This window comes from Vigna angularis, chromosome 8, assembly GCF_016808095.1.
Source record: "Vigna angularis cultivar LongXiaoDou No.4 chromosome 8, ASM1680809v1, whole genome shotgun sequence".
Lineage (NCBI taxonomy): Eukaryota > Viridiplantae > Streptophyta > Magnoliopsida > Fabales > Fabaceae > Vigna > Vigna angularis.
Window position 1 is genome coordinate 14632100 of NC_068977.1, and position 72089 is coordinate 14704188.

A 72089-nucleotide genomic window follows, 5' to 3' on the forward strand; every position below is an offset into this window, starting at 1 on the left:
GAAATAGGATCAGTAATTTTGAATAATCTTATAATCATGAAATGTAAATATATGACTTACATAAATATATAATTTATACGGACATATAATTTATAGAAATATGTGTGTGTCCTGTCCCGTGTCTTATAGTTTCTAATTTAGCTGTATTTTTGTCTCCGTGTTGTATATGTGTCTGTATTAGGTCACAGCCAACCACCGCCATGTGCCACCAGTTCCTTGGCAAGTCATCTTCGCACACTTGCACCAAATTGATGCATGAATCTGTCATTATTAACTTTAGCAACGAATTCACTTACATGTTCGATAAGTCTCGTGTGTTGATCACATTAGCAATATGTGACTCATGATACACATGTTCTAGCTTGAGGGGGGACTACAAAGATATGATATGATATGATATAGGGAAATATTTTAGCAAATATTTCTCATTTTTTATTATTGATTTTATTCCTTACTATCTCATGTATGTACACTAGACACAATTACAAATTCCTTCAATAGATTTCAATGTTGCAAACTAATTTCGGTTAAGTACTTGCTTTTCAGTTTATACGCCAGAGCAGTTGACAGAAAAATATACCAATATGGCATTCCTTCTATACCTTCTAGCTTTGATCTCAGTTGTTGCGTTGCATCACTCCATCTACAGGTAATCTGTAGGATTTAAATACTTGTTGGTAGTTTAATCAAACAAATTTTATTCTTTGTAATTAATACGTGGAATACGCAGGAGAGGGGAACTTCTGCTTGCAGTATCACATGATCTCAGACCCTATTGGAGCATGCTACTGCCTTTCTCATATGCCATAGTTTCAGGTGCCGTGGGTTCATGCTCAGTGTTGTTTGCTAAATCGCTGTAAGTGAGCTATTCCAACATATTGCCATGCTTCTTGACACAATGTCCATGTAATTTGTACCCAATGTAATTTTTTTTGCAGTTCTAACCTATTACGACTGGCTATGTCCAATGGTTATCAGTTGCACAGCTGGTTCACATATTCCATGCTTCTTTTATTTCTTAGTACTGCTGGATTTTGGGTAAGGCTTTTTCTTGGGTAGTGATTTATTTTTGGCTTTTTTAATTCTTTGAAGTTAAGTGATGACAAGTGCGAATGCTAACCCAATCTTTTTAATTTGTGCAGATGACCAGGTTGAATGAAGGACTGTCATTGTTTGATGCAATTCTTATTGTTCCTATGTTTCAGATAGCATGGACTTTCTTCTCAATCTGTACAGGATTTATATATTTTCAGGAATATCAGGTACTTTCTCTTTCACATGATATACACTGGTAGAGTTTGCTTTGCACAGGCACTCTTAGAAGTTTTAATTATATTATTGAAGATTAAAAATTAAATATCAACTCCTACTTTGATAGAATGGAGTAACTTGAGTACATATTTCAGAAAATCCAATCTGTTACATCGTTTAGAAAACATCATGGGTTCAACAATCAACATACAATACAAGACCTAGTCTAGATAATGTAAGTCAATCTCAGATAATTAACTTAATCATGCTTCTATATACATTTCTAAGTTGTGAAGAAGTCGTATGTCACAGTGTAACTGCGTTTTATAGCTTTTACTGCAGAGGAAGGATGCGAGCTTCCAAGTTCCAAAATTACTGCAGAAAATGCATGAAAATCTGTGCAATTTAAATAAAATAGAAACTAGCAACAAGAGGTAGTTAAATCATAATTATACAACATCCCAAATCTTGGGATGTTAATACTTATTTTATGATCCTACAGAATTCATAAACTCAAACACAGAAAATAACATAAATAAGCAAAGAGGACATTTCAGTTTAGATCAGCGGCACCTGGGTTTTCCCTATACCCAGGGATCTAGACTTTGAAGAGAATAGGAAAACAGAAAACCCAGCAGCCAGCAAAAGACAGGTGACAAGTGAATCACCCAGCAAACTCAGCAAACAAAGGTGCAGAGGAGAACAACCATGGAAGAGATGGAAATGAATGGAAAAGAGATTCAGCATTGACCGGGTTTTCAGCTAAGAATGGGTGGAAATGGTGGTAAAACGTGCCAATTTGGGGTTTGGAACCTAGGTATTTTGGGTTGCGAATAGATTGAAAATTCTCAATGTGAACAACATACCAAGTGTTCAAACAGAAATATAGCAGAGTATTGCATAATTAATTGAAGCTGGACTATTTAGGATGACAAAAGAAATGTATATTTCAAAATTTAAAATTTGCCAGGAACTGAAGATGTGTATGTTAGGTACAAGAGAATAATTGAGAAGAAATGACTATATGTTGAGAAAAAACCTTGTCTTTCGTTTATAGGGCTTGATTGCCACATCATTAATTAACCAGGTTCATAAAATGAAAGTTTATTGCGATCAATTGGGAGAATATAAATTGTAGCTGAACCACGCTTGAAGGATCCAATTTGTTTTTCTTCTTTTGTTATCAGATTCAGTGTTATATGGTTTGAATTATTGCCCCTAGAATCAACTGATTTGAACATTTCAGGTTTTATTCAATATTTCGAAACTGGATGCGTTTATTATATTTTTAATTGAAAAGACATAAAACTTGTGAATAATCAGTGGTGTTTGATTGCAAAAATTTCTACCAAATGATGAGATATGCAGCTGATAACTGCAGCTCGTCTCCATTTATTTAACATATCTTTGGTCTATAGTAAGTAGACAGAGTCATCTAGTACCTTCTCGAATCTAGAAGTAAATGTTTCAAAACCTTTGGTTCTTGTATCACTAGTATTTTTTATATTTTATCTTTGTATGATGAGTGTTTGTGTCATTACTTTGGTGAAAGATGAATATGTTTACATAATGAATTTTAGGTGTCATGTAAAGCTTACCTTCCTGAAAGCAGGTATTTGATGCGTTACGGACAACAATGTTTATACTCGGAATGATGTGTGTATTTATTGGCATTTCTTTACTGGCACCAGATGAATCAAAGGGTAATATAACTTTATAATTGTTTTAGGTTTTATATAATTCAAAGTATGCAGAGGATAATACGGAACTATTTTTTTCAGGTCCTGAGCCGAAAGATGGTACTTTGGATTCTCTGGCGTCTTCTGCCACTTCAACAGAAGTGAACAGGTAGAGTATAATCCCTTTGTATGACTTAAATAAAGTCAGGAACCTGTAGCCGCATAGTTTACTACATTTATGTGGAAGCAAAATGATTGATGTACTGCTACTAGTTAATGGTATCATCTTACATTTCTTCCGTAGGTCTGTTTCAACTTAACAATATCACATAAAAATTTACTATCTCCATCCTCATTTATAAGAAAAAAAATACTAATTTCATATAGACAGATTAAAGAAATCAGTTAAATGTATTGAATTTTATTTATCTCTTAATATTCTTCTTAAAATGCCCTTATCATAATAAACAATACATATTATGGTGTAACCAAAAGTTAGACATTAATTCAAGTTAAGTATTTGAGTTAAAATATGCTTGTATTTGAGAACAAAAAGGTTAAGATTCTAGTATTGCTCGAAATAAACAGCCGAGGGTCACTTAAAACTTGTTGATACAATCATATATGACTATATTTTCTTGTTTGTTTTATTTTGTTTCTTCTTGAGAGTCAGACTCTCTTGTTAATGTTGCAAGCTTTCCCTGATGCATATTGCCTGTATATTATAGGTTGGTAGTGTCTACTGAAGAAGCAGAAAACAAAGACCCAAGATCATTTGTCAAAGCAGTGCTCATAAAGATAACAGATTTGTTGGTCAAGGCAAAGGTATTGTTACGTGTTGCATTAACATTAATTGCGAATTGTGCCACTTGTTATGATGATAAATGAATTTTTGCTATATCTTTGCAGACTTCTTGCGCATTATCTCTTGGTTTTGGGGAGGATACCATTAATGCTTCATCAGTTCTTGTGATGCCAATGATGTCATCGAGAATGACTGGATTCAGAGGTAACGGACTTGAGCGAGCAAGAATTTTGTCCATGAGAAATTCTGGTTGGAGCAAGATCTCAATGGATGATGAAGATGCTCAAAAATTGTTTGATGCTAGTTCAGTTCTTCCTCCTAGCCCTTAAAGGTTGTTGACAATCAAAGGATGTCCCACGGTATGATTTTTTCCCTTGATTTTCCTTTTCTTTTATGATTGGAATAGTTGAGATACGAAACCATCATGATTCAATTTATTTGCTGTTAGAATTCATGTAATAGGAAAAAAAAAGTATAAAAAATTTGTTGTATATTGTATATACATATTGTAAATTTTTTCTTGCATAATTGAAATTCAAAAGAAAAAAAGAAATCTATGGAAGTTTTATGCTTGATATTCATTTTTGCCAGACAAATTACTATTCAATTCCTATGTATTATTAGTGAGGTTACAAAATTGTAAATTGGGATTGGTATCTGCGAATTCGAAGGCTAGATATGTTAGGTACTAAAAGACATGTATTCTTTATATATATATATATATATATCCATGTATTTTTTTTGTTTCTACATCAAATTCAGTCTATTAAGTGATTTGCATAATTGTTTTCCCTTTGTATGACATTGATCTATCTTTCTGTTTGATTATCATTAGAATATGTGATGCAATATTTTTATAACCATCGTACGGCATCGCACGTTTCTGTTATATATTTAGACTAAATGAGCAATTTAATTCTTGAATTATATATTTGTTGTTATTTTAGTTTTTGAAACTAAAGAACATCAAAGCTCTTGATCATTTCAACTGTTCAAGTTTCTAATATTAATATTTATTTATCTATAAACATATATTATTATTATTATTATCACCATCTCAAGTCTTGGGATAAAATAGTAAAAAATTTATAATTGTATGGAGTTAGACAAAATTCTTAAAGAATTTTATTTTAATTTAAAGGATTAATATAATAAGATATAATTCATTTAGTCTTTAAAAACGATAGCTCAGGATAACCACAATTTTATTGGTTGAATAAAGAGACATCAAAACCTAAAACTGAAGTTGAACGAGACAAACGAGGCCAGAAAAAGCGAACCAAGGCACAATTGCTTAATTTTTTATTTTTTTTCAAAGATTTGGTTGGATATGACTTGGAGCAACTTCCAGGTAAGTATGGTGAGTATTTCATACACAACACAACCTATCTCTTAATTTGGTACATTACGTGTTTGCCCAATTAACAGGTCTTAGGTTTTAATTATTTTTAACATTTAATCTTGATTAGCTTTGTTTGGATTCGGGCCATTTATTTATTTATTTTCTATTTTTATTAATATTTTTTATATTTTCTTTTCTATGTCGGGTGTAGTTTATGGGGGTTTTATATCAATCTGCACGGGTTTTAGGGTGAGACGAAGAAATCGATTTTATCTGTCTTCACGTTGAATGATGGGATTTGACTAAGTTTGGATTTCAAGTAAAGTAGGATCAAATACATGTCTCTGGAAATATAAAATTATATCTTGAAACAAACAACCAATTATTCTAAATGTGCTTGAACACTGAAAGGGAAAAAATCTCTTCAAATTTGTTGATAATATATGCAAGTTATAATGGGTAGCATATTAATTAAAGTGGTGAAATAGATAACGTGTGGTGGAAAAACTGTGAGAACTGCTGTCTGCTTTGGCTGCTTCGGCTTGCTTTGTTTCTAGTATGTCAAAAATTGGTTCAGTCGGGTTGGCTTGTCAAGTCAATATGAGCTTAAATTTGTAATTCGGGCTTAAATTTGTAATCTATCCTGTCATGACAGGTTAGTAGTGGTTGTTTCATTCTCCATCTCTAATACTTCATCTATTATCTTTAATTTTTTTATAGAAAAATCATCTTTTAACCTTAGTAAATATATTTTTAACCTTTTCTCTTTCTTATTAAAATAATCATACACTTTTTTATCTCTCCATCCTCTAACAAATTCTTAAAATTTTATTTTTTATTTATAATTTAATAACTATTTAATTTAATTTTAAAATTTAATATTATTTAATATTTTTTCATATTTTAAGGATTATTAAATATAATTTGTATTATTATAATAATTATATTAAAAAATTAAAATAAAATTAATTAAAATAAAATTAATAAAAATAAAAAACAAAAATAATAATATAAAATTTGATTTAATATATATAAATATATTAAATTATATTAAAATATTAAATTAAATTAAATTATTAGTAAATTTTAAATAAAAAATTAAATTTTAAAAAACAATCATCGGATTGGTATCTGATTTCCAATTCCGAAACAAAAGTTTTTAAAATTTTTTATTTATAATTTATTAACTATTTAATTTAATTTAAAAACTTAATATTATTTAATATATTTTATATTTAAATAACTATTAAAATATAATTTATATTATTATAATACTAATATTAAAAAAATAAAAATAATAGTACTTGCGAAATCTAAAAATTTCGTAATCTTATCTCATTAATTTAATATTTTAATATAATTTAATATATTTATATATATTAAATCAGATTTTATATTATTACTTTTGTTTTTTTATTTTAATTATTTTAATTTTAATTTTTTTAATATAACTATTATAATAATACAAATTATATTTTAATAATTATTAAAATATGAAAATTATTAAATAATATTATATTTTTAAATTAAATTTGTAAATCACATTTTTAATAATAAAATACTACTAAAAAATATTATAATAATGACAAAAACTACTATAAGAAAAATAAACATATGAAAGATAATATCTACACTTGTAGATTCATCCAACTTCTCAATTGTTTCCTCTCGACCACCTATTGCTGAAGTAACTAAAAAGAATGTCTTCCAAAGCTCACACTAATAAGGTGATCATTGTAAAAGAGAAAACATACCCAAGCACAAACAACATGCAAAAACAAGGGTAAGTTAGAGTATCAAAAATTTATACATACTATTTAAAATAATGATCATATACTTGCATGTTATGAGTCAAACACCACAAACATTTGTCCCTTCCACTTGAAACCCTTTACTATCCAGATAGATGCATTGATATCGGAATCATGGGGAACCTGCACCCGTGTATGGTGGAGTAACCTAGCTCAGAAATAATAACAATAACCACACCCTCAACCACCACCAATAATATCATACACCAAGGTTAATCCATCAAACATCTATGGCCCTAACTAGTGACCATAGACTAGGACCTCTTGCTACTCTCCACGACATAATCACCCATCTCTACATGAAATGGGGTTATTGAGAGTGTCAGGATCATTCCCCAATCCAGGAGCCCATACATCAATACATAACACCACATAACCAACTTAGGATATTCTCCTTGGAATTCTTTTCTCACATGGTACTTGAAATCCATACCTCGTACATTGTTTCAAACATCATCACTACATCTCATACATAATCATATTCACAACTTTATTTCCATACCACACTGCATACTTTCACATTGAATTCCACACATAACATCACTGATCATATAATCTCATAAATACTTGTACATCATCCACAATGAATAAACATGTAACTTCACTCCCTAAGAAAACAAGAATAAAAAGAATAAAATACCCCCTAAACTAGTCGCTCAGCGACCAAGCACGTTGAGCGACCACAGAGTCCTCTCGCTCAGCGACCCCACTCATTGAGCGAATAAAGAGACAGTGGTCCCAAACTCCAACCACTCGTTCAGCGACACAGTCCGTTGAGCGAATAAAACTTCCAGTGCTCCCAAACTTCAACCTCTCGCTCAGCGACCCAACTCGCTGAGCGAAAAACCCGAGACAGTGACCTAGACTCCTTGACCTCTCGCTGAGCGAGTGGAGTCACTCAATGAGTCTGCATAATTCTACAACACGAAAACTGCAGAATTATTACCCCCAAACCACTCTTGACCAAATGAACATATTTTTCCCAACTTCTAACCCTCCTATATTGTGTTATACACTCAAATACACTTAACCAATTGTGTCTAACCCATCCTAAACTCATTTTAAAGTGTTTACTACCAAAACTAGACTTAAAAATCTACAAAATTTCAACTTATGGACCCAAATTGAATTATACCATTTTTAGTTTATAAATGTGCAACTTTGGGGTTAGAACAAGTCACAATTAACTTCATTACAAACCCCAACCACCATGATCACTTCTCAAAGTTTTGATTTTCAAATTCTTTTCATTTTGAACACGTTTTTGCAAAAGTTTTGAATGCTTTAAAAGCTTCACTTTTCAAAGTAAAAAAGAATGTCCAAGTAAACCTAGTATAATCATCAACAATTACAAGTGCATAACAGTTTCCACAAAAACTCTTAATTCTAGACGGACGAAACAAGTCCATATGCAAAAGTTCTAAAGGCTTTGATGTTGAAATCATACTTTTGGATGGAAAAGATGTTTTGGTTTGTTTCCCCTTTTGACATGCAGCACAAAGTTTATCTTTCTCAAATTTTAGCTTAGGCAAACCAATCACAAGGTCTTTAGAAATCAATTTGTTCAAATGTTGCATATGAATATGTGCAACCCTTTTATGTCATAGCCAGGGATTTTTCTCTTTTGCAACTAAACATGATATGGTATGACTAGATGCACTTTCAATGTCAATCAAATAAATGTTATTATGCTTAACACCTTGCGAAGAAATATCAGAAGAATTCTTAAAATACATAGTACATTTATCACTCTCAAATGTTACCTTGAAACCTTTGTCACATAAATGACTTATGTTTATGAGGTTGTGTTTGAGACCTTCAACATATAACACATCTTTTATTGTCAAAGTGTTTCCTTCTCTAATGTCTCCAGTTCCAATGATTCTTCCTTTATTGTTATCCCCATATGTAACAAATCATTGCTTCTTCTTTTCAAAGGAGATGAATCTCTTCTTGTCACCAGTCATGTGTCTTGAACAACCACTCTCAAGATACCACAATGATTTCTTTGACTTAGAAGGTTCCTGCAAAACAGGTTGAGCAAGAATTTTAGGTCCCCAATCTCATTATGGGTCCTTGGGATTAGTATAATCAAGCAAACATCATTTAACAATTTTAACCCATGCATACTTTCCATTAGGCACTCCAACATGTTTAATGTTGCATTTGTTTGATGTATGACCATGCTTCATGCAATAAAAGCAGCAAACACTAGGCATTTTATTTTTCACAAAGGTGTCTTTTTCAACCCAAACTCTACGAGTTCTTTTAGCTTTAGTTTTCCTATATTGATGCATGTTCTTGTTTTTAAAGTTGCTCTTCTTAAAATTATTTTGAGCATGTGAGGTAGATTTGGTTGCTTTTGCAAGCAAGTTTTCAAGTATATCAATGTCAAAACATATGACTCTTACAAGACAAGCATTCAACAAGATTTTCATTTACATTAGATTCAGACACTTTAATTTCAAGATTGCTAATTTTATTTCTTAGAATGACCTCTTCATCTAATGCACTATCATATTTTAGTTTCAATTCATGAAATTCCTTCTTTAATTTCTTATGTGCAACATCCAATTTTTCAGACTCATTCATCAATTCAAAGAAAGCTTTTTGTAGATCTAATTCACTTGACTCAAAACTAGAATCACTTACTTGACTTCCAACATCATCAAAATCAGCCATTAAGCAAAGATTTGCTTCCTCATCAGTATCACTTGAGTTTGAAGAGCTGGAATAATTTTCTTCCCTTGCTATGTAAGCCTTTTTCTTTTTGGGAAATTTTCTTTCTTTCTTTTCTTCACTTCTCTTGTTCTTGGGACAATCAGTCTTAACATGTCCTCTTTCTCCACATCCATAGCACTTAATGCTTGACGGAGATCCTTGATTTTCCTTTCTCTCTGCTTGGTATTTGTCCTTTCCTTTTGCTCTCATGAACTTAGCAAACTTTTTTATCATGAGGCTCATATTTTCCTCATCATCAAAGTCATCACCATCATTTATTTTTGAACTTTTTCCTTTAGAAATTTCAAATTTGAAGGCAAGAACACTACCAATTTTCCTTTACACTAAGAGTTTCCTGTCACTCTCTCTCTTCTTCTCCCAAAACGTCAATCTCCTTTCTTCCTCTGTTTTCTGTCTTTGATTTATAGTTTCGAGGGTGTCTAAACACAACATCACACCTTTCTCTATATGTTAATATTTATGAATCCACCCAACTCTATCTCTAATATTTTCTCACTTATAAAATACTTTTTATTCTAATTTATTACAATGAGTCTATCAATAATATATATTATTTTTATCTAGCTGTAATATCTAATTATATATAATGATATCTCAATATATCATTTAAAATATCTACAATACCTTATAATAATAATATCTCTTAATTATCTAAATCCACCAAAATTTTATCTCCTATTTTTTCAGATCTTACAAGGCTCCTCGAAGCTTCCTCAACAAAGAACGTAGCGGAAACCCTAGCTAGAAGTTTGTTCGGAGTAAGATCAAGGTTTGGTGGTTGGAGACAAAATAAACGGTGCAAAAACCTAAATGATGAAGCAAACCTAAGTAAATCGATTAATCGCTGGAAAAAGTGAAACTCACCGGTAGAAATGAAGAATGAATGGAGAAAAGGTGTTTAATCGGTGTAAACAAGGATTTAATCGGTAAAAAACGAAGGAAAATGGAAAAGAAAGAAGGAAACCCTAGCGGAAGATTCATGGTGCAGTGATGGAAGAGTGAAATGGTGAGAAATTTAGAAGATGTGGTTCAGATAGAGGAAATAGAAAAACCTATGATGGAGCTTCGTGAAGATGATGAGTTGTGATGTTGTTTGATGCTGAGAACTCGCGAGAGAGAATGAAATGAAGTTGTGTATCATGTAAGAGAATGAGATGTGGCTTGAAGAAGGAAAAATGGCTTACGAATAAAGATGCTTTGCGAGAGAATATGTTGGAGAATGACGCGTATGCCATAATGCTGAAGTGAATTGAGTGAAATGGCACTTCGTGGAGGAGAGAGAGTCTGATGTGTAAAATGGAAGAATGAAAGAAATGAGAGTGTGAGTGGAAGGTGGCCAGAGGAGGATCCCTAGGATATTCTAGCCTTGACTTTCAAGGATAATTGTATCTGGAGTGCTCTTTACATAATCACAATTCAAGTATCTCAAAAGTGTCAAATACAATGGTATAAAGTTGTGTATTTATAGTGACTCATGCTCCATGCAAGCTAAAATGTCATACAAGAAATACAAATATACAAATAGAGGAAGGTTCGTCAGGCAGTATGCCACTATTCCCTCCCTCTTGAAAAATGATTTGTCCTCAAATCTTGTAGTCACCTTATGGGACTTGTCATAATCTTAGGAGCTAACCATCTTGAAATGACCTTATTCCTTTATTTCTTAAGATCTAAATGACTTCCTCCTCAATCAAATATTAATCTACAATATGCATCAAACATATCTCTAATTAGTTTTGTTTTTACTAAAAAGAGATATAAAAAGATTCTTTTAGAAGTAAGCTTCCTAATATTGAAATTCTTATTTTTAATAGAATTAAAAATCATTACTCACAAAAATTTTTATTTTTGTTTTGAGCTAATTGTAACCATAAAGGTAACAATAACTCAAATTTGAAGTCGCCAAGTTTTGAAAACTTTTGCATTGAGAATGAAAAGGAAACTTTTTCAAAGAAGAAGTTTATATTTATAAATTCAAGGGTAAGTATAGAAAAATTTAAAGATGAAAAACCTCCCCTTAAATGTCTTGGGTCCATGGTCTTTGAAGGAGTAAAATTTGTCATTAGAAGCAATTTCTCCTTTTCTCTCTTTTCCTTTTCTTGCCCTTCTTTCTTATTTTCTTCTTTTCTTCCCTTTTCCTCTTCTATTCTCTTTTCTTCTTCTTTTCTCTCTTATGATTTTCTTCTCTCTTCTTCTTCTTCTTCTTCTCTTCTCTCTCTCCCTTTACTTCTTCTCTCCTCTCTTCCTCTTCTTTTCTCTCTTGCTCTCTTCTCTCTTTCTCTTCTTTTCTCTCTTGCTCTCTTTTTTTAATCTCCTTTTCTCTTTTCTTATCCATTAGTTCTTTAAGTTGGGTTCCAAATTCTATTTTCCTACGAAGGAGGAACAAATTTTATTCTCATGCAAGCTCTTAATTCATACCAATTATAATGAAGGATTTTCTACCTTTCTTAGCACCATATTGTCTTTGATTACATTTAGTGTGGGAAACCTATACAAAGTGAGTTATCAATCACTTACCAATTTGTCCTCCTAGAACTTAGATTTATTTCTTGTACCCACTTTTCAAATAACATTGTTTTCAAACCAATTGCCTTGCTAAGCTTCCTCAATACATTATGTAAGTGTCTCGACCACCATGATTCATAGTTTAGTCTACTGTTGACATTTAAATTCCTCCATGACTCACTATTTTCATACGTAATCTCCTTTTCCATTTTGCTAATAGAGCATAGTTAAACTTCCTATACGTCTCTTATTCCCAGCCCCTTCTTGCTTTGTTTTGTAGAGATTTTTCTATTTTATCTAAGCTATCTTCTTGTTCTCATATCCCCAACTCTAAAGAATTTTTTTTTGCATTTTTGTGAACACTTTTTGCATACACTATTTGGCACCTTGAAGAAGGACAAATAAAATAATCGAAGGGTTAAAATGACAGATTTTATGGGAAATACACGACTTACAAAAAAGATAACAATCTACCTTTCCAAATAGTCAGCCTATTACTAACCTTTTCCACCACCTCTCGCCAAAACTTTGTCCTTGAATTCCCCTTTATCGGAACTGTTAAATATTTAAAGGGGATACAGTTTAGGATCCTAGAAAAGTTCTCCAATACATCGATCATGATCGTGTTCCACCTATATTACTTTTGTAGAAATTAACCTTAGTCCATATGACAATTCAAAGCTCCTCAAAATAGTTTTTATAACCAAAATGTTATTAATCTTAGCTTCACATAAATAATGTATCATCAACAAACTCTAGAAGGCTAACCTCAACTCCCCTGTTACTCACTCTAACTCCTTCATACCATTTTTTCTTTGTGGCTTGTCTTCAGAAGTTCTTTCATATCATGGGTATAATTGAATTCAGAACTATCCCATTGGATCCAACATTAACGAGTGGTCATAAGGGACAGATTAATGAAAAGCCAATAAATATATTTGAAACTTCAATCAAATTATAGACTATCAGTAAGTGTAACCTTTATCATGTAAGCTTTATAACAATCATTTGTCCTTTACACCAATGATCATATACTTGTTTTCTTTATACTGAATGTGTGTTTGATTTTCCGCTTAAACTTTATTAGATAAATATTTATGCATTTTAAGGTAAGAAATAAAGAAGTTTAAATATATTCGTTTTAATGTAAGAAGCAAAGAGTATTTTTCTGTCAGTAAATCGAAGGTACCTTTTTGTCGAATGTAAATTTTTATAAACACACCCTGAGATATCCAAATAACACCAAAAAACGTCACATAATATAATGCTCTTGAATTGCGAACTAGTTTTCACATTCTTCTGAATACTTTCTTATATATCCGCTTAAAAACAAAATTAGAACATTGAATGCATATTCATAACCCGGCTGTTGGCGACAGAATATTTGTCTGTAATAAATCTCAGTGGGATTTCTTTTCTAATGACATTTTGAAAGAACCAAGTTCAGTACAAGTTATATCACCTATTTGTGTATTAACACTTTTGAATATAATTAACAAAAAGGAATGGTAATTGCATATTTGAATATAGAGTGAATGAATGACTAATGTGCTTGTCAAACTGTTCCAGAGTGCAAATAGTGTTTTACACACCCCAAAGTAGCAAAACTGCAAATGGTAGTTGTGAATGAGATGCTGGTGGGTGAGTTCAGAAAGCCTAAACTAACATACATCTAAGAAAGGAAAAAGCAATATTATTCCAAAGGGTCCATCACCAGGTCCACCACCACACCTACAAATGATGTAACACCAAAGCAGAATGGAGAAAGGTACAGAACAACCTTCTGCATATCTTTTTATTACACACCACACACCATGAATATGCTGAATACATGTTACCAGGAAAACATGAAGATTGAATTTTATAACATGAATAGTAATATAATCACGAGATGAAAGTATATCCAATGCTCAAAAACTTTACAGAGAGGATCAAATATAGTTCAAGGACCACCAACAGAACAGCCAAATTTCCCTGGGGAGAACAATGACAGGTGAAAGATCAACAAGAGGAAATCACATATTCCCAGATTTGGCTAAGCTAAACTTGTTGGTGAGCATCAAGTTGAGAAACAACACAGTTATTCTTTTTCTTTCAAATTACATCTCTTGGTACTGAAGCAACTGCATGCGGCTTTGCATTCTAAGCTGTTCATAGAACCTTCTGATGAAATCCTCAGCCTCATCATCAACTTGATTGGCACCCTCTTCATTCTCATCCTCAGATGAGTAGTTGGATATCCTCACAGAGAAGGGTGAGAGGAGGGGGCTCTTCCTCTCTCCAGGAGCAAGATCAGATGCATCAAACCTAAGGTTGAAAGTGTATTCAGGTGTCATAGGCACCAACATAACAGGCTTAGGTTCTTCAACAACATCTGGGGTGTTGATGCAAGGGAAGTTGAAATGGTGCTTCCTCTTTGGCACATGGAAAAAAACAGGATTTGGACTGTTGCTGCAAGAGAATTCATACTCCTGTATGCCATAGCCACGTACCAAACTCTTTGAGTAATGATGATGATTATGATGAGATGACATGAAGTTTCTCATAGATTTTCTGAGAAGTTTCCCTTTTTTCATCATCAAGTTCATGTCCATAATCAGCTTCCTCTTTGACACCAAACCCTTTCTGATCATGAAGAAGGTGATCCTCAGCACATTCCACAGCTTCTTGGCAATAACCGGAGAGTGTACCTCCATTTCTTAAACCTCGCAAACAAAAAATCAAATATTTGACAAGCACTAAAGGTTTTTAGTAACTTGAGATAGAGGGGTTCCTGCAATATTGGAAAAAACTGAGAAAGAGAACAAAATGAAGAATTTTTGTGAAGCAAAAGCGTGAGTTTTCTTCTGTTCTGCGAGGTTTGTTAAGCCTCGCAGAAACAAGAAAACCTGATGAGAAAAAATGGAAGCAAAGGCATGAGGGTTATATAGGAAGTAGAAGACATGATGAAGTGCTGGAGAAGCCATGTGAATAGAAGTGTGTTTTCAAAACTGGACCCAACAACCGCTCCTTCCACACAAGATTTCAAGAAAAAGAAAACACAGAAAAAGCAACTATACGTTTCAAACATATATAATTGAAGTTAACAATAAATGAGATTATGCTGGAACAACAGTTATTAACATCATTTCAATGTGGGAACATGTTATTCTTACAACAAAAGCAGATAAACTTTTGCTGTCCTCTTTAAACATCTTTTACAGTTAATTCAAATATTCTTCAAATTACAAAAAAGAAAATATTAATGATGGTCTTAGATGTCATTTAAAACCTGCTTTTTTGTTACTAAACAGTGTATGATAATTAAATTCTGCTTTTATAACGGTACATTAATAAAAAACAAAAAATAATTATGTATAATATTAATCATAACATTAAAATCGAAATATTTCAACGATTTAAGTACAGTAGTTGAATGTATTGAATTGAAATGCAAGCTCAAAACCACCCTGTAGGGTATAGTTGATGGAAAAAGAAGATAGTATTTTATGGGTTGTAATAGCATGATTTTGGTCTGTGGGGGGAAAAGGAATTCAACGGCTAGTATATGATCTGGCTCAAATATTGGAAAGACACTAATAGGGACCCACTTTGTTGTGTGCATAATAATATAACTTGGAAATTTATTTATTTTATTTATTTATTACAAAACATGGGGAGTTTAATTAACATAATTGCTATGAAACTACAAGGGAGCCTTCAGTGGGGGACGCCTATCCCTTTTGTTGGGGTCATTATTTTATGTAAGCATGGTTGGGGTCCCCTACAAAATGCAATTAGTGCTTCTTTTGGATAAACAATGGAAGATTCTCAAGTGGTTCTTGCACCTTTTGTTTAGCTCGAAATATCTTGCGGAAACAAGGAACTTGAAACCCAATTCAAGGATAGCTAACTTAACTTGCCTGTTGTTGATAATTTGCTTATTAAATACTCCTCATTGTAGGAAAGAAAGGTGTGTGAATTCTTGATAGGTTAGGCTTGATGAGGAGATTTTAAGTTTCAATTTTAATTTATCTAAGGATACATTAGTCTTAATTATATATATTTTTTTTGGTTATTGGTCATCCACACAAGATTTTTTCCACAATCTTTTTATGTTTATTTTGCTTAGCAAATGTCAAATATTATAAAATCTTTGTGAATTATAAATTCTTCTTTAATTTAGACAATATGTGTACACTACAAAAACATTCAATTTTACCAGAGGTTTATTTCCGGCGGTTTGGGAAACCTCCGCTAAGTTTTGGCGGTTTCGTGAAACCGCAGTTAAGTTATAAATATTTTTAAAAAAAATCACTTTCGGAGTAAAATATTATTTTGGTTAACCTAATCTGCCTTCCTTAGCGCGTTTTTATTTTCCTTCACTGCCGTTTTGAGTTCATCTCTTCATCTCCACTTCAACTCTTCATTTCCACTTCGACTCTTCATCTTTGTCGGCCACCATCTCCTTCACGCCGTCATTCACTGCGCCACCTTCATTAGATCTCCATCTTCTTCACCTTCCAGCCACCACCTCGCGCCTGTATCGATCACCGTGAGTCATCAGAATCAACAACAACGTCATTTTTGTTCCCTCATTGAATCAAAACGCAAAGCCCTAAATCACCACCACAGTCTACGAATAGATCAACCACAAATCACAAATCAGCACCTGCAAACAACCAAAAATTGCAATCCGCTACCACGAGCAACATTGCGCCACCCAAACTGTGAAAACATAGTTCCGTCTTGAAGAAAAGAGGTTGAAAGGGTTTTCTTTTTCTTTTTTAAGGGTTTTTGTGACTCACCATTTCTTGCTTCACTCAAAGTTTTTCATGGTTCTACTAACGAGTTTCATGACTTACCTTTTATTGCATATACACAAAATGAAAATTTAAGCTCTAGTTTGAAAAGGGAAAGTCCGGCTGCGGCTGCATCAAGCTTTGTTTAAAAGCTTAAGGCTTCAAATTTCCCAGCTTCACTTTTAAGAATTGCTTCGTGGAAGGTCTATTCTAGATATAACTACTTGTCTCTAGAATTTTGGGAAACTATTATTTTCATTGAGTTTTAAATAACTCAAGGATGTCTCTCTTTGTGGCAGTATAAATTAAAACATGAGGGTGATTTAGTGGCAAAATGTTACTTCGTTAAACGAAATCTAGTTTGGGAAGTTCTTGAAGGCAAACTAAAGAGAAAAATGGAAATCCAGTGGTCAGATATCATGTCACTTAAGGAAAATTGTCTTGATATGGGACCTAGCTCGTTGACTGTAGCTGTAATTTGTTCACATACCTCTCTGTATACTTACTTTGAGTGTTCTTTTACAATGCAATAATACAAACACGTATGTTGTGGCTGAATGTTCAGTTTCATTTTCATTGAACTATTGATGTGTTTGTGTATTGCAACTCGCAAGACAACCTTTTTTCTTCAAGGAGACTAGTCCTCAACCTAGAAAGCATACACTATGGCATGTTTTTATAGTCAAGCATGTTTTTGTTTTGTGTAATTTGAGTAGATAGTGAAGAAGAGGAGGAGGAGGATCTTCCAGTGAAAGGTCAAGATAATGGTAAATTTGTTATGGAAATAATGACTTGTTTTTTCTTATCTGATTATGTGATAATTTCCATCATTGAAAATTGTATATGGATGATGATAGCGAGAGTGATGAGGAAAGTGAAAGTGATGAAGAGATCCCTGTGAAAGGTACATCCCATATATGTGTTTGATTGTTGTACATTGTAAGAATAATGTTAGTTCACTTATTCATTCATTAGTAAGTCAAATACTTGAGTGTGGAATGGCTTCAAAAAGCTTTTTTCTTCTCTATTTACATGATGCATGTTTTATGAATTTGGTATTTGGTTTCAGTGTTAGTTTATAGTTGGTTTTTGTTTAGCTTTGTTTTCTTCTTTTTGTGACAAACCCCGAAAATCAAGAAGGTGATATGAGGAGTTTCAGGATTTTGACGTTGCTACTCGTTCTTTAGAAAAATAAGTTGTTGAATTGTAGACAGAGTTATTGAGAATATAATTACTGTTTTTTTATATTCATGGTTTCATGCATTAGTAGGCCTAACTTTCATGTGATTGTTATCGTTTCTCACTATTTTTTATTGTTATTTGGTCCAGAATATAAATTTTACGTCAGTTGAAATATCACTCACATTTGTATTTTTATGGGCTTTGTCATCTTTTTTCTTTTTGGTTTCAGAAACCTGCTGCCAAGAATGGCTCTGTAACTGCCTCTGCAAAGAAAGGCAAGCCAGCTGCAGCTGCAAGCTCTTCTGATTTATCTGAGGAATCCTCTAACGAGGATGATGTGAGTAACACGTTTCATCATGTCTCAACTGGAGAAAACCAACTCAGTATTTGGGATTTTTGTTTGTTGAAATATTTACGGTTCCTCTTTTTTCCATATTGTTTTAAGGTTCCAAAAACTAAGGCGGTCCCTGCTGCAGCAAAGAATATAACTTCTTCTAACAAGAAAACTCAGCCAAGTGGAAGTTCTGATTCTGATTCTGATAGCAGCTCTGATGAGGACGATGTAAGTTTTATACTCAGTGGGACATCACCAAATTGTTGTATATTTTATCTGGAATTAAAATAAGAAATTATATCAAGTAGATTGTTCAGTGTGTTTTTGTTTGGACAATCTTTATTTCGCCAATATATGTGGGAACATTGTGCAATAATTTTCTGTTTTTTGTCTCGTGGTTTACTTGCTTGATAATATTAGAAAAAGAAAATATCTGCAACTACAAAGCTGCCTGCTTCATCAGACGATGATTCAAGTGAAGACTCTGATGAAGACGATGTAAGTTGTGGGTGATTGGATGCAATTGATAACTGACCTTATTTTACTCTTATAAATTTGTTATTGGGCGTTATGTTCTGTTCTTATAATTGTTAATATACAGGATGTCAAGCCCTCTGCAACTGCTGTGTCAAAGCCTGCTGTGTCAAAGAAGAAAGTTGATAGTTTTGATTCTGATGATAGCACCTCTAATGAAGACAATGTAAATTTACTAATTTTATTTATCTTTTAATAGTGCTTTTTGGTTCATGTTCTGGAAGTCAAATGATTAGTTGTTTGTGATTGTTTTTATCAAGTAAATCAGATATTGAACTTAAACAAACCCAATGTCTCTGTGTTTCCAGAAGAAGGCTGCCAAAAAGGTTTCCAATGCCAAGTCAGTGCCTGTGTCTAAGCAGCCTGTTAAGACCTCAAGTACTAGTGATTCAGATGAAGAGGTATTTTATTTAAATCTTCTCCGTTGGTTTTGGTTTTATAGTTTTTAATTAAATTCATCTTTTCTGATATTTTGGTGATATTTTATTTAACTAAATTCTTATTGCAAGTATTTAGAGCATTATCTTCAACATCTTGGGCTGTGTTCCGAAAATAAATAAAATGAACAAGGACAAAATTTGCATGGCAAAAAGTAGTGGATGGAAGTTGCTTGGGACCTTGTGGCTTAATGAAGTTTGTTCCATTTGGGAATTGATGAAAGGAACCTTGTGATTTTATAGCTGTAGTGATTCAAGTTCGTAAGCTACTATCGGTTAATTACTGTAATTAGACGTTTCTCCTATCTTTTCTATCTTTAATAAAAACAACTTTATTATCTGATTCATTCCCGTATTATTTATATTTTATCAATATATTTTTCCTTTAATTATTTAATATCATCAACTCGTCATATTTTCATTATATATTTTTAACTCTTTAACTACTAATTTAGGATATTAATTGGCAACACAAAAAACAGTAATAAAATATATGAAAAATATTTTTTTAAGAAAACAATATGAAGTGTCAAATTTGTAATTATTTTTCTAATATAATTAATAGGTAGAGACATTGTGATAGCAAGAACATTTTTGTCAGATAAAGGATTCTAGCTTGATATATGGTAAACTTCCCTCCCTTTGCAGGTTATTCTATTCAATGCTTTGTTCAGGTCCTAAACTTGATTCACACCAATTCAAGGATATTCTTGGTGAGACTACAGCTGCTGGTAAGAATATCCCTATCTATTTCTTGTTCAAGTTGTTCCTGCAAATGTCAACCATATTCTTGATCTTAGAAATGCATGTGTGTACTGTACATATAATTTGACACAACTGATATAATTAAATTTACAGTATTTATATCAGTGTTTCATTTGTTGAATATATATATATATATATATATATATATATATATATATATATATATATATATATATATATAGCTATGAAAATATCATTGACGTGATGATAAAAAGGTTATTTATCATTATGTGATATAGCAAAATATAAGATTAGTGTGGGACGCACTCAACACATAGTCACTTCCTCTTAAATCACCTCAGAATTAATGTCTTAAGAAAGCAGGGTAAGAAATAATCTAACAAGATAAAAAATTAAATAGATAAATAAAAAGAAAGGGAATTAAAAATATAAGTTATAATGTGAATTCAGTCTTTGAAATTATAAATAATCTCAAAATTTAATCCAACTCAGAACTGGGATATAATCTGATTATATTATACTGGATAATATACTACTCTTCACTGATAAAAACAGTAGCAATACCCTCTTTACAAATTATATTATATATACATGTTTTTAATTTTAAATTATCAAATACAAATTTGTAAAACTGATTATTATTTTATATTATATAGTAGAAAAGATATAATAAGAAGCAGGTCATCCCCAAATTATTGCTTCTAAATTCTATTGAATAAAATAAAAGAAGTCATTATTACGAAGTTAAAAAATTAATCCATTTCACCTCTGTTCAAAAATAAAATGATTTCTCGATTAATTGAATGTCATACATGAGACTGGAAACTAATTGAAAGATTGAAAAGATACACTGAAGGGTGATGAAGGGGATACATGTGGACCTGAAATGGTGTTTTATATGATCATGTAAACACTAGGAGTATGTTGCACATATGATTTTTTTAATTGTTAAATTTATTTGTATGATTTTTTTATTAAATATATTATCGACTAACTATTATGTTATATTGTATGTATCTGATCAAGGGAGTGGGCCAAACAATGGATGTAATGAAGACAAAAATTAGATATTGTTATTGAATACTTTTATGAGTCATACTTTTAGTATTGAACATCTATATTGAACATAATGAACCTGTTTCTTTTTAATTTTTATGTATGAACAATTAGTTATATGAATGATATTAGGTTGAACAATGTAGTTTATTTTATAAAATATTATTAAATTTTAGTTCATATTAATTTATTGTTTGCTTTGTCAATAAAATCACTTTTATTATAATCTAATTTTATTACAATAAAAAAAATGAACTATACAATTTCCCGGCGGTTTTAAAACCCCGGTAAACTAAACCATAAAAAATAGGGGCGGTTTTGAGATAACCCCAGCTAGTTCCGGCGGTTTTTGAGTAGCCCCGCTATTCCCGGCGGTTTTCATAAAACCCCAACTAATTCCGGCGGTTTCTACAAAACCCATGGAAATTCCGGCGGTTTCTGGAAACCCCCGCTAATACTGGCGATTTTTTCAGAACCGCCGGTACTTGCTTGGTGACGGACGTTTTCCCACCGATTTTTCCAACCGCGGGAAATATGATTTGCAGGGGTTAAAACCGCCGGTAATATTTGAAAAAACCCCGGTAAAAATATAAATTTTTGTAGTGGTAACGGGTACTTAAATTCTATATTGTTCTCTTTACATTAATTTAGTCCAATTTTGAACACTTATTCAGTATATTATTAAATATTGTGGATGATGTTGAATTGTTTCTAAATCAATCAAAACTCTATGATAAGTAAAGTTCTATAAATTGGACACATGCTCTACGCTATTAGTCATTAAGGCTACTCTGATCCTCACTATATGTCACCATAAGCCTACTCTGTTTAGTAAACTAGAATTATCATTTAATATAAAAATCTTATCAATCCTTTGCCTTATTTGTTCTCGGTATTTTTGGCATTTTATTTTTTATCCCGTATTTCTTTTAATTGGAAAGGGGAATGTTTTTGTATATTAAATGATGTTTTGTGTTTAAATGATGCTTAAATAGTCAGGTTTTATTCTTGGATTCGTGAGTTGTAAAAATGTCAAGCTGACTCTTCTCAAGTTAAAACATACTTGAACAAATAATGCTTCATCGTCTGCTGTTAACAGCATTATAATTTATATGTTTAAATGTCTTTTTACATACAAGAAAAGGCATTTCTCACACAATCCTTTACATGCAATTTTGTTCGATCCCTGTTAATACAAACATATATTTTCTTTTATTATCTTTAAATAATTTATAATATATATATATATATATATATATATATATATATATATATATATATATATATATATATATATATATATATATATATATATATATATATATATGAGATTTGCTAACTTGCGTACGTCTCTTTTTTTAGTTGGTACATTTTAACAATGTGTACCGAATTTTAATAGACAAAAATACTTTCATATATTATAGATTCTAAGTTTTAAAGTCAATGGTATTTGAATAATTTTCATTCTCAAAATTAAAAAACAAAACAAGAAACCCCCAAACACTTACTCACCTCCCTCATTCTTCTTTCATCTCTCTCACTCCAACATTTTCTCTGTCACCCTATGGTAGTCTCACCTGAAAAAATAAAAAACACTCGATGTTAAACAATTTCTTACAAAAATTGATTTTATAATGAGTTTTCATTTTATAATTTTTGTCTTATCTAATTATATCTAATTTTCACAAGCATAATGACATCCGAAGGAATTGGTAATTCGCTTGGAAAAAAAAATCAGAAACACTCGCTGTTAAACAATTTCTTACAAAAAATGATTTTGTAATGAGTTTTCATTTTATAATCTTTGTCTTATCTAATTTTTACAAGCATAATGACATCCGAAGGAATTGGTAATTAGCTTGGAGGGTTTTTTTTAGAGATGATGATTCAACATCCGCAAATGATGAAATTAGAGAGGTTAGTGAAGATGATGAAATTGAAGAGATCTTGAATGAATCTTTGCCTGAAGGCAAATATGCCAATGACTCAACTCTTTACAAAGGCAAATTGTTTAACCGCGAGTGTTTCTGATTTTTTCAGTTGGGGCTATAATAGAGATGCCGGAGAAAATGTTAGAGTGAGAGAGATGAAAGAGAAAGGGTTGAGAGGAATGAGGGAGGTGAGTAAAGGTTTGGGGGTTTCTTGTTTTTTTTTTAGTTTTGAGAATGAAACTTATTCAAATACCCTTGACCTTAGAGCTTAAAATCCATAATATATGAGAGTATTTTTGTCTACTAAAACTTAGTACACATTGCTAAATTGTACCAACTGAAAAAAGAGCGTACACAAGTTAGCAAACCCCTATATATATATATATATATATATATATATATATATATATATATATATATATATATATATATATATATATATATATATATATATACACACACACACATATGTCTTAAAAGCCTCCTTTGTCTCCATCTGAATAGTGGGATACCGATAGAAGATTTTCCGACGCTCAAAATAGTATTTGGTCAGAGATTCTGATCAAATTTGAATTAATGAAAAAAAAAGTCAAATAACAATTAAAATAATATTTATAGGCATACCTCGTTAACCATGGGCCCATTTGAATGGGCCACAATTATGGGCTCATTGGACTAGAGGCCTAATGGCAAACTTACCTATGAGACACTAGACTTGTTTTTGACTAAGTTATCCAACACGAGAATTTTCTTGACAGGCACAAGGAGATACCGGCAGGCGGTACCCTGGCTTAATGACCAATGTTGTTATTCAGGTAGGTGCAGTATTTGGTTTAGGAAACATAGTACCCGATTTTTTGTGTCTAACTAGCTGATCTATTCATAGAGCATCTAGTAGTCGTCTTATTGGCTATGAGCTACCCAACACTAGGAATTTGGTAAACAGTACCACTTTACTTTCAATAACTCAATCAAAGATTATAATTAGTAGGACCGAAGGGTCTTGTGCCACATATGGTACCTTCAGTCGTGGTACCTTCAATACCTTGAAGAAGAATTCCCCTCATCCTTATGTTGCATAAAAGGTCTAACCTGACCAGCACGAATCAACTCTTCTACTTTATCTCGTAGTTTAACACATTTATCGGTGGTACGATTGTGGTTGTGATGAAACTTGCAATACTTGGTCATGTGTGCATTGGGTGGATGCTGAGATTTTCTTAGCTAGGGGGTAAGGTCTGCCTGTAGTGCTTCCTCCAAAATCTAGGACCTTGGGGCGTTGAGTGGGGTATACTACGAGAACTTTGTCGACCTGTGCTCCTTGGGTAGGGATACCTCCTAGTCATTCCCCTTCTTTTTGATAGGTTATACGGTAGCTTGCATGCTTGTCGTCCTTTCCCTTTTTCGATAATGCTTGACCGCCTCCAGACGCATATACTTTGTTTGCCTAAGCCTCATCTCTTACATGCTAGTCGAGGCTTCATGCATAAGTGATTTTCATTTTTAGAAGCTTGGGACGTGAACATTAGGTTTCTCTGGTTTTAGGTTTGATTTTCGTTTTCCATCTCTGTATGAACACATTCTATTTGAATTCCATTTTAGTTTCATTTAGATATTGTGTGTTTTTCTTCTCCTGTACCTTTTTAATGTGATTTTCCAATTCGTTTACAATTTTGTTTTCTATAGTCTTCACTTCATTTTCATTTCTGATTGCAATTTCAAATTGTATTTCGTTTTCTAGTTGAATATCAATTCTAGTTCGAATTTCGTTTTATGTTTGAATTCGTTTAGGGTTTTATTTTCTATTGGACTTTGCTTTCTTTTGTTGTTGCTACTGCATTGTGTTTTTCGTTTTGTAAATAATGACAGCTTAATTTTCTCGGTTGGTGATTAGTGAGGCTGCATTGTTTCCATGAGATTACTGCACTGTATTTGTTATTCTGCTATGGTTGCCTTACATAATGTTAATCTGTTATGTGATTTTCAAATTACGTACATGTTCAGTTTCCTAATTTGTGTGCGTAGAATTGGTTAATCATGTTCAATTGTTTTTGCTTAATTCGCATTTTTAAAAACGGGATTAACCTTTGCTTAGTTGGTTAATTTGCGTTGGATTAGGGTTGAGAGGAGCGGGTTATTATTTCTAATTAAGGATTGGAAACAATTGCAATCGAACTAATGCCAAGCTCTATGTGTTTAATCTACGTTAGTTGTTTAGTTGATTTCCATTCACAAATCTGTTCAAAACCCCCATTGAACTACATGTTTGAGGTATTGCCTGAACCAGATTTGGTCCTTGAGAGACAACGTAGGGATCACTCTGCATTATACTGCACTTCCATTGCATATTAATTTGATTCGGGTACGACCTTAATTAATAAGTCATCAATGAACGATCATGGCTTCAAGGTCATGACCATATAAGTGAGCACGACCTATGGATTCTAATTTTTTCATGTTTAAAACCACCTTGCTGAATTAATCGATAAAGGCTTGGATGAACTTGTCACCCTCCTACCAGATGTTCAAGAGGGTGAATGAGGTAAGGTGATGCAGGCAGCTGGTTGCAATCTGTGCGGTGAAAGCATGGGTTAAGGTATCAAAGCAATCTATGGATTAGGGTGGGAAATTGGTCCACCACTCTAGGGTTGCTTCCTTTAGGGTGGTAGGGAAAGCCTTGCACATATTAGCATCACAAATGAAATATAGGCTGACCTGCATCATGTCACTAAGATATATTCCCTTGTTCTCCAAGCTTAGCCAAAAGGTTGACCCCTTGGTCAACACACCCATTTTGGGCATCCAATCATAGTCAATTATGGGCCTTGGCCCTTTGTTGACTTCTTTGGTCAAAATCCTATTCTACTTGGCCCAAAATACAAGGCCCAATTGAAATCCTACACTACTAGGCCCATAATACAAAACCCAAATAAAATCTAGACTACTTGACCCAAAATACAAGATCCAAAATTAATCTTACTCTACTAAATCTTCATTATGGCTTAAGATGGCCCAAGAGAAAGAGTCTAGGCCCATCTTTAATATATGTCTCTGTTGATGGATCGACAAGTGTACCGAATCGCACAAGTAATATAAAATGGTAAGACCAAGTATCGTATCCCAAGAGACTCACGACACTAAACAGTTATGTGATTACTCAAATAATTAAGACTCTAAAGAACATATTTTTGGGGTTTTTGAATGCAAATGCAATAAAATAAACATGAATGCAATTTAATCAATTGAGGCTAAACACAAGAATGAATGGATGAAGTTGATAATATGAGATGAAGATGTTGTTGGGGTTTAGATTTCACCTAATTTACTCTCATGTATATAAAAATTTTTCTTCTTTCATTAATGTCAACGTCACTCACTAAATTACTTAAACCCAATCCCTCGGCGAAATAAGCATGTCCTTAATCACCAGTTCATGCAATTCCTAGCATTCTTAGTAATTAAATGTGAAGATCAAGAGCTTTAAGACGACCAAGACTCATACCCTCATCCCTGAGAAATATTACTCTTGGAAGTAATTCAACAAGAACCTGAATTGTAAGGAACCTCCCAGCACTCATGCAATTCATAAATCATGCTAATGAATGAGTTAAGCAAAGCAAGCGTTGTAACATATGAATCACTCTAACAATTAATGAAAAAAACATATATTATTAAGAATCTATTCAAATACATGAGATTTCACAAGGTTACATCATCCCCCAACAACAAATAGAATTACAATGGAATGAAAGAATGAAAGAGATAGAAAAACCCTAGAAAGAGAAGAGGAGAGCTGTCACCATCCCCAAATCTACCCCCAAGGGGTGAAAAGTGTGTTTTTGTGCTCAAGCCATCAAAGATACAAAACCTAGAGTGTCAGGATCCTTTAAATAGAGTCGGAAAAGAGTAGAAACAGGGCCCGGTCTAAAAGATTCGAAACAAAGCAAAAACTAGGCCTAATCCACGACACACGACGCTCGGGCGTCCCTGGAAGGGCGCCCAGGCGTGCTGCGACACTTGCTGGCGCTCAAGCCCCCTCTGAGGGGCGCCCAAGCCTCGCAGACTACATTGTGGTTGACTTTTCTACACTCTAGTTGACTCTTCTGCATTCTGGTTGACTTTTTTGCACTTTGGTTGACTTTTTTGCATTCCAACTCTTTGGTACTTTAACTCTTCCTTCAAATCATTCCAATAGCCTACAAAATCAAGGGAATTTAGTGATAAAATCATCAAGTATAACCTCAACTCTCTTATTCACAAAACTAAAGCAAAAACATGAGTTAAAGCAAGCTTCTAAGTCAAAAAGGTTGCATTTAGTATCAAAATTACATCACAAATAACAATATTTTCAACCGTTATCAGTCTCCAAATCTTCATGAATGTGCTAGGTCAGGACAAGGGGTATGCCATCATCTCCTCCCTCTTGAAAAGGATTTTCCCTCAAATCTTCAACATGGGCTAAAGACAACTTCCTTTTCTTCATAATCTTCAATTCTTCCTTATTTTTCCACCAGGGTCAAATACCCATTTTATAACACAAGTTAGAAGAAGTTTTATAATAGTGAGTATGTGAAGGATATAGCTCCCAATAAGGATACACCTTAAATCAAATGAATGATTAAAGTCTTGGAAAGTAGGAGCATTTTTCTTGAAAATTTTATTTCCCACACAAGGATGCTTTAGGTCTTTTCTTGACATGCTTCTAGTGGAAGATGACAAGGACTCCTTTACACTTTTACACAAGCTTTTGGCCCTTAACATCATAATTTTCTTGTTGGGGCATTCTTGAGACTTGTGCATCAGGCATTGATATTTAGAACAAATGGTGTTTTTTATTTTCTTTTTACCTTCTTTTTCTCTTTCTTTTTCTATTTTCTTTCTCAATTGTACTTGATCCTCTTCCACTTGAGAAGGTGTGAGAGGATGAAGTACAAACTTCTTTTTATTGTGAGTGATGGTTATCTCATTGGTGTGGCCATTATGTAAATATTTTCTATCAAAAAGCCAAGGCCCACCCAACAAAATGTGACAAGCATCCATAGGTACTATGTCACAAAGCTTGATCATTACTTGTTGATTAACTTTCATTTCCTTGTCCTTATTGATCCGTTGAAGTTTATAAGATTGAGGATGAGGAAATGTAGTTAATCCAAGCTTGCTAACCAACCTAGTGCTACAACAATTTGAACATGAGCCACTATCCACAACAAGGGAACATGTTTTGTCTAAGATTTTACATCTAGTGTGGAAGATGTTATCTTTTTGTGTATGCTCTTGTGAACTAGGTTGATTATGGAGAATGCTTCTTATCATAATAAGTTCTCCCTCACAAAGATGGGCATCCTCACTTGCGTCTTCTTCTTGTTTCTTTGCACCACTTCTCTCACTCTCACTCTCACTTTCCTTATCTTGGCTATTATATACATCAATACCCCTTAAGATCATGGTCTTTTAGGTGGGGCATTGTGATGCAATGTGACTTCTACCAAGACACTTAAAACACTTAATTTCACTAGTGTGAGTGTGAGATGATGTTCCCACCCTTGGTCTCTCTTTCTCTTTTTCTTCTCTCTTCTCCCTCCCTAGATTGCTAGAGGGTTCTTCTTCTACCACTTGCTTACCCTCCTTCTTGTAGTCTTTCTTAACACTAGAGTTAGAGTGGAAAACTTTCAAACATTTTCTTAAGAGTTGTTGCTCTACCTTTATGAAAATTTGTACCAAGTCATTTAAGTCTTGGTAGGGCAACAATTCTACTCTATCCCTAATCTCAAGATTAAGACCACTTAGAAACCTAGAGATGATGATATATTCTTCCTCCCTAATTCTCACCCTCAACATGTTGATAACGATTGAAAATACCGTTATCTGTGATGTAATTTTGATACTAAATGCATCATGTTTGACTTAGAAATTTGCTTTAACTCATGTTTTTGCTTTAGTTTTGTGAATAAGAGAGTTGGGGTTATACTTGATGATTTTATCACTAAATTCCCTTTATTTTGTAGGCTATTGGAATGATTTGAAAGAAGAATTAAAGTACCAAAGAGTTGAAATGCAGAAAAGTCAACTAGAATGCAGAAAAGTCAACCAGTCACCCATAGCGCAGAAAAAGGGCGCTGAGCGCCAATTTCTTCTGTCTCACGCCTGAGCGCCACCGCTGAGCGTCAGTTTAGTGCCGCAACTACCGCTTGGCGCCCTTTTTGGGGCGCTGAGCGTCGACGAAGTGGGCTTGGACCCGTTTTTTGTTATTTAGTGGGCTTGAACCTGTTTTCTGTTATTTTTCTAGTCTATTTAAGGAGTTGGACGTCCTATGGAATGTATCTCTTGATGGAATAACCACATAAACACACATTTTGCTCCTTTGGAGGCACATTTGGGAATACGGGAGTCTCCTCTTCAGTTTCTAGGGTTTTTCTATCTCTTCCATTCCATTGTTCATCTAGTTTCTCCGTGATTATGGTGAACTAAACTTTATTTGTTGTTGGGGAAGATGTAACCTCTAAACTCTCATGTATTGAATTGATTTATATTATAAATGCTTTACTCCATTAATTGTTAGTGTTTTTCCTCTACGCTCTATGCATGCTTTGTTTAACTCATTCAATTGCATGATTATTGATTTTGTCAATATGGACACATATAGGAAAATCTAAAACTGGGGAAATTCTCCCAAAAGCAATATTACCTAGACATAGGGATAGGAGGGTTGGTTTCCTTTAAGCTTCTGAGCGAATGTAATGCATAATTAATTATTGGGGATATAAGACATTGTGAACTAGTAATTAAGAGTAGGCTTTCTTCACTAAGACATTGAGTTTAAGGTAATTTAGAAAGTGGCATTAACATTTAATGAAGAAGAAGAACTCTTATATGCATCAGAGTGGATAGGTGAAATCTAAACCCCAACAACATATTCATCTCATATTATCAACATCATCCACTCACTTTTGTGTTTATCCTCAATTGATGAAATTGCATTCATGTTTATTTTTCTACACTTTGCATTCAAAACCCCCAAAATATTGTTTTTAGTCTTAATTGGTTAAGCAAAAGCACAACTATTTAGTGTCGTGAGTCTCTTGGGAAACCATACTTGGTCTTACCATTTATTATTACTTGATACGATTCGGTGCACTTGCCAGAGTGTTAACAAGTTTTTTGGCGCCGTTGTCGGGGACTCTTGGTTTAAACTATTCTATTTGTGTGATTGTTAACTGATTAGACTTTATCTTTAATTTTTTTTATCTTTTTATCTTTTCATCTTTTTATCTTTTCATTTTTTCATCTTTTCATCTTTTTATATTTTCATTTTTTATCTTTTCATCTTTTCATCTTTTTATCTTTTCATCTTTTCATCTTTTTATCTTTTCATCTTTTCATCTTTTCATCTTTTCTTCTTTTTTTCTTTTTATCTTTTTATCTTTTTCTTTCTATCTTTTAGTGTTAATTGGGTGCTGTAGTGTAGTGTTCTTTAGTGTTTACAGGATAAAATTTGAAAATCTGTACTAGGAGCAAAAGAGAAGAAGGTTGAAGAAGGTCGCAGGACGCGCTTGGGCGCCCCATTAAGGGCGTTGAGCACCAGACTTCAAGTGCAATTAGAAACATGTTCACCAAGACTCTGTGCATGAAGTGATTAAAGATATCAAAGAGAATGGAGTTATTGAGATTGAGACTCCTTATTCAAGGATGGTAAAGATGGTGAACAGGAAGATGCTACAGATAAGTTGGTGTGATGAAAGCAAAAGGAACACCAACATAATGGATGCAGATTGTGCTTAATGGTGTCAGGCTCGTGACGTTAAATAAGCGCTTATTGGAAGGCAACCCAATTTCTGACTTTTTCTTTTAATTTTGATTTTGCTTTACAGATGACAGCATCTACTTATGGATGCTATGTGATTAAGCGTCTACTGATGGATGCTACTGATGGCATCTACTGATGGATGCCGATGAAGATGAGAAAGATCAACATCTACTGATGGATGCTGATGAGAATGATTTGCATCTATTGATGGATGCCCTGTGATTAGACATCTACCGATGGATGTTACTAAAAGCATCTACTGATGGATGCTATGATGATGAAGATTAAGATGACAATGTCTACTGATGGATGCTGTTATAACAGAGGTTGATGATGAGTGATGGCATCTACTGATGGATGTTATGAGATCAGGATTTGTTTTACTTTATTTTTATGCTTGTTTGAACTTTGTTTATTTTGTTTTTTTATTTTTAATTGAGTCATGTACTTGGTCGAATGAATAGTTGCTGCAATGGTTTGGTGATAAATTGTTTTGTGATGAGTAATATTTTTGTGTTTGCTCTATTATTCTATGATGCATGTTGAGATAATGATTGTTTAGTTCTTAAGCATAGATGGTGGTTATCCATAATTATTTGAAACAAATGTATGATTTCAATTGTGATTAATATCCTGGGCAGGATGTTTATCAAATTGTGGAACTTGAGTTAACCCGTGAGATGTTGGACTCCAAAGTTTTTGTTGATTGAATGCTATTGCTTTGGAAGCATGATTGATTTTGCCTAAATTTTTCTGTTGAATCATTTGCTTGCTTGTTACACATGATCGAGGCCATTTGTTCTTTTCCCATATAAGCCAATGCCAAAATGCAGAAAAGTCAACTAGAATGCAGAAAAGTAAACCAGAATGCAGAAAAGTAAACCAGAATGCAGAAGAGTAAACTAGAGTGCAGAAAAGTCAACCAGAAAGCAGAAAAGTCAACCAGTCAACTGGAGTGCAGAAAAAGGGCGCTGAGCGTAGAAAAAGGGCACTGAGCGCCAATTTCTTATGTCTCACGCCTGAGGGCCACTAATACTGGTTGAAAATACTATTATCTGTGAGGTAATTTTAATACTAAATGCACCATTTTCTGCTTAGAAACTTGCTTGAAATCATGTTTTTCTGTTAAGTTGTGTGAATAAGAGAGTCGAGGTTGAATTTGATGATTTTATGACTAATTCCCTTTGTTTTGATAGAAAATGAGTTAATATGGAAAGTAAGGATAAAGTGCTAAGGAGATAGAACTCAGAAAGGTCCAAAAAAAGCACCAGAAGGAAATAAGCTTGAGGGTTGGGTGCCCCTTTTGAGGCTGAAGCATAGGAAATGTCGCTCACCTCCCGGGCGCCCCTTTTTGGGGGCGCTTGAGCGCCAGATGAAAAAGGCTTGGGCGTACTCTGGAAGATTAAGCGCAGGAAGTGTCGCTCACCGCCCGGACGCCCCTTTTGGGGGCGCTTGAGCGCTGGATTAGAAGGCTTAGACGACCTCTACGAGCTTGAGCGTGGAAGACCACCGCTCGCCGCCCGATTTAGTAGCATGGTTTATGAATTGCATGAGTGCCGAGAGGTTCCTTACAACAAGAACCTGAATTGTAAGGAACCTCCCGGCACTCATGCAATTCATAAATCATGCAACTAAATGAGTTAAATAGAGCAAGCATTAAAACAGATGAATTCCCTAACAATTAATGAATAAAGGATATATGATTAAGAATCAATTCAAATACATGAGAGTTCACAAGGTTATATCATTCCCCAACAACAAATAGAGTTTAGTTCCCCATAGACATGGAGAAACTAGATGTACAATGGAAAAGCATGAGATAGTAAAACCCTAAGAGTAGAAGAGGAAGCTTTCGCCTCCAGATCCGCCTTCAAAGAGTAGAAGAGTGTGTTGTTGTGTTGCTCCAGCCAGAGATACCAAACCTAGAGCACCAAGATCCTTTAAATAGAGTCAGAAAAGAGTAGAAATAGGGCCCAGTCCAAAAGAGTCGAAACAAAGCAAAATCTAGGCCTAATCCACGACGCACGACGCCCGGGCACCCCTTTTTGGGCGCCCGGGCGGTGGGCGTCGATTTCTGGCGCCCAAGCTTCGCGGTTGACTTTTCTAGTTGACTTTTCTGCACTCTGGTTGACTTTTCTGTCATTGGGCGACCTAAAATTCAGAAAAACATCCTGCTGAGTATCTCAATCAAGTTTTACCTCAAGCACTTGTTTCATACTTTGTGAGCTATCACCTGTATATCAACACATCATGCATCATCTCAACATCAATCCCCACACTAGAATATCACAAAGCAATACTTATCACAAAACAATCACAATTGAATCAAAGCAGTGAAGTTCATTCAAGCAAAGTACAATAAATAAAATAAAAAATAAAACAAAAACAAAATACAATTAATCACAACAAGAAAACAAAAATAGAAAAATAAAATAAAATAAAAGTTTGTAAAACACTCGGTTGCCTCCAAGCAAGCGCTTCTTTAACGTCACTAGCTTCAACCAATCTTCATCATCATAGCATCCATCAGTAGATACTATCAGTAACATCCATTAGTAGATGTCTAGTCACCGTCCTCTTCCATCGCAACATCCATTAGTAGATGCTATTATTCATCATGCTCATCATAGCAACATTCATCAGTAGATGTTGTAGAAGCATCCATCAGTAGATGTTGTCATTACTACCATCAGAAGCAGCATATAACCTAAAAGAAACTCAAACACACAAAAACAAAATCAAATCCAAACCACAACTAAAAAAAAGAAAAAAGAAAATAAAAAATTAAATAAAACAAAATAAAAAATTCAGAGACTGGGTTGCCTCCCAGCAAGCGCTTCTTTAACGTCACTAGCTTGACACCATTAAGCTCAATCTGGATCACCCAATTCTAACTTTAATCTTGGTGTTCTCCTTTCTGTCTCCACACCAACTTATCTTCAGCAGCCTTTGTAGGCTTGACTTCAAGACCACCAATCTTTTCAAGTACAGATAAGGGCATCAAGTTGATACTGGACCCTAAATCAATTAAGGCTTTCCCTCTTTCATGACTCCCAATAGTGCAGGGGATATTGAAACTTCCCAAATCTTTAGCTTTTGGAGGAAATGCCTTCTGCAAGATCACACTGCAATTTCTTTGTACCTCAATTGTTTCCTCCTCTGGACTTTTTCTCTTTTTATTGAATTTCTTCAGGAAGTTAACATAACTAGGGACCTGTTGCAATGTCCTAGTCACAGGAATTGTAATCTCCACTTCCTCGAAGATTTCCATGGATTGCTTAAACTATCTTTCCTCCTCCCTAGAATAATTCTTTGGGTAGGGAAGAGGTTTTTCATATAATTCTTTCTTTTCTTCCTTATCCTCTTCCTTTCTTTTTTTTCTTTTCTTCTCTCTCACTCTGTTCTTTTTCTTTCTCTATATCTGTCTCTTTTTCACTCAAACTTTCTTTTTCTTTTCTCTCTATTTTTCTCTCATCTTCTTCCTCTCTTTTTCTCTTTTCTTTTACCTCACTTTCTTCTTTTTCTTTCTTTTCCTCTAGATCTTTCTCTTTTTCACTCACACTTTCTTCTTCTTTTCTCTCATCTAAAAACTTGCTACTCTCAATGATAACGGCGTTGCACTCCTCTTTAGGGCTAACTTCCATATTGCCCCCAAGATCGTCTAGCTTCTGAATTATGTGATCAAGCTGGCTCCCTATCCTTGTGAATGCTGCTTGATTTCTTTTATGATGAGAATCAGACATCTGCATTATCTGTTGAAGTGTGTCATCCATCTTAGCCCATCTTTCTGATACAGAGGGTTGTTGCTGCCATTATTGTTGTGGTTCTCTATAAAATTGTCCGGCAACATACCCAAATTGACTTTGATCCATGCTTGAGTTAGGTTCCCACCAATGGTTGAAATGGCTTTGGTGGAATTGAGTGCCCATATAATTAATTTCTCCTCTTAATTGCATCCTGCAGACATTAGACACAAAACCCTAGAAAATATTGTTAGCACAAAAATAAAAATAAAAATAAAAGATATGAAAATAAAATAAAATAAAATAAAATAAAATAAAGTAAAATAGAATAAAGCCAAAATTAATTAAGAATCACACAATTAGAATAGTTTAAACCGTGAGTTCCCGACAATGGCGCCAAACACTTGTTAACAATATTTTTGATCTCTAGAAACGAAATCAAAAACTTGTTGATGGATCGGCAAGTGTACCGAATCACACAAGTAATATAAAATGTTAAGACCAAGTATCATATCCCAAGGGACTCTCGGCACTAAACAGTTGTGTGATACTCAATTAATTAAGACTTAAATAAAATGAGATTGTTGGTTTCAAATGCAAAGATATAAAATTAAATATGAATGCAAATTGATCAATAGTAGAGTAACACAAAGATGAACAAAGGTTGTTTAATATGAGATGAATATGTTGTTGGGGTTAGATTTCACCAAGTTCCCTCTCATGTATATAAGAATTCCTCTTTATGCATTAATGTTAACGTCACTCACTAAAGTACTTAGAACCCAATCCCTTGGCGCAATAAGCCTTTCTTAATTCCTAGTTCGTGCAATTCCTAGCGTTCCTAGAAAATAATTCTGAAGATCAAGAGCTTAAGACGACCAAGTACTCGTACCCTCATCCGTGAGAAATATTACCCTTGAGAGAATTCAACAAGAACCTGAATTGTAAGGAACCTCCCGACACTCATGCAATTCATAAATCATGCAACTAAATGAGTTAAATAGAGCAATCATTAAAACAAATGAATTCCCTTACAATTAATGAATAAAGGATATATGATTAACAATCAATTCAAATACATGAGATTTCACAAGGTTACATCATTCCCCAACAACAAATAGAGTTTAGTTCCCCATAGAGATGGAGAAACTAGATGTACAATGGAAAAAACATGAGATAGTAAAACCCTAAGAGTAGAAGAGGAAGCTTCCGCCTCCAGATCCGCCTTCAGAGAGTAGAAGAGTGTGTTGTTGTGTTGCTTCAGCCAGAGATACCAAACCTAGAACACCGGGATCCTTTAAATAGAGTCGAAAAAGAGTAGAAATAGGGCCTAGTCCAAAAGAGTCGAAACAGAGCTAAAACTGGGCCTAATCCACAACACACGACGCCCGGGCGCCCCTTTTTGGGCGCCCGGGCGATGGGCATCGATTTCTGGCGCCCAAGCCTCCACTGGGCGCCCAAGCTTCGCGGTTGAGTTTTCTGGTCTCTGGTTGACTTTTCTGCATTCCAACTATTTGGTACTTTAACTCTTCCTTCAAATCATTCAAATAGGCTACAAAATCAAGGGAATTTGGTGATAAAATCATCAAGTATAACCTCAACTCTCTTATTCACAAAACTAAAGCAAAAACATGAGTCAAAGCAAGTTTCTAAGTCAAAAAGGGTGCATTTAGTCAGAAAGGCTGCATTTTAAACAGTTATCAGGAGTTTTAGGTTTTGTTTTCTTGAACTCTTCATGTATTGAATCTTGTCTTTAATTCCAATGCCATTTTCGTTTTATGTGTGTGTTTCAACTTACTTCAGCTCTTTCAATTTCGTCTGCAAGTTTAATATTGTGTTTTTCAATTTCAGTTCAATTTCATTCCAGACGCTTCGTATGTTTCGTTTTCTAGTTTCACTTTTCTAATTTTGATGCATTTCCGAATCTGTTTATGAACTCCGTTTTCTGCAATTTTGTTCCAGCTTTGAGTATTTGTTTTATTAGGCTTCCATTTTCGTTTCTACATTGACTGCTATACCGTTCGGTCTCTAACTTTACTGTTAGAACTATTCGACTTGTTCTTGTTCATTTTACTAACGTGTTGTAGTTTCTGCATTCTTATTAGCATTCTGTTTGTGTAATACCGTTCGGTCTATAACATGCTTCACTGTTAGAGACCGTTCAACTTGTTCTTCTTCGTTCTTCTGTTTGTGTAATACCGTTCGGTCATATTCTGTACTAACTCGTGCAATTTTCCATTCGCTTGTTTGTCTTCATAATGTTCCACTTTTACTTACTTGTACCGTTCGACATCTTAATCTTCCTTCATTTCTCCTCTTCTCACATTTCTCCTCTTCATTGACTGCTATACCGTTCGACCTGGCTAATAACACCGTTCGACTTCACTTTAGGATCGTTCGACTTTAATGTTTTCCACATTTACTTCAATGTTTTCAATTCTGTTTGGTTGTGCTAATTTCATTTTAATGTTAGCTTAAGTGTGCTTGGTTGGTCATTAACAAAATTGCTTCATTTTCCTTGAGATTGTTGGTCGTTCATGGTGATCTCGCTCTTTTAACCTTGCTCCATATTTAATTATGTTCTATGCTTGCAATTGGATACACACTTAGTTGCCTAATTGTATTTAATATTTGCTTAGTTGATTAAGCCACATTTGCTTAATTTATGGTAGCGTGGAAATGATTAAATGGGAGCATTGCGTTTGCTTAATTCGCTTTTATGAAACCATGATTGGTCTTCGCTTAGTCGGTTAATTCATGTTAGATTAGGGGTTAGAGCAGTGAGTAATTGTGTTGGAAGTGTGATTTTGCTGCTTTGATTTGGCTCAACATTCAATCTGTTTTGTGCTTGCGATTAGGTATACGCTTAGTTTCCTAATTGGTGTTTAATCTTTGCTTAGCTAATTGCACTGTATGGTGCAGAATTGATTGAACTTGTGCATTGCATTCGCTTAGTTTGCAACTACGAAAATATGGTTAGTCTTTGCTTAGTTTCTTAACTTGTGTTAGATTAGGAGTTAGTCAAAGCTACCTCCCAAGGTGTTTCTCTCCTTTCTTTTTGGATACCACTCTAGACTTCAAGCTCCCTTTCGGTCTCCACCACCTAGAAGGCTACCTCTAAGATATTGGATCACCTCACAAAGGGAATCTACACCACACAAAGTAACCAAAACCGAAATTGTGCAAGTAGAAACAAGGAATAAAAGCAATAAAAAGGTCCAAAAACAAGAAAGGCTTTGCAAAAGGAATTTAATTATGAAAAAACTAAGAAATCCAAGAAGACAAGCAAGAAATTAAAGGTTAAGAAAGAAAGTTTAGCACTCAAAAGAAATCACAATCAAAGGTGCTAAAATAGATTCATAAAACAAAAATTACTAGAAGAAAAGTGGGTGGGTCTTGTCTTTTGGCAACTTTGAGCAAATGGGGCACTAACGCCACTCTTTTAACATCATAGCCAAGATTTTTATCCACTGGAAAGTGAAGATAAAAACCCAAAACAGTGAGCAAAACACGTTCCAAAACGGATTCCACAAAAGCAATGGTAGTGGTCTAAGCACACAATATTTTTCAGCAGTTTTCTAGGCTCTCTTTAGTACTCTTTTGAGGCCTTTTGCTTAAAAGCTTTTAGCACTTCTTTTTCCACTCTTTTAAGGTGCAAAATAATACCACCACACACTTGGAATAGAGGTGATTTATGGGTTTTAAAAGCCACAAAGACAAGAAAAACAAAATAGAAGAGAATCCTACTAGAATCAAAATGGAGTTGAAAACAAGAAACGACAATAGGGAAATTTCTTTTTAAGAGCTTGCCAATGATCTAATGGCAAGTATGAACCCAAAAAATCAAAGATAAGACCCTCAAATGGTTTTATATGGTGCAGTTTTGCAAACTAAGTTATATATATTTTTTGATAAATTTTCAAAGGTTAAACTTGGAAATAAACATGACTCAAACATGTAAAGGACTAAACATGACTCTAGACAACATGGATGGAATCAAAAATCAAAATGACACAAATAAGCATATAAGACCAAACAAAACAGAAATGAATGACTCAAAAAGAAAAACCACAAAATAATAGACAAAACTACCAAAATAGAACTTGAAAAATGCTAATGAGAACATGTTGGCAACTTTGACCTTTGTTGAGGGTTTTACTCATAACTTTCTCCACAGAACTCCAAATGACATGATTTTTTTTTGTTTGAAACTACACTCAAAAGGATTTCATTTGAGTATTTTTACGTATTTCTTGGACAATTGGACTAGATGCAGTTTAAGTTTCAAAATTGTCACAATTTATTCCTATAAAAAAATGATAGATGAAAAAAAAAACACAACAAGATAAGTAAGGAAAGCATTAAAAAACAAGGAAATAACAAAGGATCAAAACCTAGAAACTTAACTCTTTGAAGAACAAGGGCTCTTGATACCAAATGATGGAATGCTCTAGCTAGGACAAGCCAAATCTAGAAGCAACCAAGCCAACAAGAATTAGATGCTCAAGGTTTTAGTTGATGCGGAATGGTGGTGGTATAAGGTGGAGGTTGTCACGATTTTAGGTGTTTGAATGGTGAGGGAAGATGTGTTTAAGGGTTCTCTAATAGAGGTTGGGCCAACTCTTGGAGGAAGGTGGCTAGAGGAGGCCACTTGGGTTGCTTTAGCCTAGAGTGACCTTAAAAGAGTAGTATGGCACAAAAATGGCAACATAACTTTACTCTAAATCAAAGGTGATTACATGATGGAGAGAACCTCTATTTATAGGCTAAGGTGTCTCAAAACGGGTTGAAACTTTAACCTAAAAGATCCACCTTGGTTGTCTTGGAGAGCAAGGGGAAATCCTCTCCAATAGGAGGGAGACAAGTGGCAAAAATCCTCTCAAATGAAAGAGTGACAAGTGGCCACTACCTATGGAAAAACTCTTCATTCCTAGAGTGACACATGGCCACTAACGAGGAGGAAAACTCTCTAATGGGAAGCTTCCACATCTCTAGGTAGAAATTATTCTCCCTTGTTCTCCAAGCTTAGCCAAAATGTTGCCTCTTGGTCAACACACTCATTTTGGACATCCAAGCATAGTCAACTTTGGGCCTTGGCCCTTTGTTGACTTGTTTGGTCAAAATCCTATTCTACTTGGCCCAAAATACAAGGCCCAATTGAAATCCTACACTACTAGGCCCATAATACAAAGCCCAAATAAAATCTAGACTACTTAGCCTTTAATACAAAGCCCAAAAAAAATCTAGACTACTTGACCCAAAATACAAGGCCCAAAATTATTCTTACTCTACTAAATCTTCATTATGGCTTAAGATGGCCCAAGAGGAAGATTCTAGGCCTATCTCCCATAGATGTCTCCAATTCTTCATGAATATGCTAGGTCATGGCAAGGGATATGCCATCAGCCTAAGTCCATCACTAGTTGGGATCATCTTCATATATGGTTTTTGAAGAAATTCTTCCCAACATCAAGGCCACGACCATAAGGAAAGACATCTCTGGGATTAGGCAGCTTGGTGGTGAAAGCTTGTACGAGTATTGGGAGAGATTTAAGAAGTTATGTGCAAGCTACCCACACCATCAAGTTTGAGCAACTCCTCCTTGAATACTTTTGTGAAGGTCTGAATAGCATGGAAAGGAGTATGATTGATGTTGTTAGTGGTGGAGCGCTTGGTGACATGACGCCTATTGAGGCTAGGCATTTGATTGAGAAGATGGCTTATAATTCTCAACACTTCATCACAAGTAATGATGTTATTGTCGTTAGGGGAATTCGTGATGTGGCTACTCATTCTTCCTAATTTACAAATAAGAAGCGGAAAAGCAAGCTTGATGCTCTTGTGAGTATGGTGAACCAACTGGCTGGCAATAAAAAACTTGCATCTGTTGCATGTCTATGTGGTATCTATCCTTCTAGTGGTCATTATACATATGTTTGTCCATCTTTGCAGAAACATATTGGCTCTGATGCACCTTAAGCGTATGTTGCAAACATCTATAACAACAGACAACCACAACAGCATCAGCAAAATAATAACTTCTCCAGCAACAGATACAACCCATGGTGGAGGAATCACCGAAATTTGAGATGGTCTAGTGCTCCACAACATCAGTGGCAGCAACCACCACCACCATTACAGAATCAGAATGTTGTAGAACCGTGTAGACCCTATGTACCTCCACCAATCCAGCAATACCAAAAGCAACAATAACAGGAAGATATACCTGCCCAACCAGCTCCTTAACCTTCCACTTCTTTTGAGCCTACAATGGAGGAGTTAGTGAGGCAGATGACAATACAAAATTTGCAGTTTCAATAGGAGACAAGAGCTTCCATTCAGAGTTTAATTAATCAGATTGGGCAGATGGCTACACAGCTCAACCAAGAACAGACTCAAAACTCTGACAAACTACCATCTCAAACTGTGCAAAATCTAAAAAATGTTAAGTGCCATCACCCTAAGAACTGAGAAGCAGATTCATATACCCATAGTGCAACCTCCAGAACCTACATCTACGCCTCATCCTGATAAAAAGGATGATCTTGCTACATCTCAGAGAAAAAAGGAGCACGCAGCTATAAGAAGGAAATTTGATGCAGGTGGACCTTCTTCTTCTTTTGGTTGGACCTTCTTGTTCTTCCACCACTACATCTTCTGACTTGCAATAGTGTCCTATCCCTCCTCCATTCTCTAAAAGTGATTCAAAGAAAAGATATGGAAGAGGAGGATAAAGAGATTTTGGAGACCTAGAGGAAAGTGGAGGTTAACATACCTCTATTGGATACCATCAAGCAGATTTAAGTATGAAAAATTCTTGAAGGAGTTGTGCACTCACAAAAGAAAGATGAAGGGAAATGAAAGAATTAGCATGGGCAGAAATGTATCTGCACTCATAGGTAAATTTGTTCCACCCATTCTTGAAAAATGCAAGGACCCAAGTACATTTTGCATCCCTTGTATCATTGGAAATAGTAAGTTTGAAAAGGTCATGCTTGATCTAGGTGCTTCTATTAATGTTATGCCTCTATCCATTTATAAATCTCTATCTCTTGGTCCTCTGCAACCTACGGGTATGGTCATTCAATTGGCTAATAGAAGTGTGGTCCACCCAACAGGTTACATATATGATGTTTTAGTTCAGGTTATTGAACTAATTTTTCCCTGCAGATATTTATGTTTTGGAAATGGAGGAGGGATTCTCCCATGGATCTGCTCTGATCATTTTAGGTAGGCCATTTCTAAAAATAGCCCGAACTAAAATTTATGTGTATGTTGGAACTTTATCAATGGAATTTGGTGATATTGTTGTGCATTTTAATATTCTTGATGCGATGAAATTTCCAGCTGAGGATCATTCTATTTTTAGACTTGATATTTTGGATGATATTGTTGATGAATATACTGCAAAATTTGATTCTTTGCATGATGAAGAACATTCTTTTCTATCATCTTTGTATACATGCATTGAATCTGCGATTGAATCCAAATTTGTGATTGATGTTGATTTTGATATTGATGATTGTGAAGCTGATGTTGATGATGTATCTTCTGTGATGGATATTGATGTTGAATCTGATGAGATGAGTGTTGTGCCTTTGCATGTAAATTCTTTAGAGTTAGAATCCACTAACCATTTTACAGGAAGCATAGATAAATCTGACTTGTAGGTACCCACTCTTGAGCTTAAACTGCTTCCAGAAAACCTCAAGCTTACTTACAGGTTTTGTAAAACTATATGCCCATTGATGTAAGGTATCTACATATTCGACCTTAATTTCTTCCTTGAGGATGTGGTCTTGTATGAAAGGATGCCTTATTTCAATATTCTTAGTTTTAGAATGAAGAACAAGATTTTTAGTCAAATTAATGGCACTTGTATTATCACATTTCAAGGGAATATTATCTGAGGATATGCCATAATCTTCTAGTTGACTCTTGATCCAAAGAGACTGAGCACAACAGCTTTCAACTGCTATGTATTCACCTTCGATGATGGATAATTCCACACAAGCTTGTTTCTTTGAATGCCAAGAGACTAGAGAATATCCAATTAGATGACATGTGCCACTAGGGCTCTTTCTGTCTAGCTTGCAACCACCAAAATCAGAATCACTATAACCTTCAAGAAAAATATTTGAACCATTTGGATACCACAGTCCAAGATTCTTGGTTCCTTTAAGGTATTTTAAAACTCTTTTTACAACAGTTAGGTGTGATTGTCTTGGTAAAGACTGAAACCTAGAACAAAGACATACATTATGCATGATATCTGGTCTACTAGCTGTTAAGTACAATAGAGATCCAATCATACCTCTATACAATTTTTTATCAACTGCTTTTCCTGCTTCATCAAGATCTAGATAGCAGTTTGTTGCCATGGGAGTTGCAGCCTCTTTGTAGTCTGAAATTTTGTATTTCTTTAACAGGTCATTGCAGTACTTTGATTGATGAATAAAAATGTCATTCTTAGTCTGCTTAACTTGAAGTCCCAGAAAGTATGCTAGTTCTCCCATCATGGACATCTCAAACTCCTCCTGCATAGTCTTAGAAAATTCCTTGCATAAAGTAGGATTAGTTGAACCAGAAATGATATCATCAACATAAATTTGCACATACAACTTATCCTTTTTGGAATTCTTAATGAAGAGAGTAGAATCCACTTTACCTCTAGTGAATCCTTTCTTTATCAGGAATTCACTTAGACGCTCATACCATGACCTTGGTGCTTGTTTTAATCCATACAGAGCCTTTTTGAGTTTGAAAACATAATATGGATGCTCATAATCTTGGAATCCTAGTGGTTTTTCCACATAGACTTCTTCCTTAATATACCCGTTCAAAAACGCGCTCTTGACATCCATTTGGTACAACTTAATCTTCATCACAGATGCAACAGCGAGTAGAATTCTTATTGCTTCTAGTCTGGCTACTGGTGCATAAGTCTCATCATAATCGATTCCTTCCTCCTGATTGCAATCTTTAGCAACCATCCTTGCCTTGTTCTTTGTGATTTCCCCATAATCATCCATCTTATTTTTGAAAACCCATTTAGTGCCTATGACTTGCAAATTTTCCGTTCTTGGAACGAGCTTCCATACATTATTCCTTTTAAACTAATTTAATTTCTCTTGCATGGCCATCATCCAATTTTCATCCACAATAGCATCTTCAATATTTTTAGGCTCAATTTTGGAAACATAAGCCACATTCATACAAAATTGATTAAGTTGACGTCTAGTGCAAATTCCTCTTGAGATATCACCAATAATGTTGCTTGTCAAGACATTCCTTGGTGTTTTCCATTCCTTAATCAATTCAACTCTGGGAGAATCGATTACATTTTCAGAGTTTCCTTCTTCTGGGTTCTCTTCATTTTCTTCTTCCTCTCCAACGGAATCATCAACTTTTGTAGACTTTCTATTTTGTCCAGGATTGATGGTAGTTTCAATAAACTCATCAAAAGCTACATGAACTGAGTCTTTAACACACATTGTTCTCTTGTTATATACCTGATAAGCTTTGCTTGTAAGAGAGTAGCCAACGAAAATAGCTTCATCAGCCTTGGAATCAAGCTTACCAAGGCTTTCATTACCATTGTTTAGCTCAAAACATTTGCACCCGAAGATTCTTAGATTTGAGATATTAGGTTTTCTTCCTTTGAATAGCTCATATGGAGTTAATTTCAACATTGATCTTATCACTGTTCTGTTCAGCACATAACAAGTTGTACTTACTGCGTCTGCCCAGAAGTACTTCGGTAAATCTCTCTCGTTAAGCATCGTTCTTGCTAATTCTTCTAGTGCCCTGTTCTTTCTTTCAACCACTTCATTTTGCTGAGGTTTTCTTGGTGCAGAAAAGTTGTGAGAGATCCCCATTTTCTCACAATATTCATCAAATGCTTCATTCTGGAACTCCTTGTCGTGGTCACTTCTAATCGATTTAATCATGAGTTCCTTTTCATTTTGAATGAGAGCAGCAAACTTCTTGAACACTTTGAATGTATCACTCTTGGTAGAGATGAAGAAAGTCCAAGTGAAGCGAGAGTAGTCATCAACAATTACCAGGCCATATGAATTTCCTCCTAGACTGTTTACTCTTGAAGGACCAAATAAATCCATGTGTAAGAGTTGCAAAGGTCTGGTAGTTGACATTTCTCTTTTATTCTTGAATGACTGTCTTGTTTGTTTTCCCTTTTGACATGCATCACATAGTCTCTCAGAGGCATAGCGAATGTTAGGAAGTCCAATGACAAGATCCTTAGACACTAGCTTGTTCAGTTGACCCATGTTAATGTAAGCTAGTCTCTTGTGCCAAAGCCATGCATCATCTTCTTTAGTCATTAGGCAAATAGGTTTTTCTAAAGTCGATTATGTAGATGTTATTATATCTCTTTCCCATTAACAATAACTCATCATTTGAACCATTGCTAATCAAACAGTACTTAGGTTCAAACATTATCTTTAGTCATTTGTCACACAACTGACTAATGCTGAGCAGATTGTGTTTTAGTCCTTCAACAAGAAGCACATTCTCAATTTTGTAAGTAGAGGGAGTTTGGATTTTACCAATATCGATGATCTTTCCTTTGTTGTTATCACTGTATGTGACATGGCCAGTAGTCTTGTAAGAGATGCTTGTGAATTTTGTTGGATCTCTTGTCATGTGTCTTGAACATCCACTATCCAGATACCACACGGAGCCTTTTGCTCCTTGTTTCAAACACTCTTCTGTCGTCTCAGATTTTTCCATCATGATGAGATCACTTTCAGACACTTTCTTTTCGTTATCACTTTGATGCCCGTGACTTTTCTTCTTATTGAGAAATTTCATAAATCTTTCAGCAAGCAGATTGACTCTTTCTGATCTGGATTCCGATTTATTAGCATAATTTTTTTTTGTTTTGCAAGAACCCTGTTTCAAAAGATTCATAGAACCCGTTAGTAATAGAATTTTTCTTGGTGTTGCAAGTAACATATACACATTCAAAAGCATATTCACTTGTCCTTCTTGTTTGAGAAAAAAAAAGGCATTTTCCAAGATCAGTCGATTTAACAAAAATAGTAATCGACTAGTTTTTCAAATATTTTATGAAAACCAGCTCAAGTGCCAATTGTTAAAATAGAATGGCTCCATTTCTCACACCAAGAGCGGGGGGTGAATTGGTACAAAATTTAAAACTTTCAAAAAAAATTCACCAAAAGAGATGCCTTTATACTTTTCTTGAAACACAAGTTAAAAGATTTTCAATGCAGCGAAATTTAATCGAATGAGTATAAAGTATAATCGATTGAATGTAAAAGGGTAGGGATAAGAAAGATCAAACGCTGAGTTTTTATACTGGTTCAGCCAAGCCTAACCCCTTTGAGGCACCCTCAAAGTCAAACGTAACATGTCCTTCTTCCTGTAATCACAATAGGGAACCCAACCCAATCTTCAGCAGATTGTAGAACCTGATCTTGTAGTAGACACCCAAATGTGCAGATAGATCAGACTTTGAAACTCAACAATCTTGCTCTTCAAGAAATTCCAAGTAGTTGATCACCACGATCAAACTAGTTTCTTGGAGCTTTTCTGCTTTCTGTAAGAATCAAACTTTCTACAAAAGAATATGAAAATCTCATAATCACACACGTTCTTTACAGAAATCAAATTCGCATCAATTTATAGTATAGCACATCTCTGACGCATTTTAATCAACTTTGCTACTAATGTAGTCGAATACACCAATTCAGTTATAACAGTTAGTAACAATCAAAGAAATTAATTGAATTCACGATTAATGCAGTCGAATAACATTTAATGTTTGGTCAACACATTTAAAAATATAGCCGTTGTGACAGTTATATCAAGCATTAACAGATTTCAAAACAGTAACAGAATTAGTCGAATACATATCGCAGGCAATCGATTATGCAACAATGTTAATCAAAGTTTTGGAAACTTTTCTCTTTGAAAAATCTCACAACACACTTTGAAAAAGGTTTGTGCAAAGACACGATTTTTAATCGATTCACCCCATAATGTAATCAACTTAAAACTGTTGTTTTGCCACACAATTAAAATTCAACATTTGTGCTTGTGGTTTTTCTCATCAAAAACATGTGTCATGCATTCATGTATAAAATGACATATATAACACAGTGAAATGCAATGAACAACACAATCATGTTCTCATATATGCATGTAACATGTAAGCATAGAACATGTCACACATAATACACATGTGTTATTAATTATGCATTGTCATCATCAAAAACTCAGCTAAACCAGTGCTCCCCCTATGAACAATGACAACACTCTTCAACAATCATGTGTTTTAGTAATTTTGCTTTTAAATACAGAATGGTAGATTAATAAAAAAGATAAAATAGAGAATGATAGATGAAGAAGAGTGTGGAGATAAAAGTTTTGCAAGAATGTAAATTGCAATAAAGTAAATTACTAAGAGTAGAACTAGAACTTGTAAAGTAAATCAACACTGCATTAGCAATTTTTCATGTTTGCAATGTTATCAAACGGTTTGAATTATATCCACAATTTGTCACCTCTTTTCTACATTTGAATTACTTATTTATATTTTTTCTCTTTTCTTTAACAATTATTTAACAAATAAAATAAAAGAAGAAACACATAAATGAAGTAATAAATTACCCACTTTGTGTTCTATATTACTATTATTTTCATGTTCTGTAGCTATTGCATATAACTTTTCTTTCAATCTAGCTTCAATTCATGTCTTGATTGTCCTTTTTTCGATGTCTTTATGTTGTGATTAATTTTTTTCTTGGTGTCTTTTGTCTCAATCAGGCTTCTCTCAATATCTCTGTAACATTTTATTTCAATTTTTTTTCTCAATCCTACTTGATGCATCACTTTCCACCCTTTTATTGTCTTCAAATTTTGTATGTTAATTCGCTTATTTATTATTCCAACTGGATTTACTCCTCACTACAAAAAAATTGAATTTTACTAGGAGTTATTTTTATTAATACCAACGGTTTTAACCCGCGAAAAATGCACTTCCCGCGGTTATTAGGGGTTTTTTTCGAACGCCGAAATTTATGGGGTTTATGGAGAAACCGCCCCTAATCTAATTAAATCCTTAAAAAAATATAAAAACTTTTTTTCTTCCTAGAAAACTAGCACCCATCCCTTTTCTTCAAATCAAACCCTCAACACATGAACAAACATGCAATTAACAACTCCAAAAATTGAATATAGTGAAAAATACAAGCAATTCCATGGGAAGAGATTCGAGCGTGGATTTAGAAGGGGAATCGAGGTCATGGGTTTTGGGGCACAACAAAACCAACATCGTGACTAACTAAATTGACAGGGAAGCATCATAGGACTCTTATCAACATTCTCTTCATGACCCCTTTCTCTCTTCTTGGCATGCAACATCGCCACCCTTTTCTTTCAAGTGCAGCAACATTTTCGCACAACAGAAGCCCAACCTAAAGGCTTGGAGCAGTGAAGTTGAGTGCAGTCCTTCAGCGACACTTTACCCATTCTCTCATTCCCCACATTCAACCCAGCCTGAAAAATGAAAAATTGAAAAAAAAAATCAAGAAAAAGAAGAAAAGAGAAAGAGAAAGGTTAGTAAATGATGATGGTGGTAAGATTAAAGGTGAAAATAGAAATAGAAACAGAGAGAAAGAAAGGAATTCGCTAACGACCAAAGTTAGCCGCTAATGTGGAACAACATGCCTAGATAGAAATAAGCCTAAGAACTAAAAAAGAATATTAATAAATGGAATTAAAAGACTAAAAATGTAAGAGAGAAAGGAGAGGAAACTTATAAATTGGAAGGGATGACACTTGAAAGGATCCAAGATAACTGCCAAGGAGGATCACCACTTGTTTTTCACAAGATAAGACCCAAAATTAAACTAAGAGACATAATTCTATCTCAAAAAAGTAATGCAATTGAATGCAAAGCACTCTTTATATTCAAATTTGAAGGTGTTCAAGGTGTATGTACAAAGGAGACCTTAGGTTGCTTATATAGCACTAAGAGATTAAGTAGATGAAGAAAACTAAAGGATGTGGGACTTGAAGGCTACAAATCTCGACAACAGCTCTCAAGGCTATTTTAAGTCGCACATCTCTTAATTCTACAACATCTTAAGGGTATATAAGCTACCTAACTAGTCTAAAGATCAAAACTATAACTATACGTGAGATAACTTGCAATACAAGCAATTGAAAGGAGAAGAGACTTATTTATTCTTCTTTCTTTTAAGTCCAAGCTATTTGAAGTCCCACATTGCTTACACCTTAAAGAAAAGAAGAATATATATGCTTCTTCATAACCAAACTAAGAGAAAGAAACTAGAAACTAGAATAGGCAAAGTACAAGCCTAAGAAAACCTATACTATTTCTTTTTATGCTTCTTGTCACTCTTTTAAACTCTTTGTTCTTGCCCCATCTATGATCATATAATCTCCCCCAGGTTGGAGAGGATTCGACCTCGAATCTTGAAAAGAAACCTGCAAAAAAGAGAGATTAGTGACTTATTTCTTTTGTTATCCAAAAGGAACTCCTCCTAGATCAAATGTTGACCTGGGAAAAACATCAAACATATTGTCAATGAATTGATGTTTTCCAAACAATGTATATAGACAAGGAATATTAAAAGAAGGCTTCTTTGGAATTGGATTGATTTTCTTAATGAAAACTAGAAATCCTTCTTTAGAAAAACTTTAATTTTTGTCTTGAGTTAAGTGTAAAAAAGAAAACATTAACTCAAGATGTGGTTTGGAAATAGTTTATCACGAAGTGGAAATAAGGGATGAGAAAGGTGGGATATTTTCGCAAAAGATTTTGGGAAAGGAAGAAAGCTTAATAATTGGAGAAAAGTGGAAGGATTGAAAAACTCCCCTAAAATTTCTTGAATCCTTTAGAATGATGGGAGTGATAGGTGCCCTCAGGAGCACTTCTTTTGTGACTAGGACTTTTTCCTTCTCCATTTTTCTCACAAGTTCTTCCTTTGCTTTCTTTTCTCTCTCTTCTCTTTCTTTTCTCTTATTTTCTTCTTTTACTCTCTCCTCTTTTTCTTTTATTCTCTCTTCTTTTCTATCTTGAATGTCCTTATTTAAACAATGAAGCATGACCTTGTCTTTTTCTTCACTTGTGGACTCATTAGTGATAATTTCTTCTTCCTTAATGCACACTAACCTTTTTTTAGGACAAGAAGATGTTATATGACCATGCCCTAAACATTTAAAACACTTAATATGGCTAGGTCCAGAAGGAGATGTGGAATTAGAAGATGAAATAAATGAAGAATAAAGATGAGGAGATTTATTAGAAGGCTTCCTAGAAACATCTTTGCCTTGCTCATTTGATGATGAGGAATTATAGAATGCATCTCTTGAGGAGTTTGAAAATTTAGTGTGAGAAACTTCTTTTCTCAAGAGTTGCTTTTCTACTTTGATAGCTCTATGAATCACATCATCCCATTTCTCATCATCGTAGAGTTTAACTAAATCTCGAATGTTTCTATGAAGACCACTAATAAACCTTGTTATTTTTTTTTGTTCATTTTCAATGGTGTTAGTATGGTGTATGAGCACTACGAGCTTGCTGATGAATTACTATTTTGTACTATTCACTTAGCTTTCTACATTATATTGTATTAGTGAAATGTATTTAATTCTCCATTATTGTCTCATTTTAACTATTTGGGCTTCATTTGACTAATAATTCTTATTTTAATTAATTTAAATTATTTGGGCTTAATTATTCCCATTATTATTTACAGGGCAATTTTGGAAACATATTTTGGGACAACAAGAGTGTGGCCACGTCAAGAATTGTGTTTAATTTCATTTTGTAATTTTAATTATTTTAGTTTTGGGTCAAACTTTATGACTTTGGACCCATTTTAGGTCAATTTTAGGAGAAGCCCATACTAAGGGAATTTTTGTAATTTAGGGGCTATAAAATGATAACGGTTGAGTTTATCGTTATTTGGTACTTAATTTTGATACTAAAAACACCCTTTTTGACTTAGAAACTAGCTTGAAATCATAGTTTTGTGTGAATAAGAGAGTTGAAGGTGAATTTAATGTTTTTATGTTAGATTTCCTTGTTTTCATAGGAATTGAGATGATTTGGAAGAAAAGTTGAAGTAGAAAGGCGTTGGAACTCAGGAAGAGTTGGAAAAGCATCAGAAAGGAGGATCGCAGCAACGCTGAGCGCCATTTTAGGGGCCCTCAACGCCAGAGTACACTGTCTCACGCTTGGTTGCCCTTTTCCTAAAGCCCTCAGCGCAGGAAGTCCTTGGCTCGCGTCTGGGCACCCTTTTTGGGGCGCTGAGCGCCACTTCCTCGAGTCGCACCACGCCTGCTTTCCTTTTGAGCTGACCGTGAGCGTCATATGATTCGGCACGCCGCCTGGGCGCCCTAAGTAGTTTCATGGGCTTTGACCCGTTTTTTATTTTATTTTTATGTTCTATTTAAGGACTTGGACGTTCTAGGGATTGTATCTTTGGACAGAAGAGGCGTAGAAACACACCCTTTGGCCCTTCGGAGGCGAATTTGGATGCGGAAGCTCTTATCTTCAACTTCTAGAGTTTTATCTTTCATTCTTTTCCATTTAGGTTCACCATGCCAATGGTGAACTAAATTCTATTTGTTGTTGGCGAATGATGTAAACCTTTGTAAACTCTCATGTATTGAATTGATTCTTAATTATATATGCTTCTTTCATTAATTGTTAGGGTAATTCTTCTTCACTCAATGCTTGCTTTGTTTAACTCATCCATTAGCATGATGTATAATTTGCATGAGTACCGGAAGGTATCTTACAATTCAGGTTCTGGAGAATTATTCCCAGAAGCAGTATTGCTTAGGAATGGGGGTATGAGTTTTGGTTTTTTTAAGCTACCAATCGTATTGTAGAATTAATTGCTAGGGATGCAAGGAATTGTGACCTAGTAATTAAGGATAGGCTTTCTTCGCCGAGGAATCAGGTTTTAAGTAATTTAGATAGTGACATTGACATTAATGAAGAAGTAGAATTCGTATATACATGAGAGCAAACTAGGTGAAATCTAACCCCAACAACATATTCATCCCATAATATCAAATTCATCCGTTCATCTCTACACTTTTGTTTAGTTGATCAAGTTGCATGCATATTTACTTTTCTGTATTTGCATTTTAAACCAAAAGATTTTCTTTTCAAGTCTTATTTAATCAAGAAATCACATAAATGTTAAGGTCGTGAGTCTCTTGGGAAACGATTCTTGGTCTTACCATGTTTATTACTTGATACGATTCGGTACACTTGTCGGAGTCTTAACATAAACCCCAAATCAGATTTCACTTTCTCTTCTCCCCTCTCATTTCACATTTTTGGCTTGTTAGGGTTTGCTCTCCATTGGTGTGTTTTCTCTTCTCTCCCCTTTGGGGGGTTTTAGGTTTTGCTTTCTTTTACTTTTCACGTATTGAACTCATTCTCTTTACAATTTCATAGTTGAATTTGTTTCTGCACTCAAGTTTCTTCTTCATTTATGTTTTCATTGTTCATCTACTGTTGCAATCGGTTTTTTACTGTTCATCTACTATTGCAATCGATTTTTTACTATTCATCTCCTGCTGCAATCGGTTTTTTAGTATTCATTTGCTGTTGCAATCAGTTTTTTACTATTCATGTTCATTCTTCATCATTGTACTCGGTTTCATTTCTTTTTTCCCATATTTTTGTTGTTGTTCCTTTTGTTGCATTGAATGTAATATCGTTCAGTCACTGTTAGAACCGTTCGGTCACTATTAGTACCGTTTGGGTTCCTTAATAGTATCTTTTGGCTTTAGTAATTTTTACCGTTCAGTTTCTAACTCTTCGTTCCTGCCTTTCTTTTTCCTTTCGCTCACTCCAATTGTACTAATTTGTATCGTTTGGTTCCTAACACACTTCACTGTTAGGACCGTTCAACTTTACTACTTAGTACAGTTTGGCTCACTTTTATTACGTTTAATTTCTAGCTTTTCTTTCCTGCTTTTCTTCTCTTCTCACTCATATCGGATGTACTTCTTTGTATCGCTCGGCTTTTAACGCACTTCATTGTTAAAATCGTCCGGTCATAGTTAGTACCGCTCGGTCTCCTTAATAATATCGTTCGGTTTCCCATTTTCGCTCTAGTTTATATGTCCATATTTACTTCAATGTTTTCAATTCTGTTTGGTTGTCTTAATTTTGTTTTAATGTTAGCTTAAGTGGGCTTGGTTGGTCATTAGCAAAATTGTTTCCTTTTCCTTTTCCTTGCTTGGTTAATTCATGTTGGATTAGGGGTTAGAGGAATGAGTAATTGTATTGGAAGTGTGATTTTGTTGCTCTGATTTGGCTCAACATTCAATCTGTTTTGTGCTTGCGATTGGGTATACGCTTAGTTGCCTAATTGGTGTTTAGTCTTCGCTTAGTTGATTGGAGTGTATGGTGCAGAATTCATTGAACTTATGCATTGATTCGCTTAGTTTGCAATTATGAAAACATGGTTAGTCTTTGCTTAGTTGGTTAACTTATGTTGGATTAGGAGTTAGAGCAGAGTTTATTGTTGCTAATCTATGATTGAAAGCATTGTAATTGAGCTAGTGACCAACCATTTTTAACAACTATTTAATTTGTATTTCTTGTTGAATTAATTTTATTTAGCACAAATCTTCGTAAACCCCCTTGATAACAGTTGAAAATACCGTTATTTGTGATGTAATTTTGATACTAAACACACCCTTTTCTGCTTAGAAACTTGCTTGGAATCATATTTTTCGGTTAAGTTGTGTGAATAAGACAGTTGAGGTTGAATTTGATGATTTTATGACTAATTCTCCTTGTTTTTGAAGAAAATGAGATAATATGGAAAGCCAGAATGAAGTGCTAAGGAGATGGAGCTCAGAAAGGCCTGGAAAAGCACCAAAAGAGAGGGATGCTCAAAGCATGGGCGCCCTTTTAGGAGGCTTGAGCGCAAAAGAATGTCGCTCACCGCCCGGGCGCCCCTTTTGGGGCGCTTGAGTGCCAGATTCACGAATCTTGGGCGTCATCTCTGAGTCTTGGGCGCATAGGACCACTGTTGACCACCCGGGCACCCCTTTTGGGGCGCTTGAGCGCCAGAAGCTCGAAGCTTGGGCGACCTCTACTAGGCTTGAGCGTGGAAGACCACGCTCGCCGCCCGGGCGCCCAAAGTGGGGCGCTTGAGCGCCACTGACACAGGTCTGGGCTTTGTTTTTGTTCTGTCTTCGCTCTATTTAAAGGAACCAGGCATCCTAGGTTTGGTATCTCTAGCTAGAGCAGCACAACAACACACTCTTCCATTTTGTGAAGGCGGATTTGGATGCGAAAGCCTCCATCCTCTACTTTTAGGGTTTTGCTATCTCATGCTTTTCCATTATTCATCTAGTTTCATCATGTCTATGGTGAACTAAACTCTATTTGTTTTTGGGGGATGATGTAACCTTGTGAACTCTCATGTATTTGAATTGATTCTTAATAACATATGTTTTTTCATTAATTGTTAGAGTAATTCATCTATGCTTATTACATGTTGTGTTTAACTAATTCATAGCATGATGTATGAATTGCACCAGTGCCAGGAGGTTCCTTACAATTCAAGTTCTTGTTAAATTCTGCCAAGAGTAATATTTCTCAGGGAAGAAGGTATGAGTCTTGGTCATCTTAAAGCTCTTGATCTTCACATTTAATTGCTAGGAATGTTAGGAATAGCATGAACTGGTGATTAAGGACATGCCTATTTCGCCAAGGGATTGGGTTTAGGTGATTTAGTGAGTGACGTTAACATTAATGCATAAAGAAGAATTCTTACATACATGAGAGGGAACTTGGTGAAATCTAACCCCAACAACATACTCATCTCATTACAAACAACATTTGTTTATCATTGTGCTCTTCTACTATTGATCAAATTGCATTCATATTTAATTTTCTATCTTTGCATCTTAAACCAATGATCTTGTTTTATTTAAGTCTTAATTAATCGAGTTATCATACAACTCTTTAGTGCCGAGAGTCTTCTGCGATACGATACTTGGTGTTACCATTTTATATTACTTGTGCAATTTGGTACATTTTATCATACAACTCACGGTTTAAACTATTCTATTTGTGTGATTCTTGATTAACTTTGACTTTGCTTTTGTTTTTAATTTTAATTTTAATTTTGGTCTAATTTTAATTTTAATTTTGGTCTTATTTTAATTTGTGTCTAGTGTCATTTATTTTTGTTTTTGTGCTAACAATGTTTTCTAGGGTTTGGTGTCCAGTGCTTGTAGGGTGTAATTTGGACAGGGTGATTTCCACCACAAGTGGAGACCTCAATCAAACATGGGATCAGATCAATTTGGACAAGCTTCCAGACAACAACAGTGGCAACAACAACCCTCTCTCTCTCTGAATGAATGGCTAAGATGGATGACACCCTTCAACAGTTAATGCATGTGTCTGATTCTCATCATAAAAGCAATCAGGCAGCATTCAGAAGGATAGAGAAGCAGCTTTGTCACATAATTCAGAAGTTGGATGATCTTGCGAGTAACATGAAGGTTAACTCCAGAGAGGGATGCAAAGTTGTTGTTACTAGAAGTGGCAAAGTTTTAGATGAGAGAAAAACAGAGAGAAAAGAAAAAGAGAGTTTGAGTGAAAAAAAAGGAGATGAAAAAGAGAAAGAAAGAGAAGAGTGTGAGAGAAAAGAAAAAGAGAGTGAGAGAAAAGAAAAAGAAAAAAGAGGGAAGAAAAGAAAAAAAAAGAGAGGAAGAAGTTGAGAGAAAAGAAAAAGAATCATATGAAAAACCCCTTCCTTACCCAAAGAATTATTCTAGGAAGGAAAAAGAAAAACAGTTTGAGCGCTTCATGGAGATCTTCAAAAAATTAGAGATTAATATACCTTTCTCCAAGGCTTTGCAATAAATGCCTTCATATGCTAAATTTCGGAAGGAGCTCCTCACTAAGAAAAGGAAGTACATTGAAGAGGAAACCATTGAAGTTCAAGAAAACTACAGTGTTATCATACAAAAGCTTCTACCTCCCAAGTTGAAAGATCCAGGAAGCTTCACCATTCCTTGCACTATAGGGAATATCTCTGTTGGAAAGGCACTTATTGATTTGGGAGCCAGTATCAATCTCATGCCGTTCTCCATGTTTGAAAAGATTGAAGGTTTGGAACTCAAGCCTACCCGGATGACTCTTCAACTAGCAGATAGATCTCTGAAGTATCCTTATGAAGTAGCTGAAGATGTGCTTGTAAAGGTAGACAAATTTCTTTTTCGTGTAGACTTTGTTATCATGGAGATGGAAGAGGATCTGAATGTACCTCTCATTCTTGGGAAACCTTTCATGAAGACTACAAGAGTGTTGATTGATGTGGAAAATGGCAAACCAAGGTGAGAGTTGTCAATACCCAATTTCGTCCGGGTAAATAAGATTTCACAAAAATAAATAAATAAAAAAGAACAAAAGAATAAAAAAAATATATTATTTGTTTTACTATTTGCACCCCCAAATTAATTTTTTAAACACTTAATCCAATGGCCCAAAATAATCCCACTTTTTTTTTACTCCTCACCACCCTTTTTCTCTTACCACACCCCACTCTCCACATCACCATCCACATCACCCTCCATATCACATTCCACATCATCTACCTTTTTCATTTATTTTTTCCACCTCATTTCCTTATTAATTTTTATATACCAACTTTTCTAATTATTCCACTTACATTTTTTTTAATCATATCTTCTCCACCAACATATTTTATTATTTCTTTCATCCATTTTTCTCCATCTACTTTTCCACCCCACTTTTATATTAATTTCTCTTACTAACTTTTATTTATTCCATCTACTTTCCTAAATTATATTTTATCCACCACCTTCTCCACCAACTTATTTTATTATTTCTTTCATCCATTTTTCTCCATCTACTTTTCCACCCTACTTTTATATTAATTTCTCTTACTAACTTTTTATTTATTTCATCTACTTTTCTAAATTATATTTTATCCACCACCTTCTCCACCAACTTATTTTATTATTTCTTTCATCCATTTTTCTCCATCTACTTTTCCACCCCACTTTTATATTAATTTCTCTTACTAACTTTCATTTATTCCATCTACTTTTCTAAATTATATTTTATCCACCACCTTCTCCACCAACTTATTTTATTATTTCTTTCATCCATTTTTCTCCATCTACCTTTCCACCCCACTTTTATATTAAATTCTCTTACTAACTTTTATTTATTTCATCTACTTTTCTAAATTATATTTTATCCACCACCTTCTCCACCAACTTATTTTATTATTTCTTTCATCGATTTTTCTCCATCTACCTTTCCACCCTACTTTTATATTAATTTCTCTTACTAACTTTTATTTATTCCATCACTATTCTAAATTATATTTTATTTACCACCTTCTCCACTAACATATTTTATTATTTTCTCCATCTACTTTCTTTACCTCATTTCTCCACCCACTTTTTATATTATTTCTTTCACTTATTCTCCACACCAACTTTTACTATTTACTTTTTTTTATTATATTTCATTTTTCCACCCACTTATTATATTACTTTTCTTCATCAGCTTTCTCCATCCATATCTCTATAAATATCCACATTCTCTTCACTCCATTTTTTACACACAAACACACACACACACAATTACACAATATCCATCTTTTCTCTCTCACACCAAACCTCTTCATTTCCATCCCAAAACTCTACTTCATCCTTCTCTCCCACACTACATATATTTCCACACATTTCTTATCTCCCCTATTATCATGAAACATTTCAACACACCTCTTGTCCTCGATATCAACATCTACATCTCTTGAATCCTCTATTTTTCACTCGTATCTTGATCGGACTATCATTGTCTTCTCATCCAGGTTCTTATCCCTTCACCTCTTCTTTTTGTTTTGAATTATCTTATTAAATTTGGTTTTATTGTTCCATAATTGTTTTTACTGTTTTTTATTCTAAATTTTCATTTATAAACAATTTTGTTTTTTTATCTCTAAACAATCAACAAAAAAATATTTTAAAGGTTAAGCACATGTGTGATCGCTCGCATCGTCCTTGTGCTAAAAATCTTTTCTCTTTCTGTTATAAAAAAAATATATACTAAAAAATGTTTTAAAGGTTTAGGCACATGTGTGATCGCACGCATCGTCCTTGTGCTAAAACCTTTTCTTCTTCTCTCCTAAAAAAATAATAAAAATGTTTTAAAGGTTTAGGCACATGTGTGATCGCACGCATCGTCCTTGTGCTAAAACCTTTTCTTCTTCTCTCCTAAAAAAATAATAAAAATATTTTTAAGGTGTAGGCACATGTGTAATCGTACGCATCGTCCTTGTGTTAGAACATTTTCTTCTTCTCTTCTAAAAAATAATAAAAATGTTTTAAAGGTTTAGGCACATGTGTGATCGCACGCATCGTCCTTGTGTTAGAACCTTTTCTTCTTCTCTTCTAAAACATAATAAAAATGTTTTAAAGGTTTAGGCACATGTGTGATCGCACGCATCGTCCTTGTGTTAGAACCTTTTCTTCTTCTCTTCTAAAAAATAATAAAAATATTTTAAAGGTTTAGGCACATGTGTGATCGTTCGCATCGCCCTTGTGCTAAAAAACCTTTACTCCTTCTCACATAAAAATACCAAAATATAAAACATTCACATCTTCAAACAACAATGAACCTTTCAGCCAGAACTATGTAACCCTGATTTCTCATTTTAATGAGAATACGTAGGAGCAAGGTCAATCCTTGTCGGGCACAAAAAACTAAAAAATATATTTTGTTTCTTTAGAGTTTTATTTTAAGGAATAGTTAAACATTTTGAAAACCACATTCATATTCGTGTATTTAGTTAAAGGTACTGCCTTAGGGCAGGCGTTATTCCCTACACGTAACCGACTCCCGAACTTAGAATCTCATTTTCGTAGACCATGCCTTATCATTTTATGGTTTTTCCGTAGTTTTCCAGAATAAACTATGGTGGCGACTCCAAATCTCTTTTTCAAACGCGTTTCTTTTTCGGATCGTCGTCTCGTCGCCATTCCGGTTGCGACAAGAGTGCAAGATGAAGAAGTAAATTTTGATGTTTTTGAAGCCATGTCTCACCCAAAGGATGACAAGGAGTGTTTCCATCTTGACACTCTTGATGAAATTTGCATGATACAAGAGAAGAAAGCAAGTGATACTTTTCTGTTGGAGGAGATGTTAGTTGACACTTGTGAAGAATTAAATGAGAAAGAAGTCCCTTTGCATAAAATGGAAGAAATCAACACAGAAGAAAAAGTCAAGGAAAGCAAATTGGAGCTGAAGATGTTACCACCACACTTGAAGTATGTGTTCTTAGAAGAAGGTGGGAATAAACCAATTATCATCAGCAATTCTCTCTCTCCCAAAGAAGAAGAAAAGTTGGTTGAGATACTAAAAGCCAACAAAGGAGCTATTCGATGGTCAATCTCAGATCTCAAAGGCATCAGTCCAACATATTGCATGCACAGAATATTTATGGAGGACGATTACAAATCAGTTGCTCAACCATAGAGAAGGTTAAATCTAGTGATGAAGGAGGAGGTGAGAAAAGAAGTGCTAAACTTACTTAAGGTTGACATTATTTACCCTATTTTTGACAGTGCATGGGTAAGCCCAATACAGGTGGTACTAAAGAAAGGTGAGATGACAATTATTTATAAAGAAAAAAATGAGCTCATACCTACAAGGATTGTTACTTGATGGAGGATGTGTATTGACTACAGAAAGTTGAACAATGCTACTAAGAAGGATCACTTTCTCCTTCCTTTCATGGATCAGATGCTGGAGAGATTGGCAGGTCAGGCTTTCTATTGTTTTCTGGATGGATATTCTGGATATAATCAAATTGTGGTGGATCCAAAAGACCAAGAAAATACGGCTTGCACTTGCCCATTTGGAGTTTTTGCTTACAGAAAAAGGTCGTTTGGGTTATGTAATGCTTCAGCTACTTTTCAGAGTTGTATGCAGGCAATCTTTGCAGACTTGATAGAAAAATGCATTGAAGTCTTTATGGATGATTTTTCAATGTTTGGCAATTCCTTTCATGAGTGTTTGGCTAACCTGGATGTTGTACTTAAAAGATGAACCCAATCCAATCTTGTTCTCAATTAGGAAAAATGTCACTTTATGGTAACAAAAGGGATTGTTTTGGGTCATAAAATTTCTTCCAAGGGTACTGAGGTTGATAGAGCCAAAGTGGAAGTCATTGAAAAACTCCCACCGCCAACTGATGTGAAGGGAATCACAAGCTTTTTGGGACATGCTGTTTTTATAGAAGATTCATCAAAGATTTTTCAAAGATTGCCAAACCCCTAAGCAACCTCCTTGTTAAGGACGCCCCATTTGTGCTAGATGATGAGTGCCTTAAGGCGTTACATGTTTTGAAGAATATATTGATTCCTGCCCCAGTTATTGTAGCTCCTGATTGGAACCAAGATTTTGAGCTGATGTGTCATGCCAGTAATTATGCCAAAGGTGTTGTTCTTGGCCAGAGAAGAGAGAATGTATTTCACACTATTTATTATGCAAGCAAGGTTTTGAATGAAGCCCAATTGAATTATGCCTCTACAGAGAAAATATTGCTTGCTATTGTGTATGCCTTGGAGAAATTTAGACCTTATCTCATTGGGTCTAAAGTGATTATCTACACTGACCATGCAGCTATAAAGTACTTGCTAACCAAGCCGGATTCCAAGTCATGATTGATTAGATGGGTACTTTTGTTACAAGAATTTGATATGGAAATCCGCGACAGGAAGGGAAGTGAAAATGTAATTGTTTATCACTTATCCCGATTGGTTAACAGTGAACTCACAAGCAAGGAAGCAGAAATTTGGGAATCTTTCGCAGATGAAACACTCATGTATATCCAATAAAGGCTGTGGTTTGCTGATATGGCTAATTTCAAAGCTGCAAGAGTAATCCCAGAAGATCTCAATTGGCAACAAAGAAAAAAAAATTTGCATGATGTCAAACAGTATGGGATGATCCTTACTTGTTCAAAATTGGAGTAGATAACCTTCTGAGGCACTGTGTGACTAAGGAAGAAGTGGAAGGAATCTTATGGCACTGTCATGACTCACCGTATGGGGGACATTTTAGTAGAGAGAGAACAGATGCAAAAGTGTTACAGTCAGGATTTTATTGGCCTACTCTGTTTAAAGATGCTCATAATCATGCCAGGAACTATGACAAGTGTCAAAGGACGGGTACTATTTCCAGACGTCATGAAATGCCACTACAAGACATACTAGAGGTTGAAGTTTTTTATTGTTGGGGCATAGATTTTTTTGGACCTTTTCCACCATCTTTCAATCATGAATACATACTGGTGGCAATGGATTATGTGAGTAAATGGGTTGAAGCTCTGGCCTGTCCCAAGAATGATTCTAGCACTGTGATTAAATTTCTGAAAAGGCAAATTTTCTCCCGTTTTGGAACACCCAAAGTACTCATCAGTGATGGAGGATCTCATTTTTGTAATTTTCAGCTTGCAAAGGCACTCAAGCATTATGGTGTGAGACACAAGGTAGCTACACCTTATCATCCACAGACAAATGGGCAAGCTGAGGTTTCTAATAGGGAAATAAAGAGGATTCTAGAAAAGACAGTTTCTTTGCCAAGAAAGGATAGGTCTCAGAAGTTAGATGATGCTCTTTGGGCATATCGAACTGCAATGAAGACAGCTATTGGATTATCTCCTTTCCAAATGGTCTATGGAAAGGCATGTCACCTTCCGGTGGAGATGGAACATCGAGCTCTGTGGGCCTTAAAATTCTTGAATTATGATCCTAGTGACACTACAGAAAAGAGAAGAAAGAAAATTATTGTTGTTCAATTCCCGACTAAAACATTTCCTTGGAAAGTTGAAGTCCAAGTGGTCTGGTCCGTTTATGATCAAGAATGTCCTTCCACATGGAGTAGTTGAGTTGACAAATCCATCCTCTAAAGACCCACAAAGAAGTTGGATGGTCAATGGACAACATCTCAAGCATTATTTGGGTGGTGAGGTGCAACGCCTTTCCACTGTCATGGAGTTCGTTGATCCAAATTGATTTTTATGGTGTCAAGCTAGTGACGTTAAAGAAGCGCTTACTGGGAGGAAACCCAGCTTTCTAACCCTTTCTTTTTAAATTATTTGTTGATTGTACTTTGCTTGAATGAACTACACTGCTTTGCTTCAACTATGATTGTTTTTTAGATGAGTATTGCTTTGTGATATTCTAGTGTATGGGTTGATGTTGAGATGATGTATGATGTGCTGATATACAGGTGATGGCTCACAGTATATGAAACGGGTGCTTGAGGTAAAGTTTGATTGAGATATTGAGCAGGGTGTTTTTCTGAATTTTGGGAGTTGAGAGTTTACCTGTGTTTTGGGCTTTAGAGTTTTTTTGTGAATAATTGCTATTACTTTGGAAGCATGAATGATTTTGCCCAATTTTTTTATGATTGAACTACTTGCTTGCATGTTTCATATGATCAAGGCCATCTTTTGTTAGCCCTTACTCTTTTAGCCTTCCATTGATTTTATCCATTGAAAAGAAAACAATTTGTTTTACCCTTTGAACCTTGAGCCTTATGCATGTTTTGAAAATCCTTTGTGACAATCTTTACCTTGAGTTAAGTTGAGAACATTTGTGAGGTATTGATAAAGGTTCAAGTTTGGGGTTACTGGGAAAATTGAAAAGAAAAAGCATTGAGCTAAGCAATGAGTACTTGAAAAGCAAAAGCAAAAGAAAAAAATGAAAAGAAAAGCTCAATGCAAGGGAAAGCTGGGAAAATAAAGTAAGTTTGTGTGCTTGAATGAAAAAATCACAAATGTCTCTCTCTTAACTTAAGGATTTTGTTGACTAGAAAAACCAATTTCCTTCTTAGCCCAGCCAAGTTACAAGCCATGAAAATCCCTTCTGATGAAAACTTGCTTGTGAGTATGTTTGATTATGGTTAAATGAAAGGCAAAGTTAATTTGTGTGACATTGTGATAGCAGAGTGAAAAAGACACCAACACCTCACTATACACCTGTGAGTTAAGTGATACACTTTTGAGTGCTTGAGTTATACACTTTTCAGTGCTTGAGTGAAACACTTTCCTTGGTGAGGAGTAGTTCTTGGAATTTCTAATTACATCTTTGCTTGGTTGATTGATCATTCTTAAGGATAGCATATGTTGAAGTATACGAGCATCACATTGATTTTGATTGAATTAAGGCATCTACATCTCTTGACTGATATTTGTATGTTGAGTGGATAAAAGTGATTGCTTGTTTGACATAAAAAGTTTTTGAAAAAGGTTGAGTCATTGTAGTGAGTGTTCTGAAAACCTGAGTTACAATCTGTTTTGCTTGAGGACAAGCAAAGTTCTAAGTTTGGGGTTGTGATAACGGTTGAAAATACCGTTATTTGTGATGTAATTTTGATACTAAACACACCCTTTGAGGACAATCTGTTTTGTTCTGTCTTCGCTCTATTTAAAGGAACCGGACGTCCTAGGCTTGGTATCTCTGGCTTGATCAGCACAACAACACACTCTTCAACTTTCTAGAGGCGGATTTGGATGCGAAAGCTTCCATCCTCTACTTTTAGGGTTTTGCTATCTCATGCTTTTCCATTATTCATCTAGTTTAATCATGTATATGGTGAACCAAACTCAATTTGTTGTTGGGGGTGATGTAACCTTGTGAACTCTCATGTATTTGAATTGATTCTTAATAACATATGTTTTTTTATTAATTTTTAGAGTAATTCATATGTGCTTATTACATGGTATGTTTAACTCATCCATAGCATGATGTATTTATTGCATGAGTGTCGGGAGGTTCCTTACAATTCAGTTTCTTGTTTAATTCTCTTAAGAGTATTATTTCTCAGGGATGAGGGTATGAGTCTTGGTCGTCTTAAAGCTCTTGATCTTCACATTTAATTGCTAGGAATGCTAGGAATTGCATGAACTGGTGATTAAGGATAGGCCTATTTCGTCGAGGGATCGGGTTTAGGTGATTTAGTGAGTGACATTAACATTAATGCATAAAGAAGAATTCTTACATACATGAGAGGGAACTTGGTGAAATCTAACCCCAACAACATACTCATCTCATTACAAACAACATTTGTTTATCATTGTGCTCTTCTGCTATTGATTAAATTGCATTCATATTTAATATTTTGTCTTTGCATCTTAAATCAATGATCTCGTTTTAATTAAGTCTTAATTAATCGAGTTATCATACAACTGTTTAGTGTCGATAGTCTTCTGGGATACGATACTTGGTCTGACCATTTTATATTACTTGTTCGATTTTGTACACTTGTCAATCCATAAACACCCCCCATACAAAGTGCTCGACCTATTGACTGAACCACATTTGGTCCTTGAGAGACAACCTAGGAGTCACTTCCTAGTATTATACTGCACTTAATTGCATATTAAATTTGATTCGGGTATAGCCTCAATCAAATTTTGGCGTCGTTGTTGGGGACCAACAGTTTGGTCTTATGTTCTTTGTTGTGTTAGTGTGTGTTGTGTGTTCGTTTTTGTGTGTGCATTTTCTGTATGTGTTGTGATAGTCTGTGTGTGCGTGTTGCGTGTTTAATTGTGTTATGTTTTGTTTGTTTCATAATTTTGTGCTTCCATGAGTGATATCTACCTTGGAGGAAGAATACCTTGAACCTGTACACATATTTCTAACACAAAAACAACAGCAAAAACTCACAATAAAATAGTTAGAACAATAGCAAAAATCACTCCAAAAATAGCAGCTCACTCCAAGGTTGAAGGGTCATGAGTTTGTCTACAAGAAAGGAACGATCACTCCAATTCACTTACAAGCTTCACTCAAGATAGAAAGGTATCTCAAAGTTATAATTTAGAGCACTTAATCAGTGAAAAATATAAGTGAAAGGATGTACAATCAACCTCAACAAATACAAGGACACAAGCCAAAAGACATACACTTCAAGAGGCCAAAAAATAAGGTAAAAACTACTAGACAAATTATTTAAAAGGAACCTAGTAAAGCAAAAAAAATTGGCACAGAAAAATGGCTGCAAACTATAGGACTACAAGAGACAAAACAGAAAGGAAAATGAAGGAATCAAAACAAAGGCAAATATGAAAAAATACTGGAGAAAAAGAATACACACAAACAAGAGGCAATCACACCAAAAACTTTATGCATAAATGAAGAAAAATATCTAAAATTGAGTGGAAATAATTTGGCATGCTTCAAACTAATATATTCTATAAAATGATGATAATAGAGGCTCAAATTAAGATGTTAAAACACACATAAAACTAGAAGAGTGCCTTAGCCACTTTCGAAACAGCAACCATAAAACAGATTGGTGATTTGATTTGATTTTTTTTTTTGCAAACTGTTGTAGCTATATGTCTTGGCCAAGCACTCAAAATTTGAGTACGTGTGTTTGAAAAAAAAATATTTTATGTTTGTTTAAGACCTCTACTAGTGCAGAACATATAAGAAAAACATACACACTTAAATCCTAGTTTGATCCATATTAATTCATCATACAAGAGCAATGATGAAAAGGACTCTAACAAGTGTAGTTCAAGATAAAATTGCTAGAAAACTCCTAAAGAGGAATCATATATGACTCAAATCAAAGGTTAAACACTCTATCAGGACACCAAACAGACCAACCAAGACAAGAAATAATAATTGGAATGCAAACAAAAGGAATTTAGAAGCCTACTTGTTGAAGACTTCCAAGAGGTGCTTGTTGCTTATGTCAAAATGTTCTCCTTGTAACATCTGGATGACAGCTTTTGGATCACTTCTAGGCATTTAATTGGAGTCTTTTGATCAACCTTAAGAGTTTCTTAATGGTGTATAACATCAAGAAGAAAAAATCCAGCCTCCAAACACACAAAACAGCAAGCAAATACAACAAACAGATTAGAAATAACCCAAACAACAAGCAAACTATGGAGCATTGAATGAATTGGCACAAAATTCACATATTAAATGATATAATTAAAGTGAAATAAGGACTGGATATTGTTCCTAATATGTAAACGAAACTATAGAAAAAAATTTCACTCAAATTGAAGTTAAAATCCGCAATTTATGACATAAACAAGTTGGACATGCATACCACGCATGCTAGGCGCTGGAGACTTGCGTTGAGCACCGATGAAAAGAAAAATAGCCTTCTAACTAGCATGCTTTCCTAAAAACAAAGACCAAACCTAAGGCTCTAGATACCACATGATATGGAACAACATGCCTAGATAGAAATAAGCCTAAGAACAATTAAGAAATGGAATTAAAAGACTACAAATATAAGAGACAAAGGAGAGAAACTTATGAATTGGAAGGCATGCCTCAATTGTCAGAGCGGTTGCAGCAGAATGGTTAGCGTGGAATAACAAACCAAGAAGGTTTTTAATATGAACGTGTTCCTTTTAATTTCTACTCAATTTTACTTACTAAGCATATAATATAAATTAATAACAAGAGTAAGGTTGAGAGAAATTTGCACAGATGATTTTATCCTGGTTCGGATCTTACCAATCCTATGTCCAGTCGCTTATCTCAAAACAAGATAAACAGTTTACTACTCACAAAACAATTACAAATTACAATCACAAAGAAACAATTTGTAAAAGTTTAGAAACCACCTCTGTTGATACCACAAGAGATGAACGTGCACCTCCTTTGAGTCTTCACAAAGGATGAACACCTCCTCTGAATACTTCACGAAGGATGAACTTCCTCTTCCGAACATCTCCTTAGACACACCAAGGATGAACCGGCTATTTCCTCTGTCACCGTAGCAGCACTTCACCAGCTCCACAGACACGAGTTTCACAAGCCGAACAAGAACACACAAGTCTCAATGATTTGAGTACTAGAGCACAAGGGAAGAGTTATTATTGATGGAAAAGGAGAGCCTATTTATATACTCACGCAAATACTCTTCCGTTGTTCGTTTCCAGCCATCTAACGCTTTTAATCGATTAATACAAGTGTTAATCGATTAAAATGAGTACAACGGCTAGTTTTCAAAAGTCAGAAAACTCCAATGGTCACCTTTAATCGATTATTTTAAGGATTAATCGATTAAAATAGGTATTAATCGATTATTTCCGTGCCAGTTGAGTTTTCAGCACCTGCAACATTTTAATCGATTATAACTAGGTTTAATCAATTAAAACCAAGAGTTTTTGATTCATAGCAGCAATAATACATTGTGTATGAACATGAATCAAAACCTAACAAAAATCTAAGTTCTAAACCTTAAACTATAATTATTACAAAAGCTTTTTATAACAAAAACAAGTCTTCAAAGGATCTTCATGAATCTTGATATATCTTGACTGGATTTGGACATCATCAAAACTTCATCTTCATCATTTTGCTAACAGAAAGGATTCAAGATAAATGCCAAGGAGGATCACCACTTGTTTTTCATAAGATAAGACCCAAAATTAGACTAAGAGCCAAATTTCTATCTCAAAGAAGTAATGCAACTGAATCCAAAACACTATATATTCAAATTTGAAGGTGTTCAAGGTGTATGTACAAAGGAGACCTTAGGTTGCTTATATAGCACTAGGAGATGAAGTAGATGGAGAAAACTAAATGATGTGGGACTTGGAGGCTTCAAATATGGACAGTAGCTCTCAAGGCTATTTTAAGTCTCACATCTCTTAATTCTACAACATACACTAGTGCAAAAAGGGTATACCAGACGTCGGATCCATATCCGACGTCTGTTATTTTGGCCTTTTAACGTCGGATCCATATCCAACGTCTTTGTGGGTGACATTAATCAGACGTCGAACATGGTACACCAGACGTCTATATAGACGTCGGACAGGTTATACCAGACATCTATATAGACGTCGAACGAGGTATACCAGACGTCTATATAGACGTCGAACGGGGTATACCAAACGTCTATATAGACGTCGGACAGGGTACACCAAACATCTTTATAGACGTCGGATATGGGATACAACAAACGTCAATAGGCCCTGTTCACTATAACTCATTGGATGTCTGTCTGTGCATTGACAGACGTCAATAGACGTCGGAGATGGTATTAACCGACGTCTACTGGATGTTTTTTTTAAAAAAATTAATTTATTGTTGCAATAAAACCACACCTAAAAAACAGAAATTGTCCCAGAACAATATATTATAATATATATATATATATATATATATATATGGTTTAATGTCTCTGTAGGTCCTTATTTTAGTCCGGAATCTCATTTAAGTCCCCTTTCTTTTTGCCGTCTCAATTGGGTCCTTATTTTTGTAAAATTGGAGCAATTAAAGGCCTGCCGTTAAATTGGACAAACGACCGTTTAATTGTGCGTTACGTGGCATGAACAATGTTTTCACTAATCACACGTGGAATTAAAAAAGAGTTTTGTATTAAAAATTTGGATTGAATCAGATTTAGGGAAGGGTAAAGTGGGAAAACTCATTCGTTAAAGTTGTGGTTTTTATATTGTTATTTAATCTCTGGAGCATTTATCTCCCTCATCCAAGCTTTTCTGATGTTCCATCATCATGCTGTGAGTGAAAGGTGTGTTACATTGAACTTAAACAAAACCCCGTTTCTGTCCACGAAGATCAAGTAATAAGTCTTACCATCTCAGGGACACTTGAAATCAAGTTATCTGATAAGAAATTTGCATGAAATCAAGTCTTACCATCTAAGTCTAAAGCCACAAATGCTGCAATGATGTGGAAGATCATCAAATAATCCACTAATTACAGATGAATGGAATTCTCGTAACACTGCTTCAGGACACCGGTACAAGAACATACAGACGATGGCATGGTTGACTCATCATAAGCCACTTGGTTCAATCCCAAGTCCTGACCTTTCCTAGATTAATCAAATCCCTAATTCCCAAATCAATCAATCTATAGAGAAAACAGATGAATCAAATCCCTAATTTCAATTTAAAAAAAAAACCCTAATCTGAAACTCAACCAAGAACATGATCCGCACCACCCACGAGAACGGCCATTGAGATGCCGAAACGAACCCTCCCTCCTTGCACCACGAAGCGGACCGACCAACGTCCTCGTGTAGTCGCCGCGACCTTGCTGCTCCATCGATTTGTTATCGTCGCGCCTCCGCTGCCCCTCCACAAGGTCTCTGCCTATGCTCGAAAACGCAGAATATTCTCTCCCCCAACGTTGAGTCTGTTTGCGTCAAAGGAGAAAGGGAAGAAGCTTCAAGCTTCTGGAGTTTTGCTTTTAACTGTAACAGAGAAGAGATGGGAAAGAGTTTTCCCTTACGCGACCTTGGGGCTGCACTTAAATTTTTTTTACATTTTCTCCACTTTGCCCTTCCCTAAATCTGATTCAATCCAAATTTTTAATACAAAACTCTTTTTTAATTCCACGTGTGATTAGTGAAAACACTGTTCATGCCACGTAACGCACAATTAAACGGCCGTTTGTCCAATTTAACGGCAGACCTTTAATTGCTCCAATTTTACAAAAATAAGGACCCAATTGAGACGGCAAAAAGAAAGGGGACTTAAATGAGATTCCGGACCAAAATAAGGACCTATAGAGACATTAAACCTATATATATATATATATATATATATATATATATATATATATATATATATATATATATATATATATATATATGCGTTTCATATAAAGAAAGTTGTACTTAATGTAAAAAACAATCCAATACCAAAACTATCAAAATATAAACTTAAACTAAACCTAAGTAATGTTCAACAACAAATATAAGTGTTCCTAGCTCCATCTTTGTAGAAGATAAGTTGTCAACTCCTGTCTTATCTTCCTAATTGTGTCCTCTGGTATAGGAGATGTACTCTTAAAGCGTTGCAAAATGAAGAAAGATTCATTATGGTTTCATATATGTTTAAAGATGAATTTGATTTGTAATGTATTGAAGGTATGCATCATTACCTCATTCCAGTCATTTGTAATGACAGCTCGAATGATGGTCTTAATCCAAGACATGACATAGAAGCCACATTCCCATGAATCTAGCTGCTTGTTACACTAAAATGACAAACTAAATAGTCAAGAATTTAGATCATTCAATAATAAAGAAAATGAATTAGAAGTATAAATGACTTACAACCTTTGGATACAAAATTTGAACTAGTTGACCTCGGGATTTACCAATAACTCTATTTAGATTGAAAACACAAAGTAAAATTAATATAACTATATTTATCATAAAAATTTAAGGTGAACATCAAATTCAAAGTCATTTTTGGAGAAAAACTTACCCTTGAAGCATGGTTCTCAAGTCAGTTTTCATCTTCCTATGCAACGAACAAAACCATATAATTTTACATTGTTTGGGAATGATGACCATCAGCTGCCAGTGCGACCTATCACGAATTGCAAATAGTTAGTTAACTAATTAAGTAAACTTTAATGAACTTTTACATATAACAACACCTACCCATCAATGTATGGCACAAGGTATACGTCTCTTTTTGACTCATCCATCCATGTTTGCAAATAATGTTGTTTGCTTTCAAGTGTGTTACCAGAAGGTTGAATGGTCTGAGGTTCAACAAATCCGTACATGGAAGACCGACCTTGGTCTATAATGATTGTGTCCATGTACCTAAAACAACAAAGTTAAGTTGTTAGAAACTAGGAATCTAAATAAAACTAATATGAAAGACAAAATTAACTATCTTACATGCACCATAGTTGAATGACGGAAATATTCAACATCCTGTCTCCCCCAATGACCTCCAATGCATCAGTCAATGTGATATATACTGGCACATGGAGGGGAGACAAAATACTCTCAAATCCCAATATAGTTCTAATGGTGTTCTCTTCAACCTAGGTAATCTTGTCATTAGCTTTGATAGAGGATCATCCTCCGCTTCAGCCATCTTATCATCTTCATCTATGACTGTATCAAGAATCAGCTGCTTCTAAGGATTTGCGAAAGTGCAAGTCTTAAGGATTCATACCATCAGTTGCAAATGCAAGTCTTAAGTTTCTTGGATCTGTACCAAATTCTGGGAATTTTTAATCAATCTTCTTCCATTGTGGTGAATCAGCTGGGTGTCGAAGAAGATTATCGCACTTTCTTCCGACAACGTGCCATTTAAGGTTCTTTGCATTTTCTTTAACAGAGAACATACGTTTGAACCTTGCGCTTTTTTTGCCTCGTAATTACGAATAGGTAGAGTATTATTTTTTGGAAGCATCTCCTTCAACAACTTTTATCGGTTCATCCATTCCTTGCTTTTAAACAACTTCAAAGTTGCAGACAGACGTGTAAAGTTCGAGCATCCTGGGAACAACGGTTGCTCTGAATCATTTATAAGAGAATCATACAAATTAGCTCTTCCAAAATTACCTTCACCGACATCACGTATCATGTCCTCTAAATGATCACTCATCCATTCTTCCACATAATATGTTCCTCGTGATGTGGTAGGTTGGTCCAGTACTTCTCCATGCCAAGTCCAAACGGTATAAGTTCTCATTATGCCGAACATGAAAAGATGGTCACACACATTGCCTAAGTCTTGCCTTTATTTGATTCAGACAACGAACACAAGGACAAAAATATGTCCCGTTCACAGACTTAGCATTTTGTTCAACATATTGCAAGAACTCTGAAACACCTTTCTCATATTCTTCATTGATGCGACGTTCATTCATCTAGCTTCGATCCATACTATGTTCGTAACATAATTCATCAACTTCAGTTTTTTAACTCTCACAAGGTTAGGCCCTGCCCATTTAGAAAAATTATTTTTCATAAATTGCTAAGACACATGCAAAGAAGTCTACATGATAAATTTGATAAGATTTCGGCAGCATTTCGCATTGGTCTCCAAAATACACGAAATGAGAGTAGTCAAGGATAACCACAATCAAATATGCATCCGGAGAACAACACAAATACTGAACCAAAATTTTATCAATCTTATCCATAAACTCCAACGTACATGTTATAGCAAATTAAGAAAAATAATTTGACCAAACTATCCAATCGGACAATTCAAAATTTAATACAAACAATTAAAAGATTAATCGTTTGTGTTAAATTTCAAACGGGAACTAAGTTTCACTCAATGATTTCATACTTATAATCTAACATGCTAATTATAATAACACAACTATCACATGCATATTCAAAAGCCAATAACACATGCATACCTAAAAGCCAAAAACATGCATACTCAAAAGCTAATAACATGCATACACAAAAGCTAATAACATGCATACAAAAAACGTTTTCCACAAAGCAGCTAACCTTTTCAGCAAATTAAAAAAGCAATGGAGGGAAATGGAGTAATGCACGCCCAAAAACGTAGGCCAAAAAGAGTCAAAAACGCCGCCC

At 34.6% G+C, this 72089-nt stretch overlaps 3 protein-coding genes and 1 non-coding gene across 5 annotated transcripts in view; 2 read left to right on the plus strand and 2 right to left on the minus strand.

Annotated features, from left to right (window-relative positions):
* LOC108346095 (probable magnesium transporter NIPA8) overlaps positions 1 to 4429 on the plus strand; it is an 8403-nt gene extending 3974 nt beyond the window's left edge. For both annotated transcript variants that reach the window (XM_052867363.1, XM_017585073.2), the window contains exons 8-15: positions 547 to 649; positions 731 to 856; positions 939 to 1038; positions 1143 to 1262; positions 2864 to 2954; positions 3033 to 3099; positions 3659 to 3755; positions 3840 to 4429. In XM_052867363.1, coding sequence (XP_052723323.1) covers positions 547 to 649; positions 731 to 856; positions 939 to 1038; positions 1143 to 1262; positions 2864 to 2954; positions 3033 to 3099; positions 3659 to 3755; positions 3840 to 4064 — 929 coding nt within the window. In that variant the 3' untranslated portion in view covers positions 4065 to 4429. The remainder of the gene's footprint in view (positions 1 to 546; positions 650 to 730; positions 857 to 938; positions 1039 to 1142; positions 1263 to 2863; positions 2955 to 3032; positions 3100 to 3658; positions 3756 to 3839) is intronic.
* Positions 4430 to 13808: 9379 nt separating this feature from the next.
* Positions 13809 to 15151, minus strand: LOC108345064 (uncharacterized). Its single transcript, XM_017583628.2, has one exon. The coding sequence runs from the start codon at positions 14829 to 14831 to the stop codon at positions 14235 to 14237; it is 597 nt and encodes a 198-aa protein (XP_017439117.1). The 5' UTR covers positions 14832 to 15151; the 3' UTR covers positions 13809 to 14234.
* Positions 15152 to 18323: 3172 nt separating this feature from the next.
* LOC128193729 (uncharacterized) lies at positions 18324 to 40465 on the plus strand. Its single transcript, XM_052867814.1, has 7 exons — positions 18324 to 18435; positions 18544 to 18660; positions 18853 to 18930; positions 19034 to 19132; positions 19275 to 19367; positions 20052 to 20215; positions 40284 to 40465. Exons 2-7 carry the CDS (start codon positions 18650 to 18652, stop codon positions 40463 to 40465), a joined length of 627 nt encoding a protein of 208 aa, XP_052723774.1. The 5' UTR covers positions 18324 to 18435; positions 18544 to 18649.
* On the minus strand, positions 40144 to 40250 carry LOC128193848 (small nucleolar RNA R71). Its single transcript, XR_008245157.1, has one exon. It is a non-coding gene; the product is annotated as a small nucleolar RNA R71 (small nucleolar RNA).
* Positions 40466 to 72089: the final 31624 nt, after the last annotated feature.

Coding starts and splice junctions, on each gene's coding strand:
- LOC108345064 (XM_017583628.2), bottom strand. CDS start 14,831: ATGGAGGTACACTCTCCGGTTATTGCCAAGAAGCTGTGGAATGTGCTG.
- LOC128193729 (XM_052867814.1), top strand. Junction 18,931..19,033: donor AAGACTCTGATGAAGACGAT/GTAAGTTGTGGG, acceptor GTTAATATACAG/GATGTCAAGCCCTCTGCAAC. Junction 19,133..19,274: donor GCACCTCTAATGAAGACAAT/GTAAATTTACTA, acceptor CTGTGTTTCCAG/AAGAAGGCTGCCAAAAAGGT.